General features: G+C 33.1%; 3 long non-coding RNA genes across 3 annotated transcripts; 2 read left to right on the top strand and 1 right to left on the bottom strand.

The window, feature by feature from the left end:
• Positions 1–11,778: 11,778 nt before the first annotated feature.
• On the bottom strand, positions 11,779–22,354 carry LOC147803143 (uncharacterized). Its single transcript, XR_015429800.1, has 2 exons — positions 13,113–22,354; positions 11,779–12,381 (listed from the first exon to the last, which is right to left on the bottom strand). It is a non-coding gene; the product is annotated as an uncharacterized LOC147803143 (long non-coding RNA).
• Positions 22,355–34,205: 11,851 nt separating this feature from the next.
• On the top strand, positions 34,206–36,719 carry LOC147803142 (uncharacterized). Its single transcript, XR_015429799.1, has 3 exons — positions 34,206–34,404; positions 35,472–35,617; positions 36,654–36,719. It is a non-coding gene; the product is annotated as an uncharacterized LOC147803142 (long non-coding RNA).
• Positions 36,720–57,477: 20,758 nt separating this feature from the next.
• On the top strand, positions 57,478–70,218 carry LOC147803141 (uncharacterized). The gene is made up of 3 exons (XR_015429801.1): positions 57,478–59,763; positions 59,948–59,999; positions 60,083–70,218. It is a non-coding gene; the product is annotated as an uncharacterized LOC147803141 (long non-coding RNA).
• The last annotated feature ends 1,871 nt before the right edge of the window (positions 70,219–72,089 follow it).

Below are 72,089 nucleotides of genomic sequence, written 5' to 3'. Positions count from 1 at the left end.
TTCCATCTCCTACTAGGAATTATTATACCCTTCTTTCAGTCCTTCAATTTTTCCCTGTGTAGGGGAAGAAGGGTAGAAAATGACGAAAATTGCAGCTTTTACCCCGCATTTTTGTGCATGTAAACGGGGCTAATGAATGGTTCAGTTATTGCAACTAGTGTTGACGTAGGAAAAGTACTGGACATTGAAGTGTTGTCCACATTTTGCAAATGCAAGAACAAACAAAAGCACGATTTTCTTTGTCGTGCTAACTTTTACGGGAATAGTGGGGCTATGGAAACGTATGGTGCAGTATCAATATTCGAAAGATCCGAATCCTTACATAACCTTCGATACGTAAAATTTCTTGGTGATGGGGATTCAAGGGCATATAAAGCTGTGTGCGAAGCAAAACCTTATGGAGATGATGTTAGTGTTGAAAAACTGGAGTGCATTGGGCATGTGGAGAAAAGGATGGGCACAAGATTGCGTGCACTAAAACAAAACCTTAAGGGTCAGAAGTTGGGCGATGACAAATCTATAGGAGGACGTGGACGGTTGACGAGAAAGAAATCGACAAGCTTCAATTGTATTATGGTCTAGCGATTCGAAACAATACAGGCAATTTGCTAGCAATGAAGCAAGCTGTGTGGGCCACGTTTTTCCACAAGTCTTCGACAGACAAAAATCCGCAGCATGGCTTATGTCCTCAAGATAAGAACACATGGTGTGGTTATCACAAAGCAAAACTATCTGGTGGTATCTACAGTCACAAAAGTAGTCTACCTGCTGATGTTTTATTGAAAATAAAGCAAGTGTACAGAGACTTAGCAAAACCAGAGTTGCTCGCCAAGTGCCTTCATGGAAAGACGCAGAACTCGAATGAAAGTTTTAACAACATATTATGGTCTCGTATTCCAAAAAGTACCTTTGTTCAACTAGATACTTTAAAAATAGGAGCTTACGAAGCAGTTGGCTGTTACAACGAGGGAAATATTGTGAAGTGCAAAGTTTTGTCAGAGTTAGGAATAACGCCAGGATTATACACAACCCGAGCTATGATGATGGTCGATAAAGCACGCGTGCGTAAAGCGGAATATGATGTGAAACAAAATACTATGGAGGCCAGGAAAAAGAGAAGATTAGAGAAATGTGTGCTGGAGGATAAATTGTTAGATAATCCCGACAATCCAAGCTATGCTAAAGGCATGTTTTAAAAAATTGTCTTTTTTTTTTTTTTAAATGGGCAAATTTTAGTTTTCCTTTAAAAAAGTATATTTTCTTATTTAAAGTACAAAATTTTACATAATTTAGAACTGTAATATTATTTTATTCATAAAAATGTAGTATTATTGTAAAAATTATTATTTTGATGACAATAGGTGATGATGTTTGTGTTTATTATTGTATATCTTTGAATATTTTAAAATTCTAGTAAAAACTTTGAATTGAAAAGTATTTGGTTTAAATGTTAGAAATATTGCATGAAATAATTATAAAAAAATATAAAAAGTCAAATAGGTTTTTGTAAAGATGTATCCAAGTGAAGTTATATTTTGCTTACATTTGAACAGTAACGACTGCCTGTAATGTGTTCATTTAAGACCAGATAATTGAATTTTTTTAAAAAACTAGAAAAGATAAAGTTTTCAAATACTAGATATATATTATTCAAAACACATTCTTGTTGATTATTTTTAAAATCTAACATAAATTGATGACAGGAGTTAAATATTAATACTTTTTTTATTAAATGTTGTTTTTCTCAAAACCATTATTTTTAGCATAAAATGTACCTTTTCTCAAAAACTACTCATCCTAATGTGATTAAATTTTTCACACTGATTCTCCATGTATATATAAACATTTTAACCAAGGGAATTTTGATTATATACATTAACTTATATTTTGTGGTTGCATGTGTAGTAAAATTTTCAAAATTTTTAAGAAAATCCTGTATAAATGTGGATTTTATTTTTTTTAAAAATAATGAAAACTCCAAATTACAAAAGCTCTGGTTAAAGTGTGTAGAAGAATGCATATAATGAATAGAAAAAAAAATTATTTAAAAATGTTCAATAGTTTTTTAAAAAAGGTACATCAAAATTGGGCAATTTCAACATTATCGAGATAGGATTTCTTCTGCGTGCACTTACCCCCTTAAATCACTCAATTATTATTTGTGGAGACCTTAATGCTAAACATATTAATTGGAATAACCACAAAAATAACCCAACAGGAAATATTCTTAACTCATTTATTAAAGAGGCCCATTTCAATTTACTTTTTCCTCCTACATCCACAAGATTTTGGCAATACATCATCGCCTACTATAGATTTTGCCCTATTTAGGGGCCTACCATATAGTAACGACATTCATACCATCAAAGAACTCAGCTCCGATCATAACCCAGTCATGATCGAGTTCAACACCAATATTCCTGCCAATCCTATTAATTATCACCAAACACACACGGACTGTAAAAAATTCCACGAGATCTTAAAACACAATAAAATCACCCTCAACCCCCCCCCCAAACACCTGAGGAATTAGAACAAAGTGTCACCGATCTTAGCGTCGAGCTAACCACCGCCAGGTATCAGGCCGCCACTACACCCAAACACAAATCACACGTACTGCCGGGATATCTACTCGAACTCAGAAAACAGAGTTATCGGGATAGAGAAACCTGGCAAAACACTAGGGCAACTTACGTTTGCATCTCCAACATTACCATCGGCTGCTAAACTTGCATGGCATAATTGTCCAGTCAGACCCTATATCCCAAATCCTTTAAGGTGCTTTCAGTGCCAAAGGTTTGGGCATTCAAGAGCATCCTGCCGTGGAACATCTGTTTGTGCTCGCTGCTCTACTCCTGGTCACTCAGATACCTCCTGTGAGTCGCAGCCCCTTTGCATTAACTGCAAGGGAGCTCATGAAGCATACTCAAGGAGTTGTCCAAGATGCTCAGAGGAGAAAGAAATTCAGTCAGTAAAAGTTTTACAGAACATAACATTTAATGAAGCTCGCCGAATCGTTACCGCCCGTACCCCGTCCGGGCGTGTCGTATTCTACGACTGCTAAGACTTCGTATTGTTCTATTAGCACGCAAACTGATTTCACAGCACAAAAATCTACTACAAATAGATTAAACCACCTACTCAAAAACCTCAATTTAACTTTAACATACCATCAACATCTAATAGGACCACCTCAACTCCACCCAGCAAAACATCTAAAATAGACAATTCCGAAAAGGCCCGACCTTTTCCAAAACAAATCCCTTCGAAAAAACTACCCCCTAGTCAAAAGCCTGGCTATTCCAGGAAGAAAAAAGATGCAAAGTGCGTTCAACTTGCCAATCAATCCACTTCTTCTGCTTTACAGAAGATGGACTGTGAGGTAGAATTGTCTTTGCATTATTGATTATTATTATTTGCAAAGTTCCATTTTCGCAGTTCATACATCAACAATGCCAGAGAGGGAAGAATTTGTTATCGTTGTCCGAGACAGGGACTCATACGAGTTTTTACGAGGAATGGAGAGATTGTTTTATATGAGACGGGCGTTGCGTAATCTACCGCCAGAAGTCAGAAGATACGTCATTAATCGTCTCCGCAACGAATAAATGATGTTGATTGCGATAAATTTATTATTTTAAATATTATACCAAATTTTCTTCGTATGTTCCTTTGTTTTCATTTAATAAAAAATAGTCTTAAACTTGTAAATCTTGTGTTTTATTTGTTTATTTTACTTTAACGTACTGTATTTTTTTTTCTTGTACTACCGCACGCTCTTCGATGTAAATAATCCGTAACTTGTATATATTTTTTCGTTTATTCAATGTTTTACTTATTTATGTACTTTTCCTTTTATTTAATTTAACCCAGACAGCGACTTATTGCGCCACTTCTTTCAATTATTGTTACTTTTTTTAGGCAGTACGCCTGCACACCCCCTGCCCCTTTCCTCCCTTATTGTTATTCATAATTCGATGAAAATCTAGATAGCCCCGTGGGCTAGGAGCATTGTAAATCGGTATAGTATACTCATTCCTCCCTGAGACGTCGCGAGAGAAGGTTCTTCTCTAACCTAGCTCTCGCAAGAAAAGCTCCTGCGCGGATACCCCGTCTTCTCTGCGGACTCAGAGACGAAGTAGAAAGGCATCAGTGCTGATTCCAGATCACTGCAGCGATCCGAATTGAGAGTAGGACGTTGCAGTATTTCTCACCTACAGTTCCAGAGCTTTTTTGTTTCTTTTTGTGACCTGAAACTGGTAACTGAATTGATCGACAAGCAGTGGAAACCTTAAGCCCACCATAGCTGCCCGGTGTCAACTAAGCTGCTAGTCGGTGTTTGTTTTCTTCTGAGATGGGACAGAGATTTCACTTGACTCCACGCTTAGGCACCATGGATAGCAACGTTAGCGATCCGGATCGCCAAATTGTTGAGGAATGCGCTACTAATTTTAGTACGTTTAATGCAGAAAAAGGTCTTTTTAAAGGCCAGCAAATCTCGGATACTGCGAATGCAATTATTCAAACACGGGCTAACCCGTCTTGGATTAAGATCAAATTAAATGATAAACTCGATGAAAGTTATGATTCACAATCGGTAATCGAGCAGACATATAATTTAGACGATGCTAGGCACGCGATCGTAGTAGCCGAAATATACGGCAATGCTTTCTCAGAACTACCGTAATTAGGAAAATGCTAGATTTCAAGGCTAGTGAGCATGATCAAATCGCAAATCAATTAGAGTCCATAGTCAGTGCTTTTAGATCGGCTAAAAAATCAGATAAACCCGTGGGATTTAATCAAGCCCCCCTTAACGAAGTAATTTCGTGTATTGCAAACAAGCACCTCAGTAGTGCACTAACCGACCATTACAAATTTTGGGCTTCGATGAATCCAGAACAGGCTGCTCTAAATGAGCAAATAATAAATAGACAAAACGATAGGAGTCAGTTCGTGTACCCCGAAAACGCAGTCGCACACCCTCACGTCACCTCTTAAAATCCATTTGCATCACTTGACCCTGATAATATGGATACCTCAACTAACCCAATCCCTACACTCAGCCAGGAGGCACAAAGGAAAAATAAAAGAAAAAAGAACTCAGAGAGCGACGACGAAGATAACATCAATAAACATAAAATCAAAAACACTAATCAAGATGATGGCTTCAAACAAGCCAAGAAAAATAAAAAGATCCCTCCTATTGTCATAATAGACAAAAATAAAAAAACAATTTTCCGAGAAACTTAAGACCAACCTAAAGCTCAACCAAGCAGTAAAATCCACTGGAAAACCCTGGGCTAACATCCAAAGCAGTTGGAAGAAATTTTGTCACAGTCCTCGTAAGAAGGCTGTGGCAAACTTCAGACTCTCAACAGGCCATGACTGCTTGGCAGAGCACCTCAACAGAATAGGCATCCTTCCATCTAGTGAATGCCAAATCTGCAATTCGGGAACGATGAACTCAGACCACTTGCTTGTATGCCCTTTACTGGACAAACAATTCCAAGAGCGGGGTGATCTGTGTAAACTTTACTGGGATGCCAGAGATCACATGAACTCTCTGTAAAGACTACTCCTCATTCTTCACTGTATATATATATATATATTTTTCTTACTTTAATTTCTTTCTATGTGTTCTTTTTGTATTAATATGTGTTTGTCATGTGGTTTCTTTGTTTGTTATTGTAATTTTGCTGCTTTTTACTCCTTGTTTAAGTCCACTTAAAGTTGAACATTGTATATGGATTAATATTTCCAATAAAGCCATATGTAACAACTGAATTGGAAGAAATTTAACGAAGAATTGACTGACAAAAATATTCAAGACTTTGAGGCTAAAAATATAGGAGATCGTACCATAATTAAACCCAAATCTATAGACACTTAAAGAGCCATAGTTAGGCATACAAAGGATAAACAACTAAACCACCACACCTACAAACTGGAAGACGAAAAGGAGCTCAAGATAGTAATCCGAGGACTTATTAAAACCACCATAAAAGAGGACATCCATGATGAAATTGTAAACCAATATAATATACCAACAATAAATATATATCAACTAACAAAAAGAGTAAGCTGATCTACCTCTTCCTTGTAACACTCTTAAAAAACGAGAGATATAAAGAAATTTTTAACATTAAGTATATACAAAGATCCTCAATCACAATTGAAACCTACAGAGGAAGAAATAATGGACCGATGCAGTGTTTTAAATGTCAGCGTTTTCAGCATGCACAGAGTAGCTGCCATCATCCTGACCACTGCGTAAAGTGTGGTGAAAACCACGAAACAAAGAACTGTACAAAACCGCTAGAACAGCCTGCAAAATGCGCAAACTGTAATGGGCCACACCCAGCAAATTACAAAAAATGCACCGTTTACACTGAGCTATTAGATAAAATTAATAAAACGTACAACAGAAATCCTAACCAAGAAAAATTCAATAACCCAATAAACTACAGAACCACCACCGCAAAGGAAAATAGATCAAATGCTGCTGTCTTAAAGACCCAGCCATTAGATGGAAATGAACACCAAAACTCCATGGTCGCAGAGGCTAGTAAAGTGGCCGGCCGACTAGAAGACTTGCTCAAAAGTTGCAGCGACCTCGCCATCTTTAAACTGGTGGAAAAAACAACCCAAGGAAATGACCAATAAATCTATTACTTTCAAACCTCTTAAAATTGCTGCATGGAACGCAAATAGCATTACTAGAAAAAAATTTGAACTCCAAAATTTCCTAACTGAACACAATATAGACATTTGTGCTATCACAGAAACTCACCTCAACCCAAATAATAGACTAAAATTTCCCAACTACAATACCTACCGTTGCGATAGAACCACACACAGAGGAGCAGCCCTACTCATAAACAAAAATTATCAATCGTCTCTCTATAGCAAAACAAACAATGATGGTTTCGAAGAAATCTCAGCTGTTATTAATTTCGAAGATAAACGCTGTATTGAAGTCACCAGCCTATACAATCCCCCTGAACACAAATTCTCAGACAAGAACATTACTGATTTTTTTCCATAAAATATTGAATCCATCGTTATCGGAGATTTAAATGAGAAAACCACTACATGGGGGCTGTCTAAAGGACAACAAAACTGGAAAACATCTTATTACGCTTATTAAAAAATATGGACTCAAAGTTTATGCTCCACTCGAGCCTACATATATTCCAAAAAATATTAATTTCAACCACGATATTCTGGATCTCCTAATCACAAATTCAAAAAACCCTTTCGCCATTGAGGTCATTCATGAACTAAATAGCGATCACCTTCCAATCATTGCAACTGCCTCATTCAAAAAAACAGGATAAATATAAAACTAAACATATCACAGATTGGTATGCCTTTGATAACAAGTTACAAGAATACCCTAATATCAATAGCATTGAAGAAATAGATCAAAATATTTGCGCATTAACCACCTTAAAGGCCTGTTTACACGATTCAAGAATATCCATTCAAGACCGTTCGAGATCTTGAGTTGATATTTCTGCTTCAAGAACTCGTATGAATCGTTGACACGATAAAAGATCTGCAATCTCGCTGATTGGCCAGAGGTATAAACCTGCGCATGCGTGACTGTTTATTTTTCGTTTCGTTTTGTTGACAGTGACAGCACAGAGATTGCTTTGTTGACTTTTGAGTTTTTGGTCAAAGCGAAGCTTTTGAACCATGGATGTTGATGATGTAATTGTTTTGGCTTCGTCAATTTCAATTTTATCGGCGGTTTCTTTTTTGAAACAAAAAGAGATCAACATGGATAAAAGATTGGAAAACTCCCGAAAGGAGGAAAGCCTGTGGAGCATACTATGCCTTGATGAAGGAATTGGAAATATCTGATCCCGTAGCCCTTAAAAATTTTGTCCGAATGGACAAACAAACTTTCGAGTTTCTTTTGGATAAGGTTTCCCAGCAGCAGAAAAACTGGCTGTCACGCTTCGATTTTTGGCGTCAGGTTAGTAAACAATTTCTGTAGTTATAGTAAGTTGTCATATTAGCATAATAAAATATTATAAGTGATTCAAGACAGATTATTAAAAGCTTTTTTTTTTTCAATGCATTATTGTAACCCAACGATATAAATGTTTATGTCTTGTTTTAAGTTAAACAGAAAAATTTTAAGTCATAAATAAATAATCATTTTCTGTTTTTTTTAGATAAAAAACTATTAAGAGAGGTAGAGTAGCAAACCTGGAATTCCATCACAGATAAAATTGTAGAAGGGGAGTAATGTAACATAGCTTCCATTACAGAAATTAAATCCTAAATTAATAATAGGTATATAAGATATGTCGGCTCTTATTTTGAGGCACCTCTTGATAGACTGGAATAACATTTTGAAAGACACAATCAAAGAGTTTTTCTCTCAAGCTCTTTCTGTCCTTTTCGTTTTTAATTATAAAATTCAGGGAATCAACTTTTTTTCAGTTGCCAAAAATAAATTAAATAACACTTTTATCATAAACACTGCTAGTAGAGAATATTTATTTTAAGCTTAGTAGTAAAAATACCAAAGATTTAACCTCTTCAGTTTTTATGACTATTGAGAAGAAAACGAAAAACTTTGTTTAGAAACCTTGAATGGCCTCTAAACAAAATTTTTCGTATATTACGTAGGCATTTTTTTTGGAAATTTTAAATTATAGAATTTTAGGCTTGAAGTAGGATTATTTTTAAAAATTTTATGTACTTTTTCAGGAGATTCATATGGCTCAATGGAGTACCTGTTTCGAATTGATAAGGCAACTATCTCCAAATTCATTCCAGAAACGTGCACTGCCATTTATTCTGTGTTAAAAGACTATATTCAAGTAAGTGCAATTAAATTAATTAATTTAAATTCTTTTATAAATATAGTAGCTTATCATGTTTAAAAATTTTGATTTTAGTGGTAAATTTTCAAATCATTAGTTGAAGTTTGACAATATTCGCCCTATGAGAAACAGAAACTATATTCTAAATGGAATCTTATAATTTAAATTTTAGGTATCAGCTTTTTGAGTATAGTTGTTAAGAAACCCTTAACTTTAAAGAATAAAAAAATAATTTATGCCTAAAAATTTTGCATACATAAGTAGATGGCTCTGAATACGTACAGTGAAAAAATTAACAGCTGAATTACATTAGGAAATGAAATAAATAATAATAAAAATCAAGCCAGGAATGCCAAATTCGTTAATCTTTATGAATTGGTCACTTCGCATTCTTAAAAGTTATCAACGAAAATGATTAATTTAACAATAATCAGAGGCTAATGCAGGTTGATTTTGTAACTGTTTAACAGTACTTTCACAATCTTGTGACTACATCAATAAAAGTTTTAAGATAATTTCGTTTCACGAAAATAAAATGTCGATATAATAAGTATCAGAGCTGGTATTGCGCAGGGGTAGCCCGTCCGTGGACCGGGTTCGAATCCCAGTGATGGCTCGGTAGTCGACATCTGCTCCCGGCTTGCACCAACCACAGTGCTGACAAAACAAAACCCCAGTGGTAGGCGGATCGCTGGGCTAACCGTGGGAGGTTTTCCTCCCATGTAACACAAAAGAGGGGTTAGTTTCATTAAGAAAGTCCTCCTCCATGGCAATGTTTGTCCCAATACTCGACTCAGGAGTTCCTTTGTCTTCTAAGTGGGGTTCGAAATTACAAGGATACAGTGTTGAACAATAAGAGCCATAAATCCACTAAATGGATCGACTGTTCATAGCGGTAAATATAAATAGGTATCAACATTTAAATCCTGGATTAACCCCTGATAATGTTTTGGAATGAAGAATTTAGGTCCTCTCAGCAAGGGACGTAAATTCTTTATTCTATCCTTTTTCTTGCCAAATAGGGTTATATTTGGCATTAAATTGTTGATTTGTATTTATTTTTCACAGCTTTTCTATTGTAGTTCTATTGCTAATATAATATAATCATTTTTGAGGTAACATTGTTAGAACACCCAATAAAAGAGGTGCCAATACTTAAGCTCAAAAGCTCTCCTTTGTAAGTTCCGTTGCTTATCCAATTGCACTGCAATATACATATAACTAACATTTAAAAGTGCACATATAAATTCACCAAAAGTGCATGTTTTGATTTAAAAACCTAAAATATACGAAGAAGAAGAGTTGTCGTTCTTAAATAAATTTGTAACAAAACTTATTTAATTTTGATGCATAACATAATTGATTTTAATGTAAAATTTATTTTATATTTAGGTTCCAACAACAGAAGAGGAGTGGCAAGACATTGCCAAGAAATTTGAGGAAAGGTAGAACTTTTTCCTAACTGCTTCGGAGCTCTAGAAGGAAAACATGTGATAGTGCGCCACAAAAGGAAATATGGATCGCAATGCTTTAATTACAAACTTGCGAACAGTATTGTGCTTTTTGCCCTTGTTGATGCAGATTGTAATTTCATTTACATTGTTGTGGGCACCAATGGCAGGGTGGCAGACAGCACCATTTTTTCCATTTCTGTGCTTCGTGGTGCACTTGAAAATAATGCAATAGGTATTCCGCCTCCCTCAAAATTACCTATGAGCAACGAAATTTTGCCCTACGTAATTGTGGCGGATGAAGCTTTCCCTCTGAAAAATTATTTAATGAAACCTTACCCAAGAAGGGAGCTCAGCCAGTTGAAGAAAACCTTCAACTACAGATTAAGTCGGGCAAGGAGTTGCGTTGAAAACGCCTTTGATATTATGGCAGCAAGGTTTCAGATCTTGCAAAAGGGCAAATCCTTTAGAAAAAGTTCAACAGACCTTTAATAGCAGCATAGTTATGCTCAAAAATTATATTTTTATTGTTATTTTTTTACTATACGAAATATTTATACTGTATATCATTTTTAACTATGTAATTATATTTTTTATGGTATATAAATAAAATTAGTTCTCTATCGATGATTCTCAGTACAAAATTTAATAAATTAGTAATTTTAAAATAAATCCTAGCTACATAACATTAAAATAATTTTATGCAATCATAACTTATTGAAATTTAATTCAATGAAGTAAAATGCATACAAGTTGAATTTAAAATTGTTAAAAAATTAATCATGCTAGAATTAAAAAACATATTGTCCCTTGAACATTTTCCTCTGGATGAATCCCTTTTTAGAATTTTAAGAACAATTTTCTTATCTGAATCAAATTTTAATAAAATAAAGAAAAGTTATGATTAAATTAAAAAATTGTGTTTAGAATTGTACTTTTGATTAGTTTTTGACAGTGATAGCAAATGTGTGCCAATTGTTAATATCTGATAGGAATGCATTAATTTGATATTTTTTGCGCCAAATTGTATTATTCTTATATTAGTGTTTAAATTTTTTTTTTTAAATATATATTACTAAAGCCTGTTTACTTGCGCTATTATTTGGTGGTCGTGGCTGTCTGAGTTATGATTCCCCCCCCCCTCATTCAAGTATGCACGATAGAAAGCTTTTTTCTTACTTATTTGGCTGGAATTCCAGGATTTAAATTACAAAAAGTTATTTTAAAAATGCGAGGTTTTTTTTCCTCTCCAACTTCTGTTTTGCTCTTAATAGTAGTCTTAAAATGGACATGATGAATATTTAAAAAAAGTTTGTAACTAGTAATTCAACAATATTTTTTCTCTTTCCTTCATGAAATACTTATCCTTTTTTCTATCTGAGATACATAATATAAAATAATTTTATGCAATCATAACTATTATGAAGTAAAATATATACAAATTGAATTTAAATGCCTTGTTAAGTTTTTTTTTCCATCCATAAACTTTACTCTGGTTTATTATAATATACCAGGAAAACAAATGCTTATGTATCATTCTCTTTTTAGTTACTGCATACTAGAAACATACTGACACACGAGTGCAAACATGAAATTGTTAAAAAATTAATTATGCTAGATTTCAATTTTGAACTTTATTAAATATTTGTAGAAATTAATAAAACATATTGCCACTTGAACATTTCCCCTGGATGAATACCTTTATAATTTTCTTTTAATAATTTATTAACTGTAATAAAAATGCTAGTTTAAATTATATGTAAGTTTAAAAGTTATTTTCCTTTAAATTCAAAAAGTGTATTTAAAATGGAGGTTTTGATAACGTCTTGGGTGTCCAAGGGAAATGTTCTTATTTCGGCTACAATGTATGCACCAAGCATGTCCAAAACATCCTTTTTCGCTACCTTTCCAATAGCTGCTGTTGCGGCAGCTATTAGCTCAGTTTCTAGTGAAACTTTAATTCTTTTTGACCGTTTCGAGCCACTTGGGCGGGGTGTGGAATCATTTAACTCTTGCAAGTTTTTTTGTAGAAAGGGATCTTCATCAGTTGATTCCCCGTCTTCTATCCACTTTTCCTGTTGTGCTTTCTGCAAACAAATATTCCATAATAATAACTGACTGCATCTTTTTGTCTTTGAAAGAAAAGTATGAATACATGTGTAGAATAAAAATTCTGATGGTCACCAGTAATCTCAATTATTTATTTTTTTCATTTTAAGAAAGACATCTTTTAATTTCTGAGTAGGGATGTAATAAATAGTCGGCCAAATAGTCGAGCCAAATGTTAAAAATAAAAACTTTTAGAATTATAATATCAATATGATACATTTTAAATAACACGATAATAAGATTATATTTATATATAGGTGACACAAAAATTATTTAATTAAGACTTTGTATTACACATTTCAGCTCAAAGCAATTGAAATAACTATTTATTCTAGTAAAATTGCATAAAAAAAAGTATACACACGATTTTTTCACAAAATAATTTTAACATTTAACACGAAAAGACTAAATAGAGTATTTTTGTTATAAAAAGCTTTGGTGACACGCTACCCAGGAGCAGAATAATCTCAAATGCTCAACAAAGACTTAAAAATTAGCAAAAATGTTCTGCAAGTATTTCACGAAAAAAATTTTATATTGCAATTAATTTTATACCACATTTATTTTTAATATCAAATAAAATTCTAATTGTATATAATTCACCATATTAAATAATTACTTATTAAACCATGGTAAACATTCACCATTTGATAGTATTTTTATGTTACATATATGTATATAAATGAAACAATACACAATTATTATTTACCTTTAAATTATTTTTGCTGCCACGAGGTATTGTGCATTCCCTTAAGAATAAAAGTGCCTTATAATAACGCCACTTGGGCTCGTATCTATCATCATATCCTGAAGAGAAAAAAATTTTTATATTTCAATAAATAAAACTTAAAGTAAAGATGGGTGTAGACGATTTAATATGAAAAGTTGCTTAATTGGATGTTCACAATAATTTTTGCAAATTAATTTTAGAGATAAGTGTATTGCAAAGCTGCAATTACGTGACAGAAACTTATATGATATTTAGCACTCAGGAACCCTTTTTATTTAGAAAATAAATATTTCTATACTATATATGTAAAATTAAAAATTATGATATGGAAAAGGTAATAAATGACTTATGCAACTTAAAATTCAATTGAAATAATAACAATTAGCTACTCAGAAAAGAGTATATAACATGATATCTCAAAAATGACTTATAGTTACAAGGCTTTTATTTATATGAAAATAATAAAAAACAAAACTTAATGAAAATGTTGATTGCTTTACATCAACAGTTTTAAAATTTCAGTTAAAATTTTAGCTTTTTTTTAAAATTAAAAATTAAGGAAACATACTGCATCCGGCCGGATATCCGGCTACAAAGAAGTCTTTTTGACAGAACATCCAGTATCCGGCTAAATTGACATCAGTTGCATCACTATTTTAGATAGATAATTTATGATACGTAATTCATTATTTACATAATTCATTATTAAAAGTAACGTAGTTGCTTGGTCATAAGATTTCTAGAAAACACACATCGATTATTTAAGGTGCTGCTTCTTAAAAATAATCTGCAGACTATAAAAAAATCTGCGACGCTCGTCTCCTGTCTCACATTTTCTGCTATGGGGGCTTGTCCCAATACTTAACTCAGGAGTTCCCTTGTCTTCTGAGTGGGGTTCGAAATTACGAGGATACAGTGTTGAACGATAAGCGCCGTAAATCCACTAAGTGGATCGGCTGTTCAACAACAGTAAAGAAATACATAAATAAATAAATTATGATTCAAATAATTGGTAAGTTCATGTTTTATAATATTCTATGGGCATAGAAAAATAAATTATTTTTTAACAAAACAGGAGAGTTTCTAACATTCTATAGTATACTGGACGACGGATTCCCTACTCAGCATTCGTGCGAGCAGGTACTCTTAGATTTTGTGATAGTCGGTCCCGTCTGGGCCGGCAATTGCATTTGCTACCGTGCCATCCGGCACATTGGATTACATCATACAAAAAAAGGTCTTTTTCAAGACCACCAACCTATCTTGCTATCGTCTTTTTCTAGGCACTTCTACTCAACTTAAAACTTATGTTTGATTTTTATATTCTTCGATTGCTCTATTACTTAATTACTGTGTATTTTAATTTATATATGAGCTATCACGGAGATACTTTCCGTCACACAGCTCTGCCGTCAAAGGCCTACTGGGCGCTGGCTTGACTCTTCTCCAGGAGGCTAGGCCTATACGGCGCAGCTTAACCGTCCTCCCAGGTGATTAGCTTCGCGATCTCTAATTATATACTTTCAAACTCCTATTAAACTTTTTGTATTATGGCTAACTATTATCCCAAAGAGCAATCTATGGATTATTTTGGTACAGATTCTCGCAAAGAGAATAGAGAGAACTAAGCCTCAAATAGAAAGGCTTAGAAAGGAAGAGCAGTGCCCTTACATTGCATATCAAATAAAGCAGCTTTTTAATAAGCGCGAATTCCTTATAGACCTTATAAGTTGCTCTAAAAACAACTCTGAAAACACAAATTCTGAGCAATTAGAAAAACCTAATAAGCTATCATTAGGATTTTATGATGATTTAAAAACAAGCCAAATTGATACAAACAATATGGAGGTAGGGATGCCGCCACACGAATTAACTGCAACTCCCACTGGAGAGGATTTCACTGTAGTTACTAAAGGAGCTAAGCCCAAATCTCCAAAAGTACAAAAACTAATAGAATTGAATAATAAATTCAATAAATTAAATGGTCAGAATGCTGAAAATTTTCATATTACATCTAATATTCCAATTAAAAACACGACTTCGAAGCCAAGCCCACCAAAGAGACTTTCGGCCAATCAGGGGGCCGAAACACCTAAGACCTTAGCCATTGATCCCCAGAAAAATAATACTAGAAAACTTAAAAGAGAGAAATTCTAAGCCAAAACGCAGATTATCGGGGGAATTTATTATTCTTCCAAGAAATTAAACGATAAACATAGTGACAATGAAATAGAAAAAGAGGACCATGATTTCTCCCCACTCCCCCAAGTGCATACCTGCCAACTTTTAATCCCTTCCATTATTATTTTTCCCAGTGGTATTAAAACTTCAATTTTAAGGAAACAAATACGTTGTACTTGAGAAAACGTAAGTTGACAACCATGACGGTAACGCATATTAATATATGTGCTTAATTTTTGTAAGAATAGTGGTGATCAATATTATTTAAAAATTAAGATTATGAAAGAAAAAATAGTATATAATTACTACCACTTTAAATATGTAAATAAAATCTTCCGGAAAATCCGGAAGAGTTGGCAGGTATGCCAATGGGAGACGATGAAATCATGGATACTAATACTCAATCACATAGTGCTAACCCTAACATTTTACCATCTCAACTTACGAGCCAAAATCATGAAAATTGTGTAAAATTTATCTCAAAAAATTGAACCCCTCCTATAATTATCAAAGATCCAGAATTCATATGGAATAATTTTGTCGAAGACCTTAGAAATATTGACATTATTGATTCTAACTATCATGGGAAATCTTTCCCTTATAGTTTTAAGATATAAGCACACGACAATGATACCTGCCAAAGGATCTTAAATCTGCTCATCATAAAAAATATTAAACACCACTCATTTATTATTCCAGAGTTGTAATTAGGGGTATACCCCGCAATATTGATCGAATGCGAATCGAAAATGAACTTAAAGATATATATGAGTTCAATGCTATCTTCGACCGCGTCTGGCATACAGGGCTAATCACCAAGCTAATTAAATATAAGCTACCTCCTGATTTAATTCACATAATAAACTCTTATCTCTGCAATAGGACCTCTCAAGTCAAACTTAGTAATAAACTATCAGACAAATACAAATCAGAGCCGGAGTCCCACAAGGGAGTATTCTTGGACCGGTACTCCACCTCATATACACTCATGATTTCCCGGTTTAGGAAGGAAATATGAACTATCTAATTGCTTTTTACGCTGATGACACAGCACTAGCTACAAGATCAGTAAACCCTAACCAAGCTGTGAAGAAACTTAATGACATCCCAGCTATTGAAGACTAGTGTGCAGCAAATAAAATCTCTATCAATGTAGATAAATAGCAGCTACTAGTGATCAGAAGGAAAAAGAAAAATAAACCAATATCAGATAACGTCATATTATTCAATAAAATTATTCCTTGAATTACAAAAGCTGACTACCTAGGACTTACACTAAACAACAGACTAACCTGGAATAATCATATAGAGAAAGTTTCCAACAGAGCCATGGCAGCCTACTCGAGCTTAAGATCGATATTAAACCTCAAAAGGCTACATTAGACAGATAAGGCAAATCATTACATATGCTAGCCCTGCTTGGAATTGCATCACAACTACCCAAATAAAAAGGATAAATACGGTGCAAAATAAAATCATTAGAAGAATGACGGGTGCTCCGCTCTACATTAAAAACGACACTCTAAGAAATGATTTAAAATTAGACACAGTACATGAATTTATCTGCAAACTTAATGCAAGCTTCTATGGATATGCCTTAAATTCAAGCACAGTAGTTTTTAACATGATCCTGGATAAAGAGATAATACCAGACGCTAGAAATCATAACGCGATTATAAACTTCTTTCTCTCGGACGGTATCCCCTCAAGCAAATTTAACAAGACAAACAGATAGCCCCCCTATCAGTTAAATATATTTCGATACACAAACACAGACATAACTCTAGGCCTACGGCTAACCCGGTGAAGGAGCAACCCTGTAGGGTCCGATCCGGGCAAGTTGTAGGTCATAGAACGATGAGCAACCCGGCACGAGCGGTCGTGCACCAGGACGACCGGGTCATCGTTATAACAAAGATACACATGTTGTAAATAATGGAAATATATATTGCTTTCTTTTTTCAAACTTATCACACCTGCTTATAATCATGTAGATATCTCAATTTTATTATTTACCTTTGACTCAAGGTACTTCCCCTGTAAATACCAATTAAAAGACAATGACTTATCTTCAGCTTTTATATAACTTAATTCTCAGATATGACTGTAATCACACACAGGCTTCACATCCAACACTCAATTCTCTTTATTGTACCAATGCCAATTAGTCCCAGTTTTTCACCATTACATCAGATGAAGGAGTGAGATTACATCAGACCATTACATCAGAAGAAGACTTTTCGAGATTACGTTAAAACAAATGCTCAACTAGGTGTCCCAGCAGCAAGAGTTATTGAGAATGTTAGAGGTAACAGGAACCTTAGAGGTGAAGACAATATTTTTATTAAAGAGTCTCTTACAAACAAAAATTTAAAATAATATTATGACAGTGTCCAATCCTCTTCACTGCTGCATAGAGAGGATGCAGTTGCTGTTCACAATTTGGTTAATGATTTGGTTCAGTGGCAGTATAACTCTGTACTATTGTATAAACCTCAGTTTCAAGAAATTGCTTTTGGTCTTTCAAATCAGGAAATCTATTTACCAGAGGATTCATTTGTCGTGAGTATACAGATGGCTTAACAAAAGGAGATGCTAATAGCATGTGTTGGTAAAATTTTATGTATTGATTCTACACATGAAACTAATGAGCAAGATTTTTATTTACTTAATTTATTAGTTCAGGATGAATATGGGTGGGGTTATGCAGTTGCTCATTTAATTATAAGTAAACTAGATAAGGATATGATGACTATTTGTTTCGCTAGCATTAAAGACAGGATCCAGGACAAGTAAACAATATTATGACTGATGACAAAACTACTGGTCCCGCATTTCAGGCAGTTTTTGGAGATAAAGTAAGCTATCTTTTATGTAAGTGGCACATCCACAGGGCTTGGAATAGAAAATTAAATTCTTCCGTTTCTGATGCAGTTTTGAGGCAAGAGGTAGTATATAGTCCCGCTCTCGTTTTTAATCATGAATACGAATGATTCGAATGTGAGTGCTACGGCACAAACAATTGATGAAAACGGGCCAACTGATAACTCAGAACGTATCGAAATATTCGCATGGGCAAAGACCATGCACAGCTACTATTAATCCCTTCCAAGATGTCATAGACTCCCTGGAAGTACAAATGTTCCAGCTAAAAAATTATCCACTAAACAAGGTTCGTGGTCACATTATTAGTCCTCGTAATATTAGTGGTGCCAATAATTGTTTTCATCTTAATGCTATTAATTCTACTGCTTATAATGAACACTTCTCACAAGAGAATTTTGATATTTATGATAATAACTCTGTGCTTAATATTGTTGATAATAATACTTTCAACATTAATGACTCAAATATGTTAGACGATGAATATTCCGTGTATTTCCATTCCGGAAAACAGTGGTAGGACTAATTGTGTTGTTAACAATAACAAAAAGGAAGGATCGGAGTGATGGGGATTTTGTTGAACTCCCCACTAAGAAAACTTACAAGCGCGTCACGCGCAATTTTATTCCATCCCTCCCTTCAAGTTAATACATTTGAGGTCTTAACTCCACAGGAGGTAGACCCCAACGTAACCGTTATGGCCAATACCGGCCCCCCTCCAATCCAACTTATTATTGTTAGGTTTGGCGAAAGCCATACAGATTTTATGAAGAATATTGGCTTCGAAATTGTTGCCAAGGCCTCAGGGCCAGACATTAAATTTGTTCCCCCCATCCGCTGAAAAATACAGAGAAGTGATTAAATACCTGGACGAAAACAAATATGAATATATCCTCCTTAGAGGGAAAAATGGAAAGCCTAAAAAGTTTGTTGTTAGAGGCCTTCCTATTTCTACTGAAACTTCTGAAATAGAAGACCATAAGAAAGCGGGATTTAACACAAAGTGAGTAAAATGACGAATCAATATAACAGTAGGCCCCTCCCCCTTTTTCTGATACAAATCTTGCAATCCCCAAACTACAATTTGGACACCATTTATGATATCAAAAAACTTTGTTATGTAGACGTAACCATTGAACACTATCTGGGAAACCCGACGGTTGTTCAATGTTTCAATTGTCAGCGTTTCGGCCACTCCGCCGAGAAATGCAGAATGCGTTCTCGGTGCGTGAAGTGTGACGATTTCCATAAATCTAATTCTTGTCCTCATTCTAATCTTTCTGTCATTTTAGTAGCTAGGAGGCGGTACTGCATATATAGTCCGCTCTCGAATTTAATCATGAGCACGAATGATTCAAATGTGAGTGCTTCGGCACTAGCGATTGAAGAAAACCAGCCACCTGATGTTAATTCTGAGCGAATTAAAAGATTCGAACGATAATGGATCTCCATGGGGAAAGGCCCTGTACTGATGCCATAAATCCTTACCAAGATGTTATTGACTCCCTGGAAGTGCATATATTCCAGATTCCTAACTCCACAGGAGGTAGACCCCAATGTCATTGATATGGCCGATACCGGCCCCCCTCCGATCCAACCAATCATTGTTCGGTTTGGCGAAAGCCACACCGAATTCATGAAGAAAATTATTGAGAATATTGACTCCGACATCGTTGCCAAGGCCTCAGGGCCTAATTTAAAATTATTCCCCAAATCCACTGAAAATTACAGAGAAATTATTAAATTTTTAGATGAAAACAAATATGAATACATCCTCCTAGGAGGAAGAAACGAAAAACCGAGGAAGTTTGTTGTACGAGGCCTCCCCATTTCCACCGATACCATCGAAATTGAAGAGACCTGAAAAAAATCGGTTTCAATACTCACAAAGTGAGCAAGATGACTAATCAGTATAATAGTAGGCCTCTCCCCCTATTTCTGATTCAATTATACCAATTCCCCAATTACAATTTAGACTCAATATATGAAATTAAAAAGCTCTGCTATGTAGATGTAACTATCGAACACTATCGGGGAAACCCGGCCAATTAATGCACCCCAATTATTAAAAGACATGAAAAGTGCAGCCAATGGACAAAATGTTCATATTAGCCCAACAATTTTCAACTAACCATGGATAGTTCCCCCCTCACTGGTTTCAAAATCTGTACGTCGAATGCCTGTGGCATTTGGGTAAAAATTGAAGAATTTCGCCTTTTTGTTTACGATCACAAACCTGATATTATCCTAATCCAAGAATCCTTCCTCAGACCAGAGCATTACGCAAACGTTTCAAATTACGCATGCTACCGGAATGACAGGCCAGCCGGGAGACAGGTTTACAGTGGCACTTGTATTTACAGTTGACAAAAAAAGTATTAGCACACTAAGCTAATTTAAAATTCTTGCAAGATAAAATAACCAAACTAATCCAAACTAGGATTTTCTTTACCTTTATTATAGTAAAAACAAAAGTAAGTGAAAATAAAAAGCACACTTGCTTTTACAGAATTTAAAACAAAAAAACATTATTATATTTTTGCAAAAAAAGTATTAGCACACTTAGTGAAACAAATGAAAACATTTTTCATTATCGGTGATTTGCTTTTTAATATCTTGTATGCAATCCATTGGCCTTAATGACTGCTTCTAATCTTCGTGGCATAGATTCTACTAACTTTTTGGTAATATCTGAGGAAATATCATTCCAGGAATGAATCAATGTAGATTCTAAAGGATCTCTTCCCGTAATGTGGTTATTCCTTACTTTTTGAACTAGATGGTGCCAAAGATGTTTGATCGGGTTCAGATCAGGAGATTGGGGGGGAGGGAGTGCGTAGCCTTCTTGGTGCATTATAAAGCAACCATTCCCTTGTTACAATCGCGGAATGTGTAGGATCATTATCTTGCTGGAATATATAGGTGTCTTGGAGGCCTAATTTTCTAGCACTGCTTTTCATGTTACGGCGCAAAACCTCTATATACGATAAAGCTGTCATCCTACCATTAATAACTTCCAAATTTCCAACCCCATTATGCGCCATACAGCCCCAAACCATCACATTCCCTCCACCATGCTTAATTGTTGACAAGATATTTTTCTGATCAAGAGCAGTACCAAAGCCTCCTAGAGTAGGGGTACAAGCCGTAATACTAGTTTTGAGAGAGAATGCTACGTCATCAACGGGGTCCATTTCTTCTACCAACGTCGCCACGTTGTTATGAGTGTGCTCGGTTCATTGAAGCTTCTAATTTATAGTTCTTTTACTAAATATCAATACTATTTCTACATCTTTATAGTATTTATGAATGACACAACTCCGTCAATTGATAGTATTTGTGGATAAATTATGCGTTAGTTTTTCATCAAGTAGAAAAAGAAGACCGCTGTGCTTCAATTTTTAAGGTGAGTAAATGTTTTTGTATTTTACATCACTTAAAAATTAAATTTGTTTTAACTTTACTTATATTTAATGCACTGAAATTTTGAAGCATATTATTAATGTATATTTAAATTTTTTTTTAAGTACAATTAAAATGTCAATCTATGTTTATGTTATGATGATTGTTTTTGCTTATGTAAATATAAGCATTTTTCTTTACGTTATTTACTGATTTATTGGAGCATACATTATTGAGTTAGCTTAAGTTAAGTAATTATATTTGTGTTTTGCTATTAAAACATCTAATTTGTAATAATCATGACCTTATATGCTAAAAAAATTGCAACGCAATTTATATATAACTGATATGTTACGATTCAGTTAAATAGCTGAATAATTCTAGATATAATAATATAAGAGTGGAAAAATAAAAATTATTTTTTTATCATTTTATAGTATAGTAAATATATAAATAAATAAACTATACAAAATATAAAATTAAATTAAACAATATAAAATTATCAGGATATGGTTCAAAGATTGAAGAATCTGGCTTTATATACTACTAGGAGGCTCCGCCCCCTGCTCGCTAGCGCTCGCCAACCCCCGAGAATTGCTACGCAATCCTTTGAAGTTCACGCCGTGAACCATGGCTCGCTGCGTTCGCTAGCCAGTGAACGCAATGTTCTAGCACAAAGACATAGTATATTATCATCAAAGACATAGTATTTTATCATCAAAGACATAGTATTGTACTTATATAGCAGAATTCTATCAATGTTCTTATTAGCTTTTAAAAAGTATATTAACTATTTAGATTGTACATGGTGAAAAAATCAAAACATTAGCTAAATAAGAAACATATTAGCAAAATAAATTATCAAATATTACAGTTACTCACCTAAATTCAACTAAATGTGTATAATAAATTAGTTAATGCTAGAAATTCTGAAAGTTTTAGTAAAAAATTTTATAATTTAAAAATATAAACTTTAAACCCTAACTTTTCCTTGTGAGATAATAACCCTCAAAAAGTCTTTCATTTTCAAGAACAAAAAAATTTGTTTTATCGCCAAATGAAATATTTTTGGGTGATCAGCATTATTGAAATCAATTTCTATATTAATTAACATTTGTGATAAAGTACATAACATTTAAGAACAAAATAAGGATGTTTTACATACAATAAATTAAAATGCATGGCTGTTAGCATTATCCGAGAAATACCACGTGGAGGTCGCCATGCTGCATTTCTAATCGGGGAGTTTTGATTTTGGCAGTTTCCCTTGCCTACTGCCAATAGAAGTTTCAATTAATTTTTTTCCAAAAAACATTTTCTTCTGCAAAGCTCTAAGAAATTAACACTAAGCATTTAGAATTTCTTTGAAAACACAATTATAGATTTGGCATCTTGGAGCAATTACTGAAAAGCTGTCAAATGACTTAACTCTTGACAGGCCAACATAAAGTTGTCCATGACTAAAAACTTGTTTAGTCAATATTAAACTGATTTTCTCAAAAGTCTGACCTTGTGACTTATGTATAGTCATGGAGAAGGCCAGCCTTATTAATTCCTAATTGAGTTTAAATTAAATTTTATCATGTTTTTAGGGCATGAATCTGAATTGAACAACCTGATAATGCTCACTCTGGTTATTGTTTTCGTTTTTAAAAGCGCTATATGTTGAGCCAGTTTAAATTAAATATTATCATGTTTTTAGGGCATGAATCTGAATTGAACAACCTGATAATGCTCACTCTGGTTATTGTTTCCGTTTTTAAAAGCGCTACATGTTGAGCCACCTCATGTGACATTTTTAGCAACAATCATTGGTTGATTTTCTAACGTTGCCATTCGGGGAGTTGTAATGAGACTTTTTTTTGATATATATAGATGTTTCTGGTGGAGAGATATTGTAAATTATTGTATTGCTACTTAAAATTATTAAAAAACTTGAAATCAGTTTTCATGTATGTATATGCTATAGAATAAATTTGGAATGTCTTTGCATAATATTAAGGTTAATGTCAATTTGGTAAATAGCATAGCAAATACAAAAATATACTAACAGTACAAAATTGATATACAGTTTTGTTATTTACGAATAATATTTATTATATGTTTTCAATGAAGACATATTAAAAAATTATTGAATTGCTACTTAATATTATAGATATGAACATGAAATCAGTTTTTATGTATTTATATGCTGTAGCTTAAATTTGTTATGCTGTTGCATAATATTAAGGTTAATGTCAAATTGGTAAATAGCATAGTAAATTTAAAATAAACAAACAAACAACACAAAATTGACATAATGCCATTACAGTATAAGTATATTTAAGAATAAGACTTATTCTATGTTTGCGATGAAGAGATATTAAGAAATCATTGCATTGCTGTTTAATAATATATATATATGAACATGAAATCAATTTTCATGTATTTATATATTGTAGAATAAGTTTGTTATGTTGTTGCATAATATTAGGGTGAATTTAAAATTGGTTAATAGCATAGTAAATTAAAAAATCAACAAACAATACAAAATTAACATAATACCATGATACAGTTTAAATATTTAGGGATAAAACTTATTCTATGTTTTCGATGAAGATATATTAAGAAATCATTGCATTGCTGTTTAATATTATATATATGAACATGAAATCAATTTTTATGTATTTATATGCTGTTGAATAAATTTGTTATGCTGTTGCATAATATTAGGATTAATGTCGAATTGGTAAATAGCATAGCATAGTTAATTAAAAAGTAAACAAACAATACAAAATTAACATAATACTATGATACAGTTTAAGAATAAGACTTATTCTATGTTTTCGATGAAGACATATTAAAAGATCTATTGTTATTTAATATTATACATATATGAACATGAAATTGATTTTTATGTATTTATATGCTGTAGATTCTTCACTCTTATTTCTCTTCTCTCTATTCACTCTTCTCTTATTTCTTAACTCATTCAAAATTGTTTTATATCAAAATTTGGCAAAAATTTTTGCGTTATTCTTATAACTCGTAATAACATTCTTAAATTCAAAATTGCAAATGTTTTTGGAATGTTATTTGGCACTTCTTTACTAAAGTTTTCTATGATGGCTCAAATTGATATTCTTATATATTTAAAATATAAATACTGTTACTGTTTAGTAAATTATAGTTTTTGTTATAAAAGTTTTTTAATTTTTTTTTAGGATGCCAAGGCGTTGCAGTGTGCCAGGTTGTCGTTCCAATTACAAGGGTGAATGCTATACAAATGTTTTTAGTTTTCCAAAGGATGAAGAGCGAAGATTACAATGAGAAAAACAAAAAACATCGTGCTGATTTCAAAGTGACAGATTCTTCAGTTGTTTGTATCAAGCATTTTGAAGAGATTTATTATAAGAAATCATGAAGCTACGAGAGATGATGGAACATTGCTTGTTATTCCTCGTAAAAGTCCCATTTTAACAAAAGAGGCATATCCTACTGTTTTTGAAGGTCAGCCATCTTACTTATCGACAAAATTGCCTGTAAAGCGGAAAACTCCTGAGGAGAGACAAAATGAACTACTTCAACAAGATGAGAAAAAATTTGAAGAATGGTGCTTGAAGGATAAGATTGTTGATTTCGACGAATTACAAAATAAGAGACAAAGTGCCAAAAGACTGGATACTAATTCCAGATTGTGAAATTTTTCTAGGAAAAGTCGACTTGTCTGAAGCCCCTAGTTTCAGTGTATCTCTGAAGATCTCTTCTAATTTTGTGGTTGCAGTTTGGAAAAACAACTTACCTCTACCAAAATCTAAGCTAAATTGGCTTCTTGGTTCTGAGTTGAAATGTGATTTGTGGTCCAAGTCTGATTCCTTGATTAGCTTTCTGAATGGCTTAGAGAATGAACTCAATGTAGACATAAAGCTACATAGTATACTGAAAGCATTTACTGAAGTATTAGAAGAGTGTGAAGATGTCTCTAATAAAGAAACTCTACTATTCCTTCGAGATCAACTGGATTTATATTTGAAGTCCTCCCCTCGTTATCAGTCAGATATTTTTTTATGGGCTGCTCAATTTTATTTTAGTCATCCTGCGGCATATAAGCTTGTGCGTAATAGTTCAAAACTTGTTTTACCTCATCTTCATTATCTAAAGACTTTAATACAGAACCTTGGTCTATTGGAAAGTGGAGTTCAAAATTCTCATATCAAATATTTAGAACAAAAAAGTTTGCTGCTTTCTGATAGGGAAAATTTTTTAATTTTAATGATGGATGAAATTTATGTTAAACCTGGTGCTACTTATAAAGGCGGGAAAATTGATGGATTGGCCACCAATGTAGATAATGCCGAAGCATCAACACTCCAAGCATTTCTAATTTCCTCTGTATTTGCAAAAAATAAAGATGTTGGATTGTAACCCATCAAAAATCAAAATGCAGACCAGCTTTTTGATGCTTTAACGCATGTTTTAAAAGTACTTAAAAATGCCAGCTATACTGTTCTATGTGTAATAGCTGATAACAATCGTGTAAATCGCAAAACCTATGAAAAGTTGTGTGGTGGAATTCTAAAGCCCAGCATTGAAAATCCAGTATCTCCAGGTGAACAAATATTCTTGCTTTTTGATACTGTACATCTTTTGAAAAGTATACGTAATAATTGGCTTAACAATAATGTAACAAATCAAACCTTTTACATTCCCCCAATGAAAAGTTTGATTCTTGAATTGAAACTGTCCCCTGATATTTCCTTGGTGAATCAACTTTATGCCAGTATAACTCACTTAAAGGCTTTGTACAAAGAGGAATCAAATAGCATAATAAAGTTGGCTCCAAGTCTTACACAAAAATCACTATATCCTAATCGATTAGAGCGGCAAAATGTTTCATTGGCTTTGAAACTGTTTGATGAAAAGAACATTGCTGCTCTAGATACTATGAGAAGTTCGCTTGGGAAGGATGTAATTGGCACTTCACTTTTCATTAACATTATATCAAAATGGTGGAGAATTGTTAATGTAAAGACGCCTTTCAAAGGCAAACATAAGCGAGATATGTATTTTGACCCGATAAGCAGTTTGAATTTGCCTAATGTCGACTATTTAGAAAAATTTATCCAGTGGCTGGAGGAATGGGATACACTCCCTAGCCCCTCCTTCGTAAAACCTAATTCAAGGAGCGGAAAACTATCCAAAGAGACTTTTGTTGCCTTGAAACATACTACTAAAACCATGCTGGCATTATGTGCCTATTTGTTCAGAAACGTTGTCCCTCCACCAGCCTACATTCTCCTCGGTAAATTTCAAACTGATGATTTAGAGGCTAGGTTTGGCCAATACCGTACGATGTGGGGAGGTAACTATCACGTATCTGTGACGCAAGTACTTGAATCAGAAAGAAAGCTTAAACTTCTGAGTTTAATGCAATTAAAATCTGCCAAAGAAGGCAATTTTAAAATTAAAGAATTTTTAGACTCGTGTAAGGTGAATGACGGTGAAGATTTTGAACCAACAGAGTTTTTTTATGATATTTTGTTAACCTGTGATTTACACGATGTCTCGAAAGACAATTTGAAAGTCTTGATTTATATTGCAGGTTATGTCGCTAAAATTGCAGCTGGTGATTGTAATGTTTGTAAAAGCCATCTTACGATTGAGGAGACACTCAACTGCGACATTGCTCTTGAAGCAAGGAAGTATTTATCCGCTCTGGATCGTGGTGGATTACTTTGGCCCAATGATTTTCTGCTAAATGTGTGCATGACAGTTTTGAAAATTTTTCAAACTTGTATTTCTTCTGGGGTTGAAGAAATATTTCTACGCTTAAAAAACCAACGACAATTTATTTGTGAACTTTCCAAAGAAAAACTGGCTAATGAAGGCAGCAATTTGGATAATACAATTTGTAACTGTAGTAAAACTGAAAAATCTTTAATCTATTCATGTATAAATATAATAAGTAATATTTTGCTTAATAATTATGCTAAAATTCGTAATGATAATATTAGAAATGCAAACTTTAATGCATCAAAAGATAAAAGCAAAGTTACAGACAGAAAACTAATAGCTTTAAACCCGTAGGTATGTAATTTTAAGATTTATGTTTTTTTGTAATTTTAAAATGTTTAAGATTTACGTTTCTTTGCAATTGTGAAAACTTTCCGGTAGAATTAAATTTAAAAGTATCTGCAGGCATACTAAGAATTAAGATTCTTTAGTTGATTCTTATATTAATGTTATAATTATATTTTAATCACAATTACATAAAATTTTATGGTGATTACATTATATAACAATATTCATTATATTTTAGTTGATCAACCTATAAAAATTTACTTCCATTAGATATTTATATAAATTGCAATTGATAGATATGTGAGTGATTTTCAAAAATAAAGTCGAAATTAACCTTTGCTAGTGATTAGCATTTAAGTCAAAATGTCGGATCTGTTACCTTAACTTATTATTAAATAACTTTTCTCTGAAATGCGTTAAAAGAATGACCGAGCAATATATTTTAAAACAATATCATAAGTAGGTTCACTGTCTATCATTTGCACCTTCGTTTGTAGTTTTAAGCCAAATATTTTATTTTTAACTAATATTTTTCTTACAAGGTAAACAAACTTTACATAGTTTTGAAGAATTGATGCTTTTCTAAAATATGTCAATCCTAACAGTGTGTGTATTTATGTATATAAATAAGTATTTGTGTATTTATAGATATTTTTTATTAAGTGATAATTTCTTTAAAAACAGTGTTGAAACAACTTTATATATATCTACATATGTAAAGTATATGTATATATGTACATAAAACTTGCTTTTAAAATAAGCCAGTCCATTGGAAGTTTTACACTTAACAGCTTTGAACGTAAGGAAAAAGTTGTTAAAACATAGTTCTATGATTTGTGAAAATTTAGATATAAGTGTTTAAAGATTCTGGCATTGCTAAGTACAGTTACAATGTTACAGAGTTTTAAAATTGTTCAAAACTTGGTGTTGGAAAAGTTTAAAAATTAACGAAAAAGTTTTAAAAACATATATTCTTCAGTTCAAGATAATAAGATAATGTGATTTAGATATAAATTTTCAAACTTCAGTAAATGCTGAATATCTATTGTATTAATGAAAACATTTACAACTCAAATTTGCACTAGGGTGGTCCTTGGTAAATATTTTCTTCGTTGTTGAGTTTCACCTCCAAATTTAGTCTATGTAGTTCATTATTTCACTTTTTATATAAGTGCATTAGGTATTTATTAAGCATTAAAATGATTTTTGCCTTCAAAAATTAAATATAAATATCAAATGCTTGTGAACTAAAAAATAGCGTGAATTTTAAAAATCCACACAATAACTGCAAACTAAACAAATTATAAATTTTTGTCTATGTATTTTAAATTAATAAAATCTGTCTTATTGAAATTTTATTGTATAATTCTAAACAAAACTGTCATAACATATTGTCATAACAAACTGTCAATTCTATCTATCAAAGAATATTAATGAGTTTTAAAAGTTTATAGTTCAAGCTATATAATTTTGAATTTTCTAATATTTAAACATTTGTAATTAGTAATATGCGTTTTTTTTTCATTCACTTTTAAAATTCAATTATAATTTGTAACTTTTAATAGAACACACAGGAAACACAGAGGAAATTCTGACGAGGCCAGTTGCTATAGACAAATTTTTTTTGGAAGGTCAAATATTTTTTTTAATATTCTACATATTTTTATGCAGTTTTTTATTTGAAAAATAGACTTAAGAGGTATTTATTAATTAAGGGATATTTTAAAATAGTTTTTTGTTGTGGGCACTTTATTAGTTAAATTTATATTTAAAGAGATTCGTATTTTATGATCAAATAAAGTAAAAAAATAATTTACTATAATGCCTGAGACATTTGAGGAATAAATAAGAATTTTGATAACCTGTGGTTGCTTTACATAACATATCAAGATTGCATAGCATCATTCTGTTTATGATCAATCTATATATATTTATAATTTTATTTTAGGGTAAGAAAAGAAAGTGGGTAAGAAATTGGATTGATAAGAGAAGTAAATTGGGAGCTAGCTGCAGAAGATCCCCTGGAGTATCAAAATGTCTTGAGGATGAACAAAGACCACTTTGCCGAGCTGTTAAAAAAAAGTTGAACCTATCATTCAGAAACGGAATACAGTCATGAGGGAAGCCTTTAGTGCAAAACTAAAACTGGAAATCACGCTTAGATACTTGGCTTCTGGGGACAGTCTTAGATCTCTTGCTTTGTTGTTTCGTGTTCCTCAGTCTGCTATTTCAAAATTTCTACCCGAAGTGTAAGATGCAGTATACAATTCTTTGAAAAATAATATTGAAGTATGCAATTATTATTAATTTTTTTGTATCTCTAGTTATCTTTGACATAAATTTTGATTTTAATATATATTTAATTTGAAAATGCTGTTTATTCCATCTGCACCTAGTTTTATTCGTATCAAGACCTGCGACACAATTATAACCATGTCTTGGCAACTTCCTGCAGCAGCCCACTAGTAAAAAAATTCAAAGAAACTTCTAACTCAAAGAGTATATTTCTCCATGCAAACCTCCATTTTTTGAAAGAATTAATTTGGAAGTTAAAAATCCATTTGGTGCCTTCGCAATTGTATTTGGTGAGTCCATAACGGGGAAATAATTTTGAAATACTTTTTTAAAATTATTTAAAAGTGGTAGCACAAGTTTATAATTATTAAGTTTCATCAGTATCTTAGGATTATTTATTTAACATTTGAAAAATTAATTATAAATATCTGCATGGTATAAATAAATATACCAAATTTTTTATGTTTTTCTAATTTAGAAAATTTTTTACTGTTATAATGGGTTAAAGTAATAATTATGTAGAAGTATTTTGAGAATAAATAAATTTTAGAAATTATTTGATATTCAAATATTTTAATATAACTAAATCAAAATAATAAAATACTTATGTATTTAAAATATATAATCAGATTGGTTTTCTTAAGCTTTAATTGTGTTGTTTTACAGTCCATTTAGCAAAACTTGAAATTGTTCATGGTGATATATAATTACAAAGCTAGTATAATGTCTTTACTTAAGTTTGCACTTATTAATTTCGATGAATCAGAGTTAAGTAGTTATTCAAAATGTCCAAGAGTGAACTAATCTTCACAGGCCTTTAATGTTGCATTATCTTCCAGGTTCCAAACACTGAGGAGGAATGTTCTGCTGTGGCAAAAGCATTCACAATGGCCATAGAATTTTCCCAAGTGTTGTGGTGCAATAGATGGCAAACATATTCTAATAAAGAGGCCGGCAACACAGTAGCCGAATTTCACAACTATAAAGGAACTTTTAATATTGTTCTGTTTGCTCTCGTAGATGCGGATTATTGTTTCAAATATATAAATGTTGGAGCCAACGGGAGAGCAAATGACAGTTCAATATTTATGAATTCAGACTTGAATACAGCTTTAGAAAGCAGAAAATGCCCCCCGGATCAGTAATTGTTTTCCTTTAAGGACAAATATAATGAAACCCTACTCTAGGGCTTCTTTAACACTAAGGGAAAGAATTTTTAACTATAGGCTATCACAAGCCCGAAGAGTTGTAGAAAATGCATTCGGTATTTTTTTAACAGATTTCGGATCTTTACAAGACCAATTGACATTCAGATGAATACAGTTGACAAAATTGTTAAAGCGACCTGGGCCTTGCACAATTGGTTGAGAGTTAAATCCCCTACATACCTTAAGAAAACACCTGTGGACCGTGAAGATTTCAACGCAGGGCAATTGATATCTGGAACCTGGCGGGATGAAGTGACTGCATTACAATCAATTAAACAACAGGGTTCAAATAATTACAAGCAAGTTGCAGAGCGTGGAAGGAGCAATTATGCAGAGCATTTTTGAATAATGGCTCACTGCCATTTCAATGGCGGGCAATTGGATTAGATTCTGAGCCAGATCATCCAATGTAAACAATTTGGTATATTTACTTGATGCATTTCATGTATTGACAATAACATCACTTAATTCTATCTGATAATTTTATGCTGTTTCAATTATTAATAAAAAAAATTTGTGACTTATGTATTTTGGTAGTAGTTTACAGATTTTCAAAACTTACATATTTAATTATTTTTAAAAATTTGTATGTTTTCATTTTTTTTAGTATTAAAAAATAATTAAAATGTTCAAATCTGAGATCAGCAACTTCGTATCTTGTGTAAAAGTTACTATGTAGCATGTACATATTTCCCATTTACCTAAATTTTAAAATATATTTTGTTAATGGTGATAAAGTTTTATTTAGTTATCTTTCGAAGTTTCATTGGATAGAAACAGTTTTGATTTCTACAAACTTAATAGAAAAATTATATATGAAATGTAAGTTATATTTGCATTTTTGGATCAGAAAGTGCTAAGATGTTTACAGAATTTTAAATCTTTTGTTGCATGTTTTTGACGCAGCATAGACTAGACTGGCAAAAAATATAAAAAAATTTCATCACTTTAAAAACAATAGTTGCACGAGTGACTTAATTTTAAACAAACATTTATAGCTCTGTTAACTGAACGAAAACTTAATGTTTGTTTACGATGATTACAAACTATATGAAAAAATTGTGCATTTAGTTTTCTTTCTATCTTTTCTTGATTTTTTTAAAATTCTTTTCAAATCTTCTGAAAGTTTACTAAAATATCCACGTTGTTAAAGTAAAATATTGAATAAGCTAAGTTGTGAAGAAATCCTTGAAATATTTTACAATAATCCTGACTGTTCATTTGAGGAATGTGTAAGAAAATGTTTATTTTACAACAGCTGATTTTTTTATAGGGGAAATCATGCATATTTCACACTCTGTGGTGTTCATTGTAGATAGTTAAAGAAAACATACATGATAGGATAATAATATTAAAAAAAATATGTATTTAAAAGAAATACTCAAATGAAGTTTAATACTACTTATAAAAATTCAACTTTGAATATTTATTGGAAAAAACAATTGTTATTAAATTTCTTTTTCTTTCCACTTCCTGATGATGCGCGCAAGTTCCTGGTGTTTTTCATTGTGTAGCTCTTGGTGTTGCACAAGCTCCTGCTGTAGTTATACCACCCAGAAGATCTACCTCGTCTTCTGCGTCCTATGTCAGCTCAGGCGACGTAGGGAAGCAGAAAGACTTAGAAAATATAAAAAGACCATTGGCATAAGATTCTCAAAATCACATTAATGAAGATAAGCCTAGTTTTAGACCCGGGGGTAATATTTCATACAAAGGTATGTTTAAGGATGAATTAATGCAATAAAAGCAAAGAAAAGCTAATGCAAAGAAAAGCTATTTATTCCTTGTTTAATTCGTAGATATAAAATTGACGAAATGTAGAGACTGAAAACAGTTTCGGTTCTGTTATAACCACACTGAAACTAGAAGAGCTCTCAGCAAGGATCATCGATCCGCCCCCAGAGAGTATATGAAGAGGAGCCGTGCGACAAAGAGGAAAGACATCCAGCATTCTCGAGCTCACACCGTCTCTGCTTCAAAGATGGATGATGAAGATGAAAGATGCAGCCGAACTAAAGATTGTATAAGGCAAACTTTACTTCTGCCGCAAAGGGCTATCATCGTTACAAATTGGGAAAAATAAGATTCTAAGTATGTTCAAGGAATTGAAGTACCTAGTGACACCAGTACTTTATAACTTCATTTCATCACAAATAAAGTTTTCGAGTGTGTCTGCCCATGGTTGTCGGTACAACATACAAGATAAAAATCTGGCAATGCAGTTGTAATTGGTGTATTCGGCATTAAGACGACATTTTTTCTACCTTTGAAAAGAACTATTAAAAATAATTTAAAGGGAACTATCCTACAACCTGGTTTCATTGAACCAGTTTTCAATGCCTTAAAACTGGTTGGATAAAAAATGAATGAATCCGATAGACTGTGCATTATTTCTTCGGATGAAATGAAGCGTCAACTTATAACGAATAGTCTGATACCGTAAGTGGCTATGAAAGTTATGGACACATACATTCTCAGCAAATAGCTATACACGCTCTCACTTTTATGAGGAGAGGGGTTGAGTAAAAAGTGGGAACAGGTTGTTGGAATATTTTTTTCTGCTAACACAGCACCTTCTACAATTCTCAAAGAACTTTTGCATATGGCAGTGGAAAAGTTATAAAAACTTTGGTTTTTTTGCCAATAGCAACTGTGTGTGACCAAGGATCAAATAACACTAATCTTGAGGTTGAATTACTAAAAGTCACTGAGAACAAACCGTATTTTCTTTTCAATGACTGAAAAATCCATGTCCTACTTGATCCTCCTCATTTATTAAAATGTTTGAGGAATTATCTTCATGGTTGCACATTTCCCATTAGCTTAGTAAAGAACTATTCCCCAAATCGACTTTGGGTTTCGAAAATATTATTCACCTTATCTGTGTGCAGACGTGATGGTCCGCATGAACTTCCGGTGCAACCGGAACTTATTTCCTTTTTAATGTTTCTACTAGGCTGATTCAATCATCGTAAACAAACATTAAGTTTTAATACAAAAAATTCATATATAAGAAGGATACATAAAAGTTATAATAAACGTGATGAATAATAGAAAAAGTGGTGGTGATTGCTCAGCTATAGGTAGTAGTATGAGAAGAAATACTAATCTTCTATCTACAGTCAAAATGTTTCGCTTCCCAAATGATCCTGTTCGTCGAGCTGCATGGTGTAATTCCATGAAAAGAGAAAATAGGACTCCAAACAAAAATAGTTTGATATGCAATGCCCATTTTGTCACAGGTGAGAGAACATTTTATCTTTTACTATTGTATAATCGTAATATATGTAAATTTACTCGATATTTTAGGAAAATAGACCAGTATTTGTCCATCATGAGAAAGCTGTTTGATAATTATGAGAAAAACTTTATCAGAGATGTGTTCGTAAGAAAATGAGAGATAACTTATTTTTGCTTATCTTTCTTATTGTGTATTTTATGTTCAGACATTATTGTTTCATCAATTTTCAAGCTCGAACTAATTATTGAATTCTGCATCGCTTAAAAATTTCTACATTGCAACTCCTCTGTCATAGGTATCAGTTTAGTATAATGTAAATAGCACAGATCAATTATATGAATTTATTGTATTAGAAATTAGTTAACTATGGAGTGTTAATCTATGCAGCAAGAATCATAATTTTAAAACAATTTCATATCAATAATAAATTATATATTTTTTTTCTTGAAGTTCGAGTTGTCCAAAAATTAAATTGCTTTTTCTTACAACAATTATTTCTGTTTATTTGAATAATTCTTTATATATGTACCAAGTATTAAATGAATTGCTTTGAATTTATAGTTAATATTGGTAAGTCGGTTTTGTCGAACAGTCTTAAATTTATTCATTTTTTTTTAAAGTAATTATTTTGAATAATTTCAGTTGGTTTAAAGTTGTGTAATCATTTGTTAAATGATTTCAGTAGTAAAATAAAAGAAGATAAATTATTTACTAATTAAAAATTTAGTTAACTATTTGTTTTTTTTATGCATTTTTTTACTGTTGAACCTTGTTTTTTTATAATTTTAACACCGATAAAAAATTTTTCTATAATTTGCTACAAGTTAGCTTTCTTGTTGCTACATTAATTGTTGTGTTGTTGAATATATTTTCCTATGCAATCTTTGTTAACAAAATATGTTAAATTTTGTAAACAACTTTCAACAACTTTTTTTCGTCCCAACTTTAAACATAACATTATAAAACCATTATAAAGAAAAATCAAACTCTTTAATTTGAACGTAGATATTCTTTTCTAAATGAAATTATAAAATTTATAAAAATAATTATAGTAACACTTCTTTTTAGGGAAACCATCAAATGATCTCCAACATCCTGATTATGTGCCGTACATTTCATCCAGAAGCTGCTAGTGAAGGAGAGAAAAAAACTGAAACGAAGTAAAAACCGTGATAAACTTGATCCAGAGAATGGTACTTCAAGTGTTGACAACGGTAATTTTTATAACATAAAATGTTTCTTTTTGTAAATATATTATTTATCATTAATATCCAAAAAAGTGCATGTAAAATTTTTTTCCATGTCTATATATATTTGAAATAGTTTAAGTAATGGCCTGGTGTGTATAGGATAGCTTTAAAAAGGAATGTTCTCGAAGAGATATTATATTTATTCTTATGTTATTAAATACGTATATTCATTTTATTATTAAATGTTGCTTACATTTATTGCTTTTCTGGAAAATGCAATATGAATATGCAAGCTGTCCATAGAAAAAAAACCCGAGTGAGCAGTGGATAGTATATTTAATATCGTTTCCCACACTTGATGGTTATAAACCGATTTTCGCATATTAGGACATGCTTGTTATCACTTAAGGAACAAAGCTTGTGGCCTAGCTGCGATTTATGCTAAGTTTATAACAATTTATGTTGCGAACAATCTTTTTACAATTATTATGAAACCCAACATTGTCTTTTAAGTAATGCGCAAAAACATTAGAAAATCATATTTTATTTAAATATTTGATATTGAACTCTTGGAACCAGAAGCTATTCAAAAATTAATGTGTTATATTTAATTTGGAAGTTGTGCAAAAAAATAAATAGGTTTTATCACATTCTACATTTATTATCATCTTACTATGGTGTAAATCAAAGAGTAAATATATTAATTTGCAATTGTAATAATTAAAAAAAAAATACACAATAAAATTTAAGATGTTGTAGGACGCTAAAAATGTTAAAACATACAAGAGTTGTTTATGCATACTAATTTTAGAGCCTTAATGTTAACTTAAAGGTTTTTTTTAAAAAAAATAATTCAGTTTTTAAAAATATAGAATAAGAGATTTGTGTTTTACATTAAAAATTTGAATTTTTATTATATAAAATTTTTCGAAACAGTAAATAAGAAAAATTATTTTGGTTTAATTTTTTTAATCCAGTTGTTTAATATAAAAATCTTTTTTATTATTAGTTTTTATGCTAGAATTCACTTTATTTTACTTATAGACATTTATTTCTTTAGTATCAAGGCAGATGTCAGAAGATGAATCTCCCGATGTCAGCTCCTTGCCTGTTTCTACCAATACAATGCAGCATCCCAAACAAGCATAACGCTTGATGATATGGAATACTTCCAGAAAAAAGCACAAATCCTCGAAAAAGAAAATATCCTCCTCCGTGAAAAAAGTTTACTAACAAGAAAATTTGAAGATGTGACTAACCATAGCCCAGACAGATATAAGTTTTATACTGGGTTAAACAATGTTGCAGTTTTTAATGCACTTTTAACTTTAATTTTATCTGTGTGGCAACCGAAAATAGTTGCTTTACAACCGCGTGAGCAGCTTTTATTAGTGTTAATGAAATTACGACTTGGGCTGCTAAATGAAGATTCAGCCTTCCGCTTCCATACAGGGGTGGGAACTGTTAGTACAGTTTTCCACTCATGGATAGACGTTTTGTCTGTCAATTTGAGAAAATTGATTATATAGCCATCACGGAAGATCCGCTTTAAGAATTTGCCCCAGTCATTCAAAGATGTTTCTCGTGAAAATGTAAGGTGCATTATTGACTGTCGTGAGATTTTTATAGAGAAACCACATAGTTTTACAGCAAGAGCACAAACCTATTCCAACTATAAACATCATAATACTATGAAATTTCTTGTAGGTATAACTCCATCTGGAGTAATTTGTTTTATTTCTAGAGCATGGGGTGGAAGAGTATCAGAAAGGCACTACCACTGCTTAGGGAAGCAGTGGGTTTTTGAACTTACTCGAGGAAGGTGATGTCATTCTGGCAGACAGAGGTTTTCGTATTGACGACTTGCTGTTGAGCAGGAATGTTAAATTGTTTATTCCTGCTCCAACTAAAAATAAGCTTCAGCTGAGTGCTGAAGAGATTCGTTTGTCGAGGAATATGTCAAAAGTTAGAGTTCATATTGAAAGAGCAATAAGGAAGATAAAAACATATAAGATCTTGGACTTGAATCTACCTATCTCAATGATTAAAAAAAATAATGGACAATTTTCCACAATTGATAAGATATTGTGTGTTATTTGTGCAATACAGGAAAACCTATTATTAAAGCATAAAAATCTTTTGAAATAGTTTCTTTGAAGTGTGTTTGTTCGTTTATTCATCCAATATAAAGGTCTATACGCAAACATTATCTAGAATTATTACAGAATAAAGCTCTACTATTTTTTTTAACGTGGTAAATTTTTCAAAAATAATTGTTTATTTAACATACACAGTATTCTTATTCTTTAAATTTCAAGATTTCATCAAGCATAATTTAAAATAAAATTGGCACTCTCCCATAATATAATGTAAAATTTAAGGTAATATCGTTATAGAGAAATGTGACTTTTGACACTTAATTATTCGTGTGTGCTATGATTGAAATATGAAAAGTAAAGTTACTTTTTTAAACCAGAGGTGGTCAGCACAAGTATCATTCACATATATTTACACACAAACTCATTTTAAATGAATATATAAGAATTAGTTAAAATTAAAACATTACAGAAACCACATTAGTCTTTGTATCCTTGTTTTGCTCCTTTATTATTTATAGTTGTGAAATTGTTTCATTTGAAAAAAAAAAAAAAAAAAATTTAATTTTCTGCTTTATTATTTTTTTGCTCATTTAAGTATATAAAAATGATGAGCGAAAAATTGTGATTGGTTAAACGTTTAAATTTAACTAGAAAGGATTCAATTTTTCCAAGATTTTAAAGATAACATCTGTGATATTTGCTAACTTATAACTTTATTTGACCTAGAAAAAAAAGTTACTGTACATATAATAATTCAATTAACAACATTAATACTGTAACTCAAAAAAGTCTAAAAATGAGATTTTGGAGTCATTTTGTGTAAAAAAAGTCACCCTTTTAGAAAATAGCAAAACTACATGAAAAAAAGAGTAGGGAATGAATAAAGAAGAAAATATAGAGTAAGTTATGTATAATAAATATGCTATTTTTTTGGATTATTGTGAGTATTTTAATGATTACATGTGTTAATAACTTTCATATAATATAAATTTTATAATTATAACCATTTTGTTTTCAAATATTACTATGCAAAAAGGTTAAAAAGTAATTAAAGTTTGTGAGGTCCATAAGAAGCCCACACGTGTTTTTGTGTTCGTACGTGATGCGCGCGTCCTGCCGGGTTAAGCCCATGCTGACAGTCAGTAATGAAATATATTGTGTTTTCATTTCCATTAGAATTCATCAATTCCTTTCATTAATTAATAGCTTTTAATTTTTTTTAAAAATTTTCAATTGATGTCTGAAATAGTACTTTGTGTTAATAATACTTACAAAAGCACTATTTATTGTATTAAGCTTTAAAATTTTTTGTTTGGCACCATGATGCAGGAAGTTTTTGGCCCAACATCTGTGTGCGCAGAAAGCTTTTGGTTTTATACGAGTCTGCTTATATGTAATTTAGCTAATGAACCGGTGTGTATTCGCGTACAAATATTTTAAATAATTCTCACATCTTTTGTAACTTGGAAATCAACAGTTTTTGTGTATTGAGTGTAATTTAATTCAAATGCTATAAACTGCAATTTTGAATATTTGAATTTTTTTTTCCTTCTTAGATGCCTCGCACATGTTGTGTCACGAAATGCCGTTCAAATTATAGAGATAAGCAGTATTCCACTTCCCAAAGGATGCAGACTTAAATTTAAAGTGGCAGAATAGTATACACAGAGAAGGTTACACCGTAACAAAAAATAGTGTTGTCTGTATCAAACATTTTGAAGAACGTTTTATTGAAATCAGGCAACTAGACCAGATGGAACATTATTAATGGACCAGGAGCTTTTCCCTCTATATTTCCAAATCTTTCTGTCTATTTAACCACATCAGTGCCTCAAAAAAGAAAAACTCCCGAACAAAGAGAGAATGAACAAATGAAGTTTAATTTGATCAATGGATGGCGAAGGACAATCGATGGCTTTGAGAATTTTAAATGTAATTTTAGATTGAAACTTCCAAAAAATTGGATTGTGCTTTCAGATGAAAAAGATCTTTATTTTGGAAAATTAAATTTTGAAGTTTTCCCTTCAATAACCGTTAGCGCCTGCATATCTAGTGACTTAAGTGTTTGGGTGTGACACTTAAAATTTTAAATTACCTGTACTTCAAAGATAGAGTGGTTGCTTGAGAAAGAACTTAAGTGTGAATTGTGGACGAAATTCGACTGCTTGATGAGCATTTGAATAGTTAGACTGGTAATCTCGAACTTAATAATAAATTAATATTTAAGTTATTTTGTGCGTGTATTTTTCAGTTTTGCGTCCTTGTCATCGCGCTCTGCTTAGAATAAAAATGAAATGTTAAATATTAAATGATATATATTATAAGTTTAATGTTAGCATAAATTATAATGTATATTTCACTGTGTTACTACCTTTCAAGTTCAATTGAATTGAATGTAATGTAGGGTTTAATGGCACAAAGTCAACAGAAGGACATGCTGCGCCAAACAAACTGTTTTAAGATACATCTTAGAAAATTTGTAATATGTATTTACCTTACTAAAATCACATGGAATTTATAAAACCGAATACAATGAAATAGACGTGTCAAAAAGTGAGTAAAACCAGGTAAAATTTATGTACAGTAAAACATCATAAAACAGTTGCATCTAAAGATGAATAAAAACGGATAAAATTGTAAATAGGATAAAACAGTCATATACAGTATAAAAGACCAATTGCGCGTAGAAACGCAAAAATGTTAGGATGATAGGAATAGCCTAACAACAAATCCGTCAGAGTTAAAATAGAACTACCGAAAAAAGTAAGACGATGGAGGTTAAAACATTGGCCAATAATTAAAATGTGATGCATAGAGAGTAAAACTTTACAACGGTTGCATTGGGGAGGTGGCTCCCCAAACAACAAATGTAGGTGGGTCAGCCGTGTATGGCCGATTCGGTAGACGGAAAAAAAGGTCCCGGTAAAAAAGGTACCTCCATAGGGCAAATCTGTAGGGATATTTCTCCTCTCGCTTTCTGGGCAGCATGAATGCTTCTCGCTGTTTCAATGAACATTCTTTTTATCTGTAATAATTCAGATTAGATCATTGAGGTAAGGAGAAGGGTAAGGGGGGGGACTTATGGGCTGGTTGCATTACGCTTTTTTTTTAAAATTTTATTTCATTTATTTATTCTTCTTTGATTATTTTTTAAAGCGGGAAGATACTGATTAAATTTTTCAATAATGTTTCACTTTTTTTTGCAATTTTTTTAAGTGAAAAATGTGTTATTTTCTATTTTAAATTATATTTTGTGAAGAAGTTGCTAATGTGAGGCTTAAAGTAGCCAATCGGGGAAGTTGGGAGGATTTATGTGTTAGATGTTTATTCGTGATTGGAGGTTAAAGTATTGGTCCTTTTTAATTAGTTGAAAACGCGCGACACGAAAAAAAAACATGCACGGAACAGCAAAAAGCGCTTCAATCTAATCTTCTCATTTCAAATATTTTCCCCTACACAGGTACCTTTTTTACCGGGGGCCTTTTTCCCGTACCTTTTTTCCCTAGAATCGGCCGATTCGGAGACGGTTTAACTTTACATCTGCATGCCGCAGGCTCAATACAGGATAAGGGTTAAAGCCTGCTTTTACTGAGTGCAAATTTGCTATAAATTTTAAGATCCCATTGTTGTTGCCAAGAAGATGTGATGAACTGTCGAAGATAAGTTTTTGTGTCCGAGAGAGGTACAGATATAGTTAAAACAGAGGTAGCAGATCGTGCAGCCGAATCAGCCATGTCGTTCCCTGGGATACCGAGGTGACTCGGTACCCAACAAAATAATATCTATTTTTGTGTAGTTTAATCAACAAGTTATTAATGAAACATAAAATAAGATGAGTATCACTTAAAATTTTCCAACTGCCTCAAAACACTCATATTTGTCGGAGTATATGCAATACTTCCTCGTAGAACGAGTGGAAAGCAGCCGCAGTGCCAAGAGGGTGGCAGCAGCTTCAGCAGCAAATACTTGGGATTCTGTAGCTATAGGTATCATCAGTGATAATGACGCCAAAGCCCACATAACCCGCAGATTTTGATCCGTCAGTAAATACAGGTAGATACTCTGAATATTGGTGACGATGAGAAGTGAATAGTTGTTGGCAGATGATGGGTGCAAAGTCAGATTTATTATACAGACATGCCAACTGCTCCGGTTTGACCGGAGTTTCTCCGCTCTGCAACGTTTAATCCGCCCGCTACACTTCACTCCGAAATACTCCGCTTTTTAAAAATTTAAGGTCACCTGTGCGATCTTGAATAAACGTGCCAAACATGAAAAAAAGAATATTTCCTCTAGCTAACAACGTTGGGGTTCCTCCTGCGCAGAATACGAAACCCACGCATGCGCAAAATGGCGCGGAAATAGCTTTAATCACGTGATGTGACATAGTACTCGCTGTGTAGGGAGAAAACAAGCTACAAGCTAAAGCACGAATTTGCTTACATCTAAGTTTATGGATCTGGCAATATTGTGAAGCTCACTCGATGTTTACATTTTGAGATCGGTATTTCCTGGCGAGCATTCATATTTAAAGAAAAGATTAATTAAATTGTTTTAAAATGTCACCGAAGCGAACTCACAATCGGACTTTCCGTGAGGAATATTCTAAGAAGTGGCCCGTTTTAAAAAGATCCAAAAAATCTGATAATCACGTTTATTGTTTGATATGCGATCTCGATTTTTCGATCGCACATGGTGGGATGAACGAGTGGAATGCAAACGCCATTTAGAGGACAGTAACGCTTTATCTCGAAGTAACAAAATCACAAGTTTTGTTTCCAGATGTGATAATCACGTAATTCGTGCTGAAACGTTATTTACAACTTTTTTGCTAGAGCACAATTTGCCAGTTTCTGCATCGGATCATGCTAGACCACTCTTTCAAAAAATGTCCCCTGATTCAGAAATCGCGAAAAAAGTATGGTTGTGAGCGGACGAAAAACGGCGGTGACTATCAATTGCTTGACTGAAATGACTACCTATTTTAAAAATTTCCAAATTTGCTTTAGCAACAGATGGTAGCAATACTAGTACCGAAAAATTCTGCCTATTGTGGTTGTTTTTTTTGACGAATCAGTTCACAAGATTACTTCCCGTCTTTTTAATTTGCCAAAACTAGAAGGTGATGCTACTGGCAAAAATATGTTTAGAGTGCTAGATGATGAGTTTAAAAAATTTTCAATTCCATGGAAAAACTGCATCGTTTTTTCATTTGACAATGCATCATCCATAATTGGGGGTAATAACGGTATTGTGAAGTTTATGTTGGAAAAAAATCCTCAGCTTATAATGTGTAGATGTTCTTGTTATCTGATTAATTTAGCTGCCAAAAAAGCATCCCAGGCCATATCAATTAGTTTGGATTATTTTTTGGTAGATATTTTTTAGTATTTGAAAAAAAGTTCAAAACGTCTTGTGACATTTAAAGAATGTCAGATGCTGTGTAATCAAGACAATCATAAAATATTAAAGTATGTTCCGACTCGATGGTTATCCTTAGCTGCTGTTGTCGGCAGAACATTGGAAATCTTTAAAGATCTTCTTTGATAAAGAAAATGGTGCTTCTTTCAAATGTCGAAGTATAAAGAAGATGTTTGAAAATCCGTCAACCAATTTGTATTTGCTTCTTTTGCAGAATGTGCTACCTATATTCTGCAAATGTAATTTAAAATTCTAAACTGATTCTCCCATGATCCACTGTCTTCGACGGGAGATGATTTCTCTGTTGACTTCCTTAATAGCACGCTTTATCAAGCCTGTTGCTGTTAAGGAAGCAGAGAGCATATCTAAGTTGGAATTTGGAAATTAAAAAAAAGCAAAAGTGCAATGACGACTTAGTCATTGGAAGTCAGACGAAAATGTACATAAAGAATGTTACTTTGCCTGATAAGGAAATCGATGTTTTCTTTGACATGTGAGTACATTGTCAAAAAATTTCCTCAGGACAAAATTTACAACAGCATCAACACCTCTCAGGTGGATGGAATAAAGGGGACACCCAATAACAACAGATGTCTCGAGGATTGGATCAAGCGCTGGCAAAAGTGTGTTGCATTCGATAGGGATAAAGATGTCCCTCAAAGCGTAATTTCTTATTTAATTATAGTTTCGTTTTGTACAACAGCATCAACACCTCCCAGGTGGATGGAATGAAGGGGACGCCAAATAACAACAGCGAGCCACAGCCAACCCCAACTGGCGTGAGTTACACCACAACTACGGATGATAGTGATCCACAACCTGGCTCATCTGGTTTGCAAAAAAATTATGAAACTGATTCGGAAGATGACGAGCCTCCGAGAAAACAGATCAGACTAGATCTTCCGATGCCAACGCATGCCCACAGCCATCCTCCATTTGAAAATGCCAATGCCTGCAGGTGAGACAATTGACGACTTCTACATGAGAATGTTCCCAGATCTTTTGCCTGTCTCAGTATACAGTATCTAATGACACAGCCCCTAGCGATCATGTTTGTTGAATGAGAGATCCGAAAGGTCCCAGTCATTGCGATACACAGAATACTACGGAGACGGTGATTCCAAAGCATATGCGATGGTTAAAAACATTTAGGGTGATAATACTGTCACAAAACTTGAATGTATTGGACACATAAAAAAAAAAAGAGAGTGGGATCCCGGTTACGTAAACTACAGATTACTAAAAAGGGACTAGGTGGTTAAGGAAAACTAACAGATTCATTTATCGACAGTTTGCAGTCTTCTGTAATAGCTTCATTTTACCATTGCTGTTCAGCTTCTACAGAGCCAAAACATGGCCAATGTCCCGTAGGTGTAAATATCAGTGTGCAAAGTTTTTAAATGAAGAATATTTGAAATATCTAAGGGCTTACCCCAAAATGTCATCAATATCATAAAGCCAACCTATTTTGAGTTGCGTGATTAGAAGCTTTTAAAAAAATGCCTTCATGGTAAAACGCAAAATGCCAATGAGTCATTCAATGGTGTTTTGTGGCAAATTGTCCCGAAAGAAACATTCGTTGGACTGACAACTTTGAAAATGAGTGCAAACAATGCAGTCATACAGTTTAATGAAGGTTATCGTGGAATACTTTCGATATTCACTGAGTTAGAAAAGTGTCAAGACATGAGAAGAACTCATAAAAAAAGCATTTGGAAAAGGAAGGATTTTAAATAAATTAGATAAATATATAAAACGTGTTAATCCTGCTATGAAGTTAATGTAATAAAAATATCGCGCAATCATTCCTTATCTTAATTAATACTTTTGATTTCAAAAGTTTTTTTTCTTTCGCGATTTTAATGTAATTATTCATACATTATTAAGAAACAGAAAAAATATCTATATATATGATAAAAAAGTTCCCGAAATAACCCCCGGGTGGCGCTACCATCGTTCCTATTTCAGTTCTGTTATTCTTTTTCTTTTTTTGTTAAGTTGGTACATCTGTTGTTGATATTCCCTCTAAATCTTAGTGTAATAGCTTGACATTTGCAAAAGTTACGTAGCCAAGAGTACATCTATCTCTCTGTGTGTTGGCGATTTTTTACAATTCGGGAAATGTATTTAAATTTGCAACAACGAAGTTGTATTCAATTTTGCGTAAAAAACGGATTTAATGGTGCGCGAACGTTGGAAAAGTGTTTCGGGAACGATCCTCTAAAGAAAACGGTCGTTTACTAGTGGCACGAGCGGTTCAAAAGTGGTCGTGAGTCAATCGAAGATGATGAACGCAGTGGTAAACCATCGACATCGAAAACCTTGATAAAGTAAAAGAAATGTTGGTCAATAACCGGAAATTAACCATCAGAGAGATAGCGGAGGGCTTGAACATTGCCTATGGATCCGTCCAAGACATTTTGGTTAATGATTTGGGTTTCCGTCGTGTAGCAGCAAAGTTGATGCCAAAAGACCTCAATTTAATGCAAGAAAGAGACCGTGTTGACGTCGCAAAAGACATGATTTGCGAGGCTGAATCCGATCCCACATTCATCGAAAGGATCATTACTGGAGACGAGACGTGGGTTTGCAACCAGGGTTGAGTACGACATGCAATCCAGACTTCAGGCAAGAGAATGGCGTTCATCAAAGTAAAAATTGCAGGAAGCACTGATGGACATACCGAAAACCGAATATAAAAAATGTCTCTGGGATTGGATCAAGCACTGGCATAAGTGTGTTGCAGTCGATGGGGATAAAATTGTCCCTCAAAACGCAATTTCTTTGAGTGCAAGATCTTATTTATTTATTGTTTCGTTTTGTACAACAGCATCAACACCTCCCAGGTGGATGGAATCAAGGGGACGCCCAATAACAACAGCGAGCCACAGCCAACCCCAACTGGCGTGAGTTACACCACAACTACGGATGATAGTGATCCACAACCTGGCTCATCTGGTTTGCAAAAAAATTATGAAACTGATTCGGAAGATGACGAGCCTCCGAGAAAACAGATCAGACTAGATCTTCCGATGCCAACACATGCCCACAGCCATCCTCCATTTGAAAATGCCAATGCCTGCAGGTGAGACAATTGACGACTTCTACATGAGAATGTTCCCAGATCTTTTGCCTGTCTCAGGATACAGTGATTATTCGATGGCAACAGATACCCACCCTCCATTGGAAATGACGCTGGTATTGGTGTTTTAGTCCCGACAACAACGCCTTGGTATTTTTCAACGAAGTTTAACTCGCTACCGCCGTCAAGAAAATTTATTGAAGTCCGACTCCTACTAGCTGTAACGTCCATCCTTTTCCTAACTTGGATCAATAAAAATAAAATGTCAAAACTCGATAATTAAAAAAGGAACTTAAAAGATGAGTAATAACTCATTTTACATCTCATATAGAAAAATTTAATAGAAGACAGGTGAGATTAGATCTTCCGATGCCCACAGCCATCCTCCATTTGAAAATGCCACTGGTTTTGGTATTTCGCCTGCAGGTGAGACAATCAACGACTTCTATATGAGAATATTCCCCGATCTTTTGCCTGTTTCAGGATACAGTGACTATTCGATGGCAACAGATACCCACCCTCCATTGGAAATGACGCTGCTATTGGTGTTTTAGTCCCGACAACAACGCCTTGGTATTTTTCAACGAAGTTTAACTCGCTACCATCGTCAAGAAAATTTATTGAAGTCCGACTCCTACTAGCTGTAACGTCCATCCTTTTCCTAACTTAGATCAATAAAAATAAAATGTCAAAACTCGATAATCAAAAAAGGAACTTGTAAAATGAGTTATTACTCATCTTTTATCTTATTCAAAGCTCAGCCCCGTCCCGCCCCCTAGCGGGGGCATCCGGGGTGAAAATTTATTGATCAACAAAAGGATACAAAACAATTTCCAGTTTGAAAACAAAAGAAGATGAGAATTTACAATGATAAACATGAATAAGAAAAAAAATAAATGAATAATAAATAAATATAATAATATTTAATGCTTATCCTAAATTTTAGTTGACGATGACTTGTATGCCTTAGATTTGAGTAGAAACGAATTTGATATAGCATTACATGATTTCTTAAGTATCTTTGAATATTACTAACAACAACAATCTGAAAAAGAATACAGTATATAACATTGGATCCAAGAGGGTAAACAGGTAAGTGAAAGATTGTGAACATTAAAAACATTGGAACAAAAGGTAAATTAGACAAGCAAAAGTAATTTAAATGTGATTTAATCTCTCTGCTCTCTACCTGGGGTAAAATTTTGGATAAGTTGATTGCTGAGAGATTAATCTATTTTTTAGAAAGCAATAATATCTTACATGAAAATCAATTTGGCTTCAGGAGAGGCAGGGGAGCGGATGACGCGCTTAAATTTGTAACAAGTCGCAGCTGCTAAACACGATGGTAAACATACAGTGGGCGTCGCCATGGACATAGAAAATGCTTTCGGCTCTGCCAGTTGGAGGCTGCTTAAGCAGGAATTAAATAGTTTGGGTTTGGGCGACTCGGTGCTGGCGGTGGTTTTTGATTTTTTAAACAATAGATATGTTTGTTTTAATCGAAATGATGTTCTTATAGAATCACCACGCAATGTAGGGGTAACCCAGGGCTCGTCCCTGGGACCCATTTTATGGCTCATACTCATTAATTCATTGATCGTCAATTTTAACTATTATGATTGCAGTTTGCTTGCCTTCGCCGACGACGTCTTTTTACTGATGAAGCATTCAATACTCTATAGACTCGACAAAATAGGCACAGATATTATACAGTCTCTTACGGACTGGGCCAGGGAGCACAGCCTTGATTTCGCACCTGAAAAGACAAAATTGATCACATTTCTTAAAGACGCCAAATGTCTTAGAAGGCAACCGCGTATCAAAATGGCTGGCACAACTACTGCCAATATTAAACCAGTAAAAACACTTAAATATCTTGGCGTGATTTTTGACCCTCGGTTGAGCTGGATGCCACATCTCGAGCAGTTTAAGTCCGATGTCGACATCTTTTACAACAAAATGAAACAGTTCAGTAGAGCCACCAGGGGCTTGTCCCCAAACATTCTTAAACAAATTTATCTCCGAGCTATTGAGAAAAATATCACTTACGGAGCCTCTGTATGGTATAAAAATAACATGAAAATTAATAAGAAGTTGAACTCCATACAGCGCATCCCCCTTCTAAATATCACCAAATGCTACTCCACCACCAGCACAGAGGCTCTCCAAATTCTTGCTGGTATTCCCCCCATCGACCATATCTTTTATCTTATATAGAAAAATTTAATAGAAGACGGTGAGATTAGATCTTCCGATGCCCACAGCCATCCTCCATTTGAAAATGCCACTGGTTTCGGTATTTCGCCTGCAGGTGAGACAATCAACGACTTCTATATGAGAATATTCCCCGATCTTTTGCCTGTCTCAGGATACAGTGATTATTCGAGGCCAACCGATGCCCAAAACCACCCTCCATTGGAAATCACTCTGGTATTGGTGTTTAAGTCCCGACAACAACGCCTTGGTATTTTTCAACGAAGTTTAACTCGCTACCGCCGTCAAGAAAATTTATTGAAGTCCGACTCCTACTAGCTGTAACGTCCATCCTTTTCCTAACTTGGATCAATAAAAATAAAATGTCAAAACTCGATAATTAAAAAAGGAACTTGTAAAATGAGTTATTTTTTTGTTGTTGTCCAGTTGGGTTAAACAATGCCTCGATTTATGTACTTCCACTGATAGATCATGTGCCACATATATATAATTTTGTCAGATCTCTTCAAAATGTAACTTTAGTTTTTTTGTTAATTGAAACTCTTTAGTATGTTTATTATTTGACACCCAGCATTATTGGTACCGTATATCATGTAGTGCCGGTGTATTTTTATGCTTTAAATGTTTTTGATCAAGGATTTTCATGTTATAATTTTTAATATGATAAATATAATTGTCTTTTTATTCGAAATACTATATATTTTAATAAGTTTTCAAAATAAATTCAGATTATATAATCAAAAACAATATAGAGAACATATTAAATTTAATTAACACACAAGATAATTCATTATGGGAAATTTTTAAACAATAAAAAAGGTAAACACTCAAACAACTACCCACCAATTATTGACAACTACACTATCATTTTTAAAGATACAGCCGAAGTAATTGCTAATTATTATGAAACACAATTTAAAACAAATGACATTAAACACCCACAAACAATTAATTTAGTAAACGATACAATTGCAGATTTCCTTTCAAAGGACAACACAAAACCCTCTCTCCCTACCACACCTTCAGGGGTCAGTAGCTATATCAATAAATTGAAAAACATATCACCAGGCATAGACGGAATTAACAATAAAATGTTAAAATCACTCCCAATTCATTATCTTTTCAGAATCACTATTATCATTAATGCAGTCTAACCCTATCTTACTTTCTCAAGACATGGAAAAATGCAGCCCACAACCATCACTGATAACTTAATACAACACCACTCCACAGGAGCAATTTCAATTGATACAGCGAAAACCTTTGATCGTGTTTGGATTAAGGGCCTTATCCACCAACTAATTATTTTTAAATTCCTTCAGAGCATTATTAAATTAATCATCTCTTATTTACATAATAGATCCTTCCAAGTATGAATTGATAAAACCTATTCTAATATTGAATTAATTTCAGCAGGTGTCTCCCAGGGTTCCAAACTATCTCTTATTTACGTTAATGACATACCCATCACACCATTCACTGATTTACATCTTTTCGCAGATGATACTTATATCCTCGCACACCACAAGGACATTTATAATTTAACAACACTTCTTAATGAACACCTTAATATTCTCGAAGAATGGTTCATGAAATGGAGGATAAAAATTAACGCTGAAAAGCACATCCATCCTATTCACTAATAAAAGAAAAATACCCAACAATTACCCTATTTTACATAACACTGCCTTGGTCTGATACATGCAAATATTTAGGTGTTACTTTCGACATAAAATTAATTTGGAACAAACACATTAAAATTACTTCAAGCAAATTTAAAGCCACTAAGGCGGCGAAACTACACACTCTATTATATAGAAAATTACAATTATATCTTAATAACAAAATTATTATTTACCAAGCTTATCTTCGTCCACTTTTCACCTACGCATCCCCCCTGTGGAGCTATACCCATAAAACCAAAATAAATAAACTAGAATCTCTACAAAATCAAACAATTAAACTAATAACCAAGTCACCCTGGTATGTCAGAGGTGACAAAAGCAGACAAGAATGAAATTGATCGAACAAATAATGAATTTAAAAATCTCCCCATTTATGATCCACATGACCCCTATAACAGACATAGGCCCAGATCAATTCTAAGATTTCAAAATCCCAGACCCCCCGATCTCTGATCTTTTTCTAATTTTTAATTCAATTAATTTAAATTTAATTATGTATTATGCCCCACGCTATGGTCATATGGGCTAGAAGTTTTTCAATATCATTACTTAGATAGTTTTAGTATTCCATTCGTTTTTATTTAACGTTATGTCTACGGAAAATAGTCCTTTGCCGGTAGAAATGCCGGAAGTACATGCGGTAGGAATTAAGCTACCCGCCTTTTGGGAAAAAGCTCCAGAATAATGGTACGTAAACGTTGAAGCACAATCTTCCGTTTCACGAATAGTTTCGGAAACACTATCATATGTTAGTGATATTGTATTAAATCTACCAGCAGAGGAGTAAGGGGATTCGGAACAGAAAAGGATCAAAGCTTTACTTTCAGAGCTCGTATTGGGGGATGATAAACCATCGCACTTACTATGTAAAATGCGCAATCTCGCAGACAAAAAAAAATATCAGACGAATTTTTAAAAGCGCTATGGATTCAGCGTCTGCCTGAATCAGCTCAGTTTCAATCACGTCCGGGTCACCAATGTGGGGGGCGGAGTTGACGACTACGCCAACCTTCATCTATCAAAGGGTACCTCTTCATAGATGAAGGTTGACATTGTCTAAACATCTTTGGTCTAACATCAATGTCTAAACAAACATTGGTGACCTTCGGACGTGATTTGAACACGCAGTAACGCCCACTTGGATATGGTAACACCAACTTCGATGGATTGTCCACATTGACTGCGAAATTATCCATCTCTTAACGCTGTTGCTGCTCAGTCTCGTCTCGATCATACACAACGGCAGCCTACATACCCTCGACTGCTAAAGGCAATACAGGAGCGACTACTATACCGTGAAGTTAATATACCTCTCACATTCAGCACTCAAAAACCCGGTGACCTTAAATCCAGCTCTCCCGGTCTTTCACAAGCACAGCAACTAGTGGTATCTGTTCATCGAATTCTATCCCTAATAAAATTCTGGTGGGGGAGTATTGAGCGTAACTACCACTACGAAAATTTAAACATAAATTCACTGGTAGTATATAAGACGTGCTAATTTGAATTAATCTTGGGGTACCTTTTCATAGATGAAGGTAGACATGGTCGATTACAACTAACTCCCCACAATATTATCTAATTTAATTTCCTTCGTTATTTGCCGATTCGCCGCTAGGGTGACATAAGAGTCACTTTATTATTTTCCATAGCCGTCTAGCGCAGCAGCTCATTATAATATTTAAGGTCGCTTTCGCCGCCAGGGCGAAAGCAGCGCCACTTCAGAGGCAATGCTTTTCAGTCCTCATGCGGGCAAATTGTTTCAAATTTTTATTCTCACTGGATTTAATTTTTACTATACAGTTAATTATATATATATATAAAAAGAAAATATATATATATGTAGTAAAGAAGAAAAAAAAGATTATCAAATAAATAGATTTATTCTATTTATATTAAATTTTTATTCTCGTCCATCCTTAAAATTTCCTCATCTTGCCTCTGTAACTTAAATTTCTCTTCAATATCAGTAATACCTAATTTAAATTTTATTAATTAAAAACAAAACATCATTTAAATAATTATATTGCACCACTGATATGCGAAACTATTTTTGTGCTATGTTCACCTACATTTATTATGAAAGAGGATTAAGGACCCAGGGAGCTCAATAACGCATGGCTTCGCCAGCCACAGTGACTTCTAGACGTCGCGAGGGACGGTCTCGCAAGAAGCGTTTCAGCGCTGATACACCGTCTTCTTCACGGACTCAGCGGAGAAGCAGACGATAGGGTGAGGTGGCGTGCCTGCCGTTCCTGTTCTATTCCAAGCAGTTTTTAATTTTTCTAGCGAGCTGCTCTGGTATGGTATTGATCAACTCGTGGTGGAAACCTAAAGACTAGTTCTGCCCGGTGTTAACTAAGCCTCGAGTCGGTGTTTGCTTTCTTCTGGATGGGACCAGATATAGCTTGACTCCACATGAACTCAGATGGCTTAAATTTCGATTTAAATTTAGTTACATCCCCGAGATTAAATGACAGCTTAATTTCGCCCGCTTTTTAAAATTTAGACAATGGATATGTCGGAAATGCGGGTATGACGAGATTGCCGCTTTTGAAAGATATTTGGATGTCCAAATCATAGTCATCAGCAGCGGAAAGATAATTCAGGTAATTAATTTTTTCAGTTTCACTTCCTTATTCCGCACTATTGGTAATGTTTATTTACTGCTTTTTTTTTTTTTTTGGATATATTCATCTTGATTACATTGTATTCTTTCAGGTTTTTTTACAAAGGAAGTAGGCGTGATATAAATATTTATCTTCAGATGCACAACTCACATTTTGATTTAATTAAGTCCCCCAAGGCATTCTTAGGATCAGATTATTTCTGTGATTCTTTCAAGCCGTATCAAAATCTGGCGCATCATAGATGTCAATTCCTGTGCCACATTTGCAGGCGAAATAATTGTACGAAAGAGTCAGATGCAGTAAGGTACAATGCATGCGACAGACTGTGCAGCTCTTCTGTGCGCTACAGCACTCACATAGAAAGGGATATATATATATATCAGATCAGATGTGGACGTACTGAGAAAGTGTTGCCTAGAATTTAGGAAGTTCACTGCATCTTGTATGACCTGCTTCAGAAGCTATTACGTTACACCAAATACAAAATTGCCATGGTTCCTGTACATGGTTATGGAAATGGCTATTACAATTTCGATGGAGCTCGGTGGCTAGAATATATTTCTTTTAGGGATAACCTGATTATTAAATACGCTATAAATTGGAGAGGTGAGGTAATGCTTGACAAATGTGATTCCCTTTGTACATTCCTTTATCCGTCCAGTTGTAAGCTCCGGCCTTAATACACAGTGACCTAGTATGGTGAGTTATATCCCAAGATGTGGTTGATTTCTACATTTTAGGGAACAATCTTATTCTTATTACAATGTCTGTTTAATTCTGTGTGGTTTGTATAACTATATGACTCCCTTGTTGATACTATACTATTTTATGACAATTTGTTATTGTCTATTATCCCTCCTGCGATTTACCATTACTATGGTGAAAATGCCCTCTTAGTATGCATGTCGCTAAATCTTAGGGAAATTATGCATACACATCTGACAACCAGCCCTCATCATAATGTTAGTCAAGATCCTTATATATTCTAACTGTGAGGCACATAACATTGTGCTACTAGTTTTTTTATGTGCGTGTAAAGGACTTTTTTTTCTCTGTTTCACATTATTTTACATCTTTTGTTTCTGTGTGCGTAACCAAATCCGGGTCAAATTTGAGTTACTCACCCTGAATCACCCAAGCTGTACTGCAATATTTCAAGCATAATTCTGTCCAGTCATTTGTGCCTTTCAAATGAACTTTTTCCAACATCCGATAGGTCAAGTCCTGTGTTTCAGTTGCTTGTTTACTCCTAATGTTGCATGCTTGATTATTCCTAGCAGTTATTCATTTTTTTTCTTCTTAATTTAACATGGCTCAAAAGTTATATTTTACAGAGACTGAAAAAGAACTGCTGATGCAGCTAGTGGAACCAAGGCCTGCAATCATAGAAAATAAGGAGACAAATAAAGTAACATCTGCTAAAAAAGCCGAAGCTTTCGCGGAGATTGCGGGGCAGTTTAATAAAACTGCTGTAGTCAATCCAAGAACTGTCCTGCAATTACGACAATGTTACTTGAACATTAAAAAAAAATTAAACAAAAAAGCTTCTAAAGTGAGGCAGCATTTAAGGTTAACTGGAGGAGGAGAAAATGCATGCCTCCAGTCAACGGAAATGGAAGAGAGATACTTATCGATGCCTCGGTTAACCTATCCGTTAAAAACAAGATAATAATGATTTCTTGGATATAGAAAGTAAGTATTATTTTATAATTTTGAGTTTATGTGTTAAGAATTAATGTTCAGATAATATTTATACTGACGCTCTGGGAATAATTTGTTAAATAATTTTCAATAAATGCAAGTTTAGTTATTAATTAGAAATATAAAAACGAAGTTATAAAATGCAAAGCATTAAGTGTAAATTTCGATTCTCCGCTTTTTTTGACCTGATAGGAAAATATCAATATAGTTTATCATTTTATTGAAATATATCAAATGAGTTCAGAGTGCCATTTAATATAATTTAAAATTTTTTTAACTATTGAACACTTCAGTCAATTTAATTTATATCCTTGTGGAACTAATTAACACATTTAATTCTAAATATATATCTGATTGTTAATATTGTTTGTTTTATCTATCGTACTAATTTTTAAATAAATATAAAAAATTGTATGTTCAGCCGTAGTTGAATCTTCTAACAATAACTTATTAAGGAGAAATCTTTTCTTATTTGTTACGCATGCGCTCTGAAACTCTTGCTAACTAGAATATTTTTGCCTGCTTCAGTTGGATTAGCGATTTCGCTACAGCAGTTTACTTTCGCCTTAAGCGAGTTTCAGGAAGCAGAGCTTTTTTCCCAATTACTTTGGAAGTTTGAAGTATGTTCTAAATCAGTTTTTCATTTTTAAGTTTTTAATAAACAGTCTATTTTGGTAATTTAGTTTTATTTCGTTATTCGATGGCTCGTATTAGTTTATTTCATGCTAATCATTCTGGTCCGTCTAGCCGGAGTTATCGAAATTAAATTTTAGTTAGGTTAGAACGAACGAAAGTTAAGCCTAAGCAAATCTTGACACCTCGAAAACTCATGTGCACGGTTTTTAGGGACTAAAAAGGCATTTTGCTGATTGATTTCTTACCACGAGGCTAAACAATCAATGCACGTGTTTACTGCGAGACCATTAAGAAATTGCGCCGCGCAATACAGAACAAGCGCCGAGGATTACTGTTAAAAGGTGTTGTTTTTTTACACGATAATGCCCGACCTCACACTGCGAACGTGACGAAAGAACTCCTACAGGAATTTGACTGGGACGTGTTTGACCATCCTCCGTATAGCCCTGACCTCGCTCCTAGCGACTTTCATCTCTTTTTACACTCAAAATCTTTCCTTGGCGATGACGACGAGCTGAAAGAGCATGTTACTACGTGGTTGAAAACACAGGCGGCAACCTTCTATGAAGAAGGCATACAAAAACTTGTGCCACGCTATGACAAGTGCCTACAAAATTTCGGAAGCTATGTAGAAAATTAGTTTCACAGATGTAGATTTTTGTGCAATAAATATAATTTCTGTATCTATACACGTTTTTTTTTTATATAAGCAAACGGAACTTACTTTGTGGATATACCTCATATATTATTTATTAGCTATTTAGTTATAAACATGCCGAAAAGGAAATCGTTTGGTATTCATTGCAAAACAGCGTGTTCATCTACAAGCATTGAGTTGAATGAATCGGCGTCAAAAATCTAACTGGATAAACATGTAAATGATTATGAATCATTTCTGAATAATAATAATGCAAATGAAATAATTAATTTAAATTTATTATCTAATTGTTTGAATGATTCTGTGTTATGCTCAACTTGCAAAAACAAAAGCATAAAACTAAAGTTTTTTAGGCAAGTTCAAGGACTTGCATCTGAACTTTCTATTTACTGTGAACAATGTGATTTTAAAACGTCTTTTTTAAATACTGAAGTTTCATCTAAAGTGTGCAACAATAGAGACACAAAAATTTATGAAGTTAATACTAGATTAACGTATGCCATGAGAAGCATCGGAAAAGGGAAGGCAGCTGCTCAAATGTTTTGTGGAATAATGAACTTACCTGCTCCACCACACAGATTTGATGAAGTCACAAGTGAATTAGGCTCGGCAATAAAAAGTGTCGCTATGAAGAGTATGAGTGATGCGGCTAGTGAAGCTGAAGCAGCTAGCAATTCCAAAGACATTCCTGTTGCAATAGATGGCACGTGGCAAAGACGTGGGCATGTCTCAATGAATGATTCTGTTATTGCAACTAGTGTTGACGTAGGAAAAGTACTGGACATTGAAGTGTTGTCCAGATTTTGCAAATGCAAGAACAAACAAAAGCATGATTTTCTTTGTCGTGTTAACTTTTACGGGAATAGTGGGGCTATGGAAACGCATGGTGCAGTATCAATGTTCGAAAGATCCGAATCCTTACATAACCTTCGATACGTAAAATTTCTTGGTGATGGGGATTCAAGGGCATATAAAGCTGTGTGCGAAGCAAAACCGTATGGAGATGATGTTAGTGTTGAAAAACTGGAGTGCATTGGGCATGTGGAGAAAAGGATGGGCACAAGATTGCGAGCACTAAAACAAAATCTTAAGGGTCAGAAGTTGGGCGATGACAAATCTATAGGAGGACGTGGATGGTTGACTGAGAAAGAAATCGACAAGCTTCAATTGTATTATGGTCTAGCGATTCGAAACAATACAGGCAATTTGCTAGCAATGAAGCAAGCTGTGTGGGCCACGTTTTTCCACAAGTCTTCGACAGACAAAAATCCGCAGCATGGCTTATGTCCTCAAGATAAGAACACGTGGTGTGGTTATCACAAAGCAAAACTATCTGGTGGTATCTACAGTCACAAAAGTAGTCTACCTGCTGTTGTTTTATTGAAAATAAAGCAAGTGTACAGAGACTTAGCAAAACCAGAGTTGCCCGCCAAGTGCCTTCATGGAAAGACGCAGAACTCGAATGAAAGTTTTAACAACATATTATGGTCTCGTATTCCAAAAAGTACCTTTGTTCAACTAGATACTTTAATATAAAAGGAGCTTACGAAGCAGTTGGCTGTTACAACGAGGGAAATATTGTGAAGTGCAAAGTTTTGTCAGAGTTAGGAATAACACCAGGATTATACACAAGCCGAGCTATGATGAGGGTCGATAAAGCACGTGTACGTAAAGCGGAATATGATGTGAAACAAAAAACTATGGAGGCCAGGAGAAGGAAATGTGTACTGGAGGATAAATTCTTGGATAATCCCGACAATCCAAGCTATGCTAAAGGCATGTTTTAAAAAATTGTCTTTTTTTTTTTTTTTAAATGGGCAAATTTTAGTTTTCCTTTAAAAAAGTATATTTTCTTATTTAAAGTACAAAATTTTACATAATTTAGAACTGTAATATTATTTTATTCATAAAAATGTAGTATTATTGTAAAAATTATTATTTTGATGACAATAGGTGATGATGTTTGTGTTTATTATTGTATGTCTGTATATTGTTAAAATTCTAATAAAAACTTTAAATTGAAAAGTACTTGGTTAAAATGTTAGAAATATTGCATGAAATAATTATAAAAAAATATAAAAAGTCAAATAGGTTTCTGTAAAGATGCGTCAAAGTGAAGTTATATTTTGCTTACATTTGAACGGTAACGACTGCCTGTAATGTGTTCATTCACCAGATAATTGAATTTTTAAAAAAAACTAGAAAAGATAGTTTTCAAATACCAGATATATATTATTCAAAACACATTCTTGTTGATTATTTTTAAAATCTAATATTAATTGATGTCAGGAGTTAAATATTAATACGTTTTTTAATAAATGTTGTTTTTCTCAAAACCATTATTTTTAGCATAAAATGTACCTTTTCTCAGAATCTACTCATCCTAACGTGATTAAATTTTACACACTGTTTCTCCATGTATATATAAACATTTTAACCAAGGGAATTTTGATTATATACATTAACTTATATTTTGTGGTTGCATGTGTAGTAAAATTTTCAAAATTTTTAAGAAAATCCTGTATAAATGTGGATTTTATTTTTTTTAAAAATAATGAAAACTCCAAATTACAAAAGCTCTGGTTAAAGTGTGTAGAAGAATGCATATAATGAATAGAAAAAAAAATTATTTAAAAATGTTCAATAGTTTTTAAAAAAGGTACATCAAAATTGGGTAATTTTAACATTATCGAGATAGGATTTCTTCTACGTGCACCTACCCCCTTAAGAATTGTGTTGCAAACCGACTCAACAGCTTGCAAAAATTTTTTGCAAAAGTCAAAGGTATAATGGTAATTGAAGAACAAGTCCGTATTTAAAGAACAAGCTGGTTATTGGTGTGAACTGTCCCAATGGCTAATTTTTAATCAAGTTTATTTTTGTGCTACAGGTGTCGTAAAATAGCCAATCCAACTGTTTCGGATGTTGTAAAAGGCATGGAAAAGTCTAAAACTCAACTAGGCAATAGGTGTTCAGTTTTTATATATTATGAAAGTCAGCCTTGTATTAATTTTCTAGGTCTAAGTCTTCAGATATTTTTCAACCCTGTTCATCATTTGAGTTTGTTGATTTTTTTTTTATAAGTTGTGTGTGAAGTAAACCTCTATTTGCTTTTATTTTATTGTTGATTTATTTATTTTTCCATTGTAGTTGCAAAAGCTCTAAAGGTAATGATTGCACGATAGTTGCTAAAGATAAGTTTTCAAGCTAAAGTTTCTGGGTTAGTATTTGCTTCCTGTTCCAATTCTATGTAGAAATTGATTTCCATTTTTCATATCATTGTAGATTATGAGGTGAAGTGTAATTCTGAGAATTGTGATTAGTTTTATCTGCCAATTGTGCTATTGCAATTTATTTATCTTTGCTAATTTTAACAAATTTTTTGCATTTTATTTGTAGTAAAAAATGCCCATTAAAATTTATAATATTTTGGACATTACATAATAGTTAGAAGGAAATTCGTAATATCTATTAGATTTTTTTTTCATGTTAGCAGTCATGCCTATATTTATATATTTTAGATGTAAAAAAAGTGGCAATCTCTAGTGCAAAAGAGAAAAAGCGTAGAGGCAAATGCAGTTTTGAGTCTAAGTGTTGATTTTTATGTATTTTGTGTTTGAACTTTTTGTTTGCTCTGTGATGCATCTTAGACTTTTTTTTAAAAATTGTGTAATCTATTTTTTATTGTATTGTGGACGTAGAAAAGCAGTCAATGATGCTGTACTTGAAGAAGACATAACGTTGAATGTAGCAACTAGTTGGTAAGTGAATTTCTTTCCACCCTAGTCGTTTTGTTTCTATTTTATAACTCAGAACTTACTTTTTTTTTAAAAAAAAGTTTTATGAGATTTATTTATTTGTTTCTTTAAAATTGTGAAGAAATAATGAAGAGAATATTATTTTTTACTCCTACAATATGTGAAAATGGGGTTCAAAATCTTTTGAGCTATGTGCTGGTTATACTATATGTGTCAATTGCTGATTTCTTTTTTGTGTTATTTTTGTATTCAGTTCAGAAAGTGTGGCAGTCTCAATTGTAAAAGGGTTGGTTGGTTGGTTGGATTTTATTGGCGCAAGAGCCAGAAATGGCTATACTGCGCCAGGCACTAGGTTAAACTACGGTGTTATTTTTTAAAGCAGAGAATAAAGTCCTATGACTTTGATAAATTTTAAAAGATTGTGATGTATAGGGTCACCAAGTAAAGATTGAAGATCACAATTGTAAAAGGGAGAGATCGTAAGAGAAATGGGAGTTTGAAGTCTAAGTGCTTAGTTAGTCGGTAAGTTTTTTTCTTTTTATCTACTCGTTATTTTGTGTTCAGATTTTTATTTCACTTCTAGTTTTTTTTTAATCATTGTATAGTGTGTAAATATATATATTAATTTCTTGAAGTAGAAGGGCAGTGAATGAGGAAACTATGGTTGAGGAAAGAGAAGGTTTAAAAATAGTGGTAGAAAGTAGCAGGTAAGGAAATCTCTATTCATTCTAGTTTGTTTTGATTTTTTAACTCTTAGCTTCATTTTTATGTTATAAGATCACTCATATGTTTCATTACACTTGTTTCGTTATAGTTGTGTCTTCTCTAATGATAGTAATAGTACTGTTAACAAAGAAGAGGATGAAAGTTGTGGAGGTACAATTTCTTGGTTAGTATTATTATTTTACTACTTTTACCATAAGAGACTGTGATACAGATGTTTTTTAGCGATAATAAGAGTAATTTAAAAAAAAAAAAAACTTTCTCTCTAGTTTACCCTAGAATATAGAAGTGCTGCTTGGATTTCTGTTCGATTGCTTTCTTTATATTTAATTGTTCCCTCTCTAACTCTTGACTTTTATTGACCTAGCTAATCATTCGAGAGTATTTTGTTTTCAGGTTTCCTCATTCCCTAGGGATTTTTGCTTTAATCTATGAATTAATATCTATATTAAATTTCTGATATCTTTAAAATGAATGGTTGAGATGTAATCGCAAGAACTGTACTCAAACCTATATCTTAGGGAAGACTGGTTTATAGAATATGCACATTGTGTCAACTGTTGATTTTCTATTTATGTGCTATTTTTCTATTTTAGTAAAAAAGTACCAGTCTCAATGGCTGATTATTGATAATATGCTAATTTTTTTTTCAAGCATTAGCTTTTAAATAATTTATTTTTTGAAATTTTATAGGTGTAAATGTAAGGGATGCATTTGTTAAAAAGAAAATGGTTACATGGATTCTATTCAGGTGAATCCAAACTTGTTACTTTTCAATAGTTATAGTTTAGTTTATTTAGGTGATTTTAGCTATAGATTATTGTTTCACCATTCTGCAAGTCCAATTTGTATTTTAAGTAATACCAAGCAACCAGTCTTGCAGTAGTTGTAGTTTAAGTTATATTGATTACATAAATCTGTTATTTTTTTTAAATACTCATTCCAATGTAGTAAGCTCTTGAAAGTATCCCATTTAGTCAGTTTCAAATAATAATCTCAGTTATTTAGATTTCTTTACTAGATGTTTATTCACTAATGACGTAAGTAGGCATTCTTGTGGAGGCGGTGCTTCAGAGACAGAATATCAAAAAGTATGTGCTGTGTGCAATAAGATTTACTATTCATCTTCCTTTACTAATCATCGTAAACATTGCACTTCTGCTCTTCCTACAGATTTAAGTGTACCAGATAACGAGACAGGGAAATGCCCATTTCAAGATTGCAGTGCTAGGTTTCGTTTCCTTGCACATGCTGTCAAAAGCATAGTATCGATGAACATGATATAGGTATAAGTGTAACTTCGTTGAATTTTAAGGACATGTTAAGTTTTAATACTTAGATGGATGAAGAATCATTAAGAACATATTCTAGTTTTAAGAACGATCATGGCACGCAACTGCACGGAAAAAATTCTTATTCATATCATTCTTGTCAGTTTTCCAGAACGGAAATAAAATTTCATGAAAGAAAGACTAGTCGTAAAAATATAAAAGGAGTTTTACCTACCGATGTAGGTCGTATGGCCAGATCACAGGTGAAATTAATGTGCAGTATTTTTCTAAACATAATATTTTCTTCTGTTAATGCGTGATCAAGTTCCAGCCACTAAAAAAGACTTTTCGAGATTACGTTAAAACAAATGCTCAACTAGGTGTCCCAGGAAGGAGCTAGAATCATTGATAATGTTAGAGATAACAGGAACCTTGAGGTGAAGACAATATTTTTATTAAAGAGACTCTTACAAACAAAAATTTAAAATATTATTATGACACTGTCAAATTCCCTTCACTGCTGCATAGAGAGAAGGCAATTGCTGTTTACAATTTAGTAAATGATATGGTTCAGTGGCAGTATAACTCTGTACTATTGTATAAACCTCAGTTTCAAGAAATTGTTTTTGGTCCTTCAAATCAGGAAATGAATTTACCAGAGGATTCATTTGTCATGGGTATACAGACGGCTCAAAAAAAGGAGATGCAAATAGCATGTGGTGGTAAAATTTTATGTATTGATTCTACACATAAAACTAATGAACAAGATTTTTATTTACTTAATTTATTAGTTCAGGATGAATATGGGTGGGGTTATGCAGTTACTCATTTAATTATAAGTAAACTAGATAAGGATATGATGACTATTTGTTTCGCTAGCATTAAAGACAGGATCCAGGACAAGTAAACAATATTATGACTGATGATGACAAAGCTACTGGCCCCGCATTTCAGGCAGTTTTTGGAGATAAAGAAAACCATATTTTATGTAAGTGGCACATCCACAGGGCTTGGAGTGGAAAATTAAATTCTTCCGTTTCTGATGCAGTTTTGAGGCAAGAGATATATGCATGTTTAAATGCAATTTTAGAGGAACCATCAATTGATAGACATTTTTAAAGGAAGATATATTGGAAAGGCGTCTATATTTGTAAATTATTTTGTTGACAATTATTGCAGTAAGAACAGAAAACCTCTCTGGACTATGTGTCACCGTCAATTTCCGCATTCTGATACTGACACAATTTTTGAATTTTTCACAATTGTGAATTTTTTTCACAATAAATGAAAGACTCACTACTTAAAGCGCACTGTAAAGCGTTGAACGTGGAAAGTAAGATAAAGGAAAACAATTTTCTGTTAGCCAAGTTAGGTAACTTAGTCCAAGATAAGGCAGTTCAGAACACCATTTCGACATACATTAACAATAGTTTAAAGAAATTAATTTCTCTGTGTGAAGGTTTGCAGGGAGAACAGACTCTTCAACGCGTGCACAGTTTTTCTCCTACATTAAATATTTCTTCAAATCAGCAACAATTTGACAAAACAATTGGTTTTTAAGCGAGTTAATGCCTCTAGGAAGCCCAAACGAAAAGCCACTGGATATTGTAATGATTTTCTTGAAGCTAAAGATTAGAAGAAGAAAATTCTGTAGTTATTGATAATAAGGACGACGTTAGCAGGAAACTAATCGATTCATTCACGCCCAAAATGGATTATATTTTAAACTCAAATGAAGTAGTGTTACGTGTACGTGAAATACCGCTACGTTTTTATGAAATTAAATTTTTAGACCCGTTTTTGCCTAAAGAAGAGGTTGAGGCTCTAGTAAAATGTTCATCAATTTTTGTAAGGGATTGGTTATACGACAGTATTGTTGATGCTTTTAATTCAAAGATTTTGCAAGGTAAAAAATTCATTAGCAGCCAGTTGTATGCATACCGAAGTTATTATGGGCGGGGTTTGCTTGCCAATGCTTTTAATCGTAATAAATTACTGGGGAGCCATTTCATATTTATAACATAAATTTATATCATTGGGTTTTGTTAGTTGTTAAATTGGGGCAGGGGAAATTTAATTCTTATGATCCCTTAGATTTTGGTAATGAAGATCGGTATGCAGAAGTTTTAGATTTGTGGAAGGCATAACTCAATGTTTTATTGTCTGAAAAAAAAAACAGTGGCCTATACCTCACCCTTTACATATAAAACAGAAAGATGCAATTGTGGCGTATTTATTTCTCATTTTACTAACCAGATTTTAGATAATGAAAATGTTACTGATAATTTTGATGCTACAGAATTCCGTCGTTGCATATATGCTGTAATTTCAGGTAATTGTTTAAATAATGTTAAGTATTCACCGTCACTCGATTCTGATGCATGCAATTCATGTAGGAAGAGCCATGTGCATTAATTAGAATTTAGTTGCATGGTAATAGGATATTTTTAAGACTTTTATCTTTCAAGACACTAACTGATAAATTTCCTTTAAATTTTTCCAAGTAGAATTTTTAGTCGTTAATTTTTATTTACTCTAACGTTAACTAAGATCTTAAGATTTAGAAAAATATATACAGTAGTGCACCATTTATATTTTTAAAAAGTCTGAAGAGGAAAAAATATGTAGAAATATGGCAGCAGACATAAATAATTTTAAATAATAAGTTTTAAATAGGTATAGTATAAAAAATATGTGTTCATTAATGTTTTAACATCTAATGTAAACTAATTAAATTTAAACAAAATTACCCAAAATTTTTGTCTTAAGTGATTTTTTTTTTAATTCTAGAAATAGCACTCTGAAGATTATGTTGCCTTAGTAATTAAAGGATTGTTATTAAACTAATATGCACGCCTGTAAAATCTTGTTTTAAGTGCCTAGTTTTTTTTTCTTTTACAAATAGCTATTGTAACTGGTGTCCATTGCTGAAAATAATATTCGAAACACAAGGCACAGTTGGGAAATTAATTCTATAAGTTTTTCCCTGAAATATGTTTTCTTGACATAAATAAGTTTTGTTGTTAGAAGCTCATATTCACTTCAAATTTAATTCCAGTCGACAAGATGAAAAAGTCATCAATTATAAGTATCAAGATCGATACAACTGTCCGCAGAGCTATGGCGATTCTTCTGGGTAAGGCGGTTATTGAAGGGGATCACGAGTTGTCCACACATAATTGGGACATTGTCAATTAACCACTTGCGCTGGAAAGACGTGCCACGCACGTCATAATGCTGTTGTCACAGAATCGCCGACGACGTGGTATTTGACTTTTCATCATGAAATTGTTACAGAAACAAAATCGACATGCGTGGCACGTCAGGTGAAATTGTTGTCAGAGTACAGATCATCAGTGCACTGCTTAGCTTACAGTTATAAATATTTATTATAAGTTATATATACATACATAACCGCCTCCAAGCAAGTTATACAGGACCGTTCTGGTACACGCGTCAGTGATTTTTTTGTCAGATCAAGTGGTTAAAGGATTTTATCCAAAACTAGTTCATGTTACTTGTCTCGCACATGCACTTCATTGTGTTGCCGAAGAGATACGTGTAAATTACTCTGATGTAGACAGTCTGGTGTCAAATGTGAAAGATTTTTCTGAAAGCCCCATATCGTCAAGAATGTCTCAAAACATTTACTTCTAGTCTAGCTTCGCCCCCTCAACCAGTAATCACACCATGGGGTACCTTGTTGGATGTATGCTTATACTACAGTGAAAATTTTAAGATAGTGAAGTCTATCGCCAGTAGTTTTGATTCAGAAGTTGCTGCATCAATTAAGATAGCAATTCTGATATTTAGTAATATGAGATGAAAGTTGTTATATTCGTTAAAGTTTCTATACTAAATGAAAATGTTGTGGAGTGAATATATGGATGGTACTTTTAAAATAGTACCAGCTTTCTTTGAGCAACTCTACACCATCCATGCGAGATACAAAGGAGTAATGTTTCCTTTTGCATTTGCCTTACTACAAGATAAACGAAAGGAGACGTACCTTCGCCCTTTCCAGCAGATGAAAGCTACAGCAAGGGATATTGGCCTCAATTTTGCACCTACCTCCAGTATGCTAGATTTTGAGGTGGGAGTAACAAATGCCCTGAATGACTAGTTTCCAAACATTTCCGTCAAAGGAAAGTTCCCACCAAAGTTCTCGGAATCTGGTTGTAACTCTTTATAACCAATATATAATCGATTCATTTACCACCGAAAATCATAACAGGCAGTGTGACGGAAGTGTAGCTGAAGGTACTCGTATGAATATGTGGTGATCGGGATGTTGAAGTTTGAGAAAAGGCGAACATCAAGTTCATGTGCAAATTTGCTTCACAGATTTTGTTAGCCTTACAAAAAGTTTATGATGATTTTTTTAAATAAAAACAATCAAGTGTTAATATTCTAAGTATTGTTTTACGAGTATGTATTTTTAAATTTTAATCAGAGAAGAAATATTTAGTAGGCAAAATTTCACAATGTGAGAAATAACCAAGTAATCTTTAGAACACTTCGATTCTAGATTGACAATTCTTTTTAGAAAGACTAAACATACAAACAACTGTAACACTTGAGATATTGAGATATACAGTCAGTCACAAAAATCTACATACACTGATCAAAATAAAGGTTTCTCAAAAAGCAATTAAATTTCAATTTTAAAAATCTTATCACTCCTTCAGTTTTCTCTAAAAAATTTGTTTTCCATAATAAAAATATTCAAAAATAATAATTTCTAGATAATTTTGTGATTGGTAAAGTAATTACTAAGTCGCAAAAGTCTGCATACACCTGATTGGCGGACGGAAAAAATTTGCATACGAAGTTATTTTGGAAGAATGTCTTAGTTTGAGGTTACATGTTTTGTTATCTATTCTAATCTTCATTTCCCGAGATTTTTTGACATTGTAACTTCAACAAACTGAGTCAGGGAAAGGAAACATCTTTAGAACTTCAAAATATGATAACAAGAATGAAATGTGAAAAGAAATCTTATGCAGAAATTGCAAAAAAAGTTGGTCAACTGTTCAAACAATCTACAGAAATTATTTTATGCGTGGAAATGTGCTTAAAAAATATCGATGTGGTCGTCCAAGGAAGCTTAATGATCGTGATGCAAGAACCATAGTAAGAAAAGTGAAGAAAAATCCGAAAATTAGTGCTCCAAAGTAAGCGAATCAAATTGCAACAGCTAGTGGAAGAAAAGTGCACCCAGAAACTGTTCGTAGAATTCTTCGATCAGCCGGCTACAATGGTAGAGTTTCTAGAAGAAAGCCGTTTATTTCATCTACTGACAAACAAAAGAGACTTGATTTTACTTCTGCACATATTGACCAGGATATAAATTTTTGGAAAACAGTTGTTTCTACAGACGAGAGTAAGTTCAACATGTTCGGGAGTGATGGCCGCGGAAAAATCTGGAGGAAAAAAAACACAGAAATGAATCCCGAGAATTTGATTCCAACTGTGAAACATGGTGGAGGCAGTGTTATGGTTTGGGGAGCAATGGCGGCCGCTGGAGTTGGCAATTTAGTGTTTATCGATGACATAATGAATCGATTTGAATACCTGAAGATTTTGCAAGACAATCTACTTCCATCGGTTCGAAAATTGAGACTTGGGAACAACTTTGTCTTCCAGCAAGACAATGACCCAAAACATACAGCTAAGATTGTTAAGGAATGGCTACTCTATAAAACGCCTAAACAGCTCCATTCGCCTCCACAGTCCCCAGACCTTAATCCCATCGAGCACCGTTGGGAGGAAGTATAGGAGAGTTCGGGAGCAATCGGTAACAAGCAAGGAAACCCTAAGAAGGCAATAGAGCTTGCATGGTCTCAAATTGCACCTGAGACGACAAAAAATCAGGTTATGTCGATGCCAAACCGAATTAAGGCGGTTGTTACTTCAAAAGAAGGTCCTACAAAGTATTAATGCTACATTTTTGGCATTTAATTCTGAAAGTTTGTATTGTTCTGTCTCTGTATGTAGACTTTTGTGACTATATAATTTAATATGTTGTTAATTTTTGTTATATTTTAACGAATTTGTTCATAATTTTTTTTGTTAGATATGAGTTATTATCCAAGATGTTAACGAAAATAAAGTTGTATATTCAGAAATATGAGTAAAGTGCTAGATCTGCGAATATTAGCTGGTGTATGTAGACTTTTGTGATTGACTGTATGTATTTTTTAAAAAAAATTATTAACTTGACAGGATTTTATCACCCAGATGAAGCTTTACAGATGAGTACTTCAGAAGTATATTATTTAAATAAGTCTGCGTTTAGATTACAGTTAGAGCAGTGTTTAGATTACTGTCTATGGGAAAAATAAATACTTTGTTTCTTTTAGGTGCAAAAACTGCCCATCAATATAAACATGACACACAAACCACCAGGTGGGTCTGTCGGCTGGTGGCTTTGCCACTAGTCCCTCCTGAAGAAATGGGCAATGCTTTCATCTGGCTGGAACAAGAAGCTCCTCCAGGGATTGCCAAACAGCGCATGCATGACTACATGGTTAGCACATATTTGGATGAAATAAACTCTAGATTTGAAGCGTGAGTATTTCCATCTATCACTTATAAAAACTGTAATTGTGAAATGACATGAATGTTGTGCTTCATAAACGGTATACACTAAAATGAAATATATGTTATTAGTAATAAGTTTTTATTTATCAAATTTTTGTTACAAAAGCTCAAATTTTAATGTCAGATAAATTTTGTTTATTCATGAAAAATAAGTAGGTTTTGTTTCCAAAAATTGTCCATTATATAAAAAATTCAATTATAATTATTGCCTGAATTTAAATCCTGAATATTATATCTGTTCTAAAATAGCAAGTGTATTTCAAGATGAATAAAAAGCACATCTCATTTTTTTCTTTTAAAATCACTGCTAAAAAGGTGCGATATCATAATAACAAAAGGCTAAAGGGAGGAAGGACTGTTATGATTTATTATTTCCTGTCTTCTTACGTTATAAATAGCCCTTTTCAGACGATGGTCATTTCTTCTCTAGGGACTAAAATGCATTAAATAATGTAAGTGGCTGAGAATCAGTGGTAAGAATGAAGAAGTTTCAAAAATTGTTCTTAAGTTTTAGGGTAAATATTCCCCTTTTTACAGATTACACTGAATTTTTATTGAGATTCAAACTTTTACAGTTGTTTAGATTAAGAGCAATAATTGAGAATCAACAATTTTTTGTTTTTAATATACATTAAGGTAAAAATTGACTTTAGGACAGCAAATAACAAAAAAATTAAAAAGTCAAAAAGAACTTTATACAGGACATAAAATTTTATTACATCATCTCTTTCATCTCCATAACTAATTTAAAACAGAGCGAGATATTTCCACGGTAATCGGCACACCAAAACTTACAATGTAACTGCTGATGCAAATAGTAGTGATACAGTAAATACTGTTAGTGCTTAAAAGCAAAGCTTGGATAAAATTGAAGAGTTTTCTTTCATGACTGAAAATATAACTAATTCACAAGGAAATAGAATATTTAATATTTCATCTTCAATTTCTGCGATTGCTGTTCTGTGCTGCCCACTATGCTTTGGCGATGGACTGAAATTGGCCGAAGATTCAAGATTTGGAATTTGTGCCAATTTTTCGATTACTTGCAAATGTGGATTTACCACATGATCTCCTTCTACTTCAAAGACTCATAAACAAAATAATTTGAACCAACTTCTAGTACTAGGTCTACGCCTAATTGGAAAGGGCTATTCTGCTGAAAAAATGTTGCTCTTCAGCCTGAATTTGCCTTTTAGTGATAAAAATGCATTTAGACAGAATAAAAAAAAAAAACTTCTGGATGCTGTGGTTGTTGCTAGTGAAAAAAATATGAAAGAGGCATCAGTGGAATTAAAAGTGTTAAAAGGCATGGATTCATGTGGTGTTTCTGTAGCCAACGACAAGGACATACTTCCTTAAATGGTTGTGTGGTAGCTATTTCTGTCGACACCGGTAAGATTTTGGATCTTGAAATAATGTCCCAATACAATCGTATTTGCAACATCACAAAGAAAGAGCACATATCGTCGCTTTGAAACTAAACGGTTGTAACTCAAAAAAGTCGAAAAATGAGATTTTTGGGTCATTTTGTGTAAAAAAAAAGTCACCCTTTTAGAAAAACAACCAGTTATCTTTCTAGTTCCATAAAGTTAATTTAGAGAGCAGATAAATTATCATGGCATTGCCGCGATTAGCATTAGCGCTGAAAGTTTGAAATCGCTCTCCTGAAAAACTTGCTTTTTTGAGTTACCACAGTTTAGTTTCAAAGCGACGATATGTGCAATATTTCGGAGATGGAGAATGCAAGGCGTTCTCCGAAGTGAAGAATGTTTATGGGGAAAATTCGATTGAGAAGTTAGAATGTATAGTCCACGCTAAAAAAAAAGCGTTGGTACGAGACTGAGAAATGTAAAAATAAGCAAAAAAGGATTAGGCGCAGAAAAATGTATCGACGACAAGCTACAAAACTATTATGGTACAGCCATACGTAGCAATGTTGGAGATTTAAAATCTATGTAGTCTGCAGATTTTATCCACTGTTGCTCATCAAAAAACAAACCTATGCACGGGCAATGTCCAGCTGGAGCACTAAGTTGGTGCAAATACCAAAAAATCATTGCACGATGGTAACGAATATTCTGGAGTATCTCCTGGTTTACCAAGTTCAATAATAAACACTATCAAGTATGTATATATGACTCTTTGTGATAAGAACCTTCTGGCAAAATGCCAATGAATGTTTTAATAGTGTCACGTGGAATTTATTTCCAAAAAGTACGTTTGTAGAACTACAAATATTACAATTAGGTGATACTGCAGTAATTTTGTTTAATTCTGGCTATTCAAGCTTAATGCCAGTTTTTAAAAACTGGTAAAGTACTTGGGACTCGACAAACAGGACATTGAACATACGAAACGCTTTTCGTTACCTTAAAAAAAAAAGGCGAGCTGCTAAAAAAACAAAATCAAATAAGCTTGATAAAATAGAAGTTGTTACTTATAAATGTGAAGAATTTAGATTTTTATTGTTTACTTTTTTTGTAAATAATTGTGTTTATCGATTTTGTGATATTTTAATTCTCATTATACATTCTATCTTACAAACTTGTAAAAGCTCTCGAAGGAGAATTTTCTGACAACATTATTCAGTACATTTACTGTGTTTTGAACTAAACTTTTATAGCTGTGTCAAGCAAAAATTTTCGTAAAATGCTATTTTAAATATTGTGTTTTTAAGCATAATATTGCATATATTGTCAAATTTTTAACTAATAATTCAAAGCACAAAATATAGTGAAATTTGTATGTAGTATAAAAGAAATATTTTTGGAAATCTTCTCAAAAATAAAACACAAAAACAAGACCACTTGGAATGTCCCCCAAAGCACCCATGATACCAGTGTTTTCGACCTGGAGGCTCCCAGGCCCAAGGTATACCCAATATATAAATATTACATTTTAGTGATTAAACGACTTATGTCACTTAGCCCTTGCTAATCACATTTTTTTTTGTAGATTTGTGAGCTTCACTTCAGGAAGGAGGATATCATTGGAGAGAGCGAGTTTTTTGATGAAAAAACTGGACTGATTCATAAATTTCCTTTAAAATTTCCGAAATTAAAACCCGATGCTGTACCATCTTCTATTCCTGGTGTACCCCAGTATTTGCAGCCAAGTACATCAAATGCAAGAATGTCTCCAGAAAGTAAAGCTGCGAATGGAAACAGCAGCAATTAATAAAGCAGTGGCTGACAGTTTAAAAACAAAAAGCTCCCACGATGAACCAAGAAACTTTTCAAATTTGAAAGAACTTTCTATGTGTCTCAGAAAAGAGGAACTATCACCATTTTGGATTTTAGTTGAAAAAGAAAATGTTTTAATTTTATTGAACATTTCTGAAAATTCTCCAGAGACTATGTTCTGTATTCATAAATTCAAGTTTTAAGTGCACTGCATATATAAAACATGTGCCCATTACAAAAATCGATAAGTTAATTTTCCCTGATTCCATAAAAGATGTTAATATTTTGATGAATCTATTAATAGAAATTGAATGTTTTGCAAATTGCAATGTGTTAAAAACATATGATGAAAATGATGTTAAAAACATATTAGAGGTAACTTGTAACTTACTTGTAAAGCTGTAAAGTCTGTAAGTAAAAATGATAAATTTTATTCTACAGCAAATAACGTGCCTATATGTTTCTAAAGATAATCTCCGATATTCTCCTGATCTTATAATTTTCTGTAGCCTTTTAAATTCCATATCTCTACATTGTTATAAATATCTAAGAAACTCTCGAAATTTAATTCTCCCTCACCCTGAAACTCTAAATAGAGTACGTTCCTCAATAATTGTAAACCCAGGTAATGAACAAAATAATAAATATTTTCTCTCGTATATTAAAAAGAAATCACAATGTTTGATGAGACACAATGGTTTGATGAATCACAATGAGAAGGAATGAATTGTAATTGTTTGCTATCATCATTTATTGATGTAGTCCATATACTTCCTTGTCAAAACTTTAACTACTGAAGTTATACACGAGAATCTTGCAAAGATAATTTCTGG

The sequence above is a fragment of the Parasteatoda tepidariorum genome, chromosome 10 (assembly GCF_982258835.1).
Source record: "Parasteatoda tepidariorum strain Cologne lab strain chromosome 10, Ptep-v5.0, whole genome shotgun sequence".
NCBI classification, from domain to species: domain Eukaryota; kingdom Metazoa; phylum Arthropoda; class Arachnida; order Araneae; family Theridiidae; genus Parasteatoda; species Parasteatoda tepidariorum.
This window is presented reverse-complemented; position numbering and strand designations above follow the sequence as displayed.